Below are 72,089 nucleotides of genomic sequence, written 5' to 3'. Positions count from 1 at the left end.
ATAATCAGCATATGTAGAGATACTAAAATGCACACGAACAGTACGTGTTACCTTAACCTTGCCGCTATTGTTGAACCATTGGATGTAGTAAGGATGTGGATGTGGTCTTGTGGTGAGAGAAAGCTTCTCCACCATCTCCATGCTAGCCAAGTTGTTGCAGCTCCCTCCGTCTATGATGACGCGCACAGAACGTTCCTTCACAACTCCCTTGGTATGGAACAAATTGTGCCTCTGATTTTGCTCAGCTTGTGTGACCTGCACACTCAAAACACGTTGAGCAACTAAACATTCATACCTGTCAGCGTCTTCAGGAGCCATGTATTGCGTCTCATGATCAGAATCATCTCCACCATGTTCTTCACGTGTAATAAGAGCCAAAGTCTCGTCATCATAGTCACTTGCAGACTCATATCCACCATCCGCGGTAGCAATCATCACACGCGGAGATTTGCATTCTCTCGCATAATGACCTCCTCCCTTACAACGACGACAAATAATATCACTTGTGTGCCCTGTTGATGCCATGGAAGAAGAAGAACGCTGTGCAGGCCCCGCAGGTGCGCTCTTGGCAGATAATGGTGGTTGTGCCTGTTTTCTTGTATCACGGCTGGAGGTGGCACCGGATGGAGGTGCTGGTGCAGTTGAAGTAGAAGATGCACGTGGTGTCCATGATGAAGGTCGGCCTGCAGAAAAGTTAGTTCGCCCCAATGCTTGTCGATCCTGCACTTCACGTTCAGCTTTACAAGCAAGATGGAATAAACGAGTGATATTAGTATACTCCTTATAGTCTAGAATGGTCTGAATCTCTCTATTTAATCCACCCAGAAAATGTGCAAGCATAGCTTCATTCTCCTCAACAATACCACATCTAATCATGCCAGTTTGTAATTCCTGATAATATTCTTCTACAGAATTTTTTCCTTGTCTTAAGCGCTGTAATTTTTGAAGCAATTCACGTTGATAATATGGTGGAACCCAACGCGTACGCATAGCAGTTTTCAAAGCAGCCCAAGTAGTTGGAATAGGATACAATCTAGAATGTTCAGACCACCATACACATGCAAAACTAGTGAAAGCACAAATAGCAGCAGCAACTCGTCTCTCCTCAGGATATTGTAAACATGTAAATCGTTGTTCAGTTTCTAACTCCCAAGTAAGATATATATCAGGAACATATCTACCCTCAAATGGTGGAATATTCAATTTCAGTTTAGGAATATGGACATCATCTCGTACCTGAGGTGGTGGTGCAGGCCTACCATTACGAATATATACCTGAGGTCGACCTGCTGGTGGTGGTGCTGGTGGCTGCTCGTAGATCTGATTTTGATCAACCTCATCCTCATAATCGCCCGCATACTCATCATCCTCCTGGGTACCAGCAACAGCAGTAGCAGGAGCCACAGAAGTATCAACAGCAGCACCAACAGTTTGGCCAAACGCAAGAGGAACACGGCTCGCTCGGCGAAGGTCTATTTCACGACGTGGAGGTAGTCGTTGTTGTTGTTGTTGTTGGAGAGGTGCGTTAGGTGCAGCGGGTGGTGGTGGTGGAAGACGCGCGAGCAATTCATTAAATCTGTTATCGAGCTTTGTTTCGAACGTCTTCTCAAGGCCAGTGATCTTCTCCATGGCCTCTTCAAAATTGTTCAGCACATCTTGCACCTGTTCAGTCATCATTGGCTGAAACTTATCATGAAGCTCCTTGTTCGATAAATTCTCCCAGTCAATCTCGTCGGCTTGTGATCCTGGCATGGTTAGCAGCAATAGAAACACTCTCAAAGCTTGGATAGAGCGATTACCAGGGAGAGTCAAACGCACTACGTAGATGTATGTGGAGCTGGGAAGGCTTATAATATGGTAGCAAAAAGGGTCAGCAATAATCAATTCAGAGATGCAAAGTTGAATAAACGCTCAACGACGGTACTGTGCTGGTCCTAGGCTAGACTGTGCTAGAGACGCGAGTCTAGAACACTAACAAAATCACGGCGCGGCACGTAAACAAGGGAAAAGCACACTCTGGAAAAAAAAGTTCGCCCTTTTTTTTTGCGCTCTTTTTTTTTGCGCTGCTTTTTTTTTGCGAAAAATCACTATAATGGCGAGTGACTCAAAACTCTTCTTAGCTCAAACTGACAGGATGGGCACGAATTTTTTTTTGACCAATTTTTTTTTTTGACTGCCCGGACCCAAAAACTGGAAACGGGTTAAAAAAAACTTCCTATAATGGCACCTGTCTCAAAACACTCAGAAACACCTAAAAATAGGATAGCCAGAAAATTTTTCGAAAAATGCGTTTTCGAAAAATTTTGGGCCTAAACGGAGCGTGGCTACCCGACTCTTTTTTTTTTCGAAACCTACTCCGGCAAGGAAACACGAATCGGAATCTAGATGGATCCCGAAAACAAACCTAATAAGCAAAGAACTCGGATTGGTGGTGGATATATGGTGGTGGTATATAGCAGCGGTGGTGGTAGCGGTGGTAGTATATGGATTTGGATCGGTGGTGGTATATGGACACGGATTGGTGGTGGTATATGGATACGGATTCGGTGCGGTGGTGGTAGATGGCAGGGGCGATGGTGATGGTGCGGCGGCGGCGTGACAACTTATGACCAGAACTCGAAACTCTAAAAGACTAGACTCTAAGACCAGCAACTAGACACGACGATGCAACCGCAAATTCAACAAAGCAAAACCCTGAAAAGATTATGCAAGGCTCAGATTGGTTCGGATATGATGAACTAACCCTAATTTTTTTTTGTGGCTTTTTCGTGGACTATAGGTATGAAGAACAGACTCGATCTAAACTACGAAAAACTGTAAAATCTCACCGAGCAACCTGGAAATCTGATACCACTTGATAGAGGCAAAGGTGTCCCGTCTTTCGATGAGATGATGGATATCGCTTTGGTGGAAGTCGACTTTGACGATCCGACTACGAACGTGCGAGGACGTCGCGCCTTAGCAATCGCTAAACCAACTCCGAGAGGTTATTGACCACGCCGGAGCACGATCAACCTGACCATGAGGGTCTGTTTCCTGCGAGCAAACGAAGAACAAGCAAGAAACTGAGATTGCAATCTGGATATTGCGAATATAAGATGAAAGCTTTATTGATCAAGGTGGGGTTCTGTGACGCCTTTGTCTGGTCGTTGAACACAAATGAAGTACGCGAAGTTGCAGCTATGGCGAACTTTTAATCTAAACAAAACCCAAAGTCTAAACGATGCCCTAAGGGCTGTATATATGGAGGAAGAGGGGGGAATTTCGTGGCCCTTGGTGGAGGAGTCCGAAATCAACCCTATCTCTTGTTTCCCCACACATACGGACTCTAAAAATAGCCTATACTTATGTATTTCGAAATTACATGGGCCTGGCCCAATAATAAGGTGACACAGCACCTAAAATAGCCTCGGGACGAAATTTATGAAGTGGCATCTTGTATATTTCGTCCAAGGCTTCATGCACCCATTATGGTGGCTTCAAAGTCCTGAAATCATCACTTGTAACTCCATTCTTGTTCCCCTTGCGCATGCCATCATCTCCATGCTTGTTCTTGCTCCAATGTTCATCCTTCTCCAAGCTAGGCCCTTCATTTGTAAGCAAAACAAATGTATCCAATTTAGGCAGCATCATATTCTCATGAACATTAGAATCATTACCAAGAAACGAAAGTACCTGGTAATTTAGTTGGCGTGCACGAGCTCTAGTAATTGGTCCAGTATGTATAGCAGCAGGGGCTGTGGGTGTAACAATTGTATTGATGTCCTCATCAATGTGCCTTTTGTTTGGGGTACCGCACAGGAAGAAGCCTTCACGGTATTGAAAGATAAGTTGACACATGCTCCTTTACTCCAACTTCCTGATTTTAATAAGACTTTTGAGCTTGAATGTGATGCTAGTGGAATTGGATTAGGAGGTGTGTTATTACAAGATGGCAAACCTGTTGCATACTTTTCTGAAAAATTGAGTGGGCCTAGTCTGAATTATTCTACTTATGATAAAGAATTATATGCTCTTGTTCGGACTTTAGAAACATGGCAACATTATTTATGGCCCAAAGAATTTGTTATACATTCTGATCATGAATCTTTGAAACATATTAAAAGTCAAGCTAAACTGAATCGTAGACATGCTAAATGGGTTGAATTCATTGAGACTTTCCCTTATGTCATTAAACACAAGAAGGGAAAAGAAAATGTTATTGCTGATGCATTGTCTCGTCGCTATACTATGCTTTCACAACTTGACTTCAAAATATTTGGTTTGGAGACCATCAAAGATCAATATGTGCATGATGCTGATTTTAAAGATGTAATGCAAAATTGTAAAGAAGGAAGAATGTGGAACAAGTTTGTCGTTAACAATGGATTTGTGTTTCGTGCTAACAAGCTATGCATTCCAGCTAGCTCCGTTCGTCTTTTGTTGTTGCAGGAGGCGCATGGAGGAGGATTAATGGGACACTTTGGCGTGAAGAAGACGGAGGACGTACTTGCTACACATTTATTTTGGCCAAAGATGAGACGGGATGTTGAGCGTTTTATTGCTCGATGCACTACATGTCAAAAAGCTAAGTCACGACTCAATCCTCATGGTTTATATATGCCTTTGCCTGTACCTAGTGTTCCTTGGGAGGATATATCTATGGACTTTGTTTTAGGTTTACCTCGAACAAAGAAGGGGAGGGATAGCATATTTGTTGTCGTGGATAGATTCTCGAAAATGGCACACTTTATACCATGTCATAAAAGCGATGATGCTGTTAATGTTGCTGATTTGTTCTTTCGTGAAATTATGACATGGTATTGGATTTATCTATGGTGACATTATGACAAAAGGTGCACTTCCGAAGGTTACCAAACAAACGTGCATCACGTAGAGCAATAAAAACAGCACGTAAATGTTCCAAATGTTCTTCCAAAGATCTGCTATAAATCAGTATATCATCAAAATAGACTACCACAAATCGTCCAATGAAAGCACGTAAAACTTCGTTCATTAGTCTCATGAAAGTACTAGGCGCATTAGTTAACCCAAAAGGCATGACTAACCACTCATATAATCCAAACTTAGTTTTAAATGCTGTTTTCCATTCATCTCCCAATTTCATACGAATTTGATGGTATCCACTACGCTAATCAACTTTGGAGAATATTGTAGAGCCACTCAATTCATCAAGCATATCATCTAGCCTAGGAATAGGATGACGATAACGAATAGTAATATTATTAATGCCTCTACAATCAACACACATACGTGATGTACCATCCTTTTTCGGCACTAGAATAATAGGAACAGCACAAGGACTAAGGGATTCGCGTATATAACCTTTGTCGAGCAGCTCTTGTACTTGACGCATAATCTCCTTCGTCTCCTCTGGATTGGTACGGTATGGTGCACGGTTTGGCAGTGAAGCACCGGGAATTAAGTCAATTTGATGCTCAATCCCTCGAATAGGCGGTAATCCCGGTGGCACGTCTTGTGGAAAGACGTCAGCGAACTCCTGCAAAATGTTAGTGACAGTAGGAGGCAAAGAGGAAGGCACGTCCTCGAGTGAAAATAATGCCTCTTTGCACACAAAAGCATAGCAAACAGATTTGCTGAAATCTAGCTCATCAATATCAGATTTGGTGGCAAATAACATGCACTTTTCAATTTAATTTCAGAAGCAACACTAGATGGTTTATTATTATGCTTCATTTGTTGCTCAAATTCTTTTGCCACAATCTGATTTTCACTCTTATTCGTCTCCTGTTTTGCTTTATTAGCTCTATTAATATCATCTTTCAAAATGGAATCAGGAGTCATAGGGAGCAAAGTAATATTTTTATCCTTATGAACAAGAGTATAGTGATTGTTTCTACCATGGTGTACAGAATTTTTATCAAATTGCCATGGTCTACCAAGTAATAAGGAACATGCTTGCATAGGTACCACATCACAATCAACATAATCAGCATATGTAGAGGTACTAAAATGCACACGAACAGTACGTGTTACCTTAACCTTGCCGCAGTTGTTGAACCATTGGATGTAGTAAGGATGTGGATGTGGTCTTGTGGTGAGAGAAAGCTTCTCCACCATCTCCATGCTAGCCAAGTTGTTGCAGCTCCCTCCGTCTATGATGACGCGCACAGAACGTTCCTTCACAACTCCCTTGGTATGGAACAAATTGTGCCTCTAATTTTGCTCAGCTTGTGTGACCTGCACACTCAAAACACGTTGAGCAACTAAACATTCATACCTGTCAGCGTCTTCAGGAGCCATGTATTGCGTCTCATGATCAGAATCATCTCCACCATGTTCTTCACGTGTAATAAGAGCCAAAGTCTCCTCATCATAGTCACTAGCGGACTCATATCCACCATCCGCGGTAGCAATCATCACACGCGGAGATTTGCATTCTCTCGCATAATGACCTCCTCCCTTACAACGACGACAAATAATATCACTTGTGTGCCCTGTTGATGTCATGGAAGAAGAAGAACGCTGTGCAGGCCCCGCAGGTGCGCTCTTGGCAGATAATGGTGGTTGTGCCTGTTTTCTTGTATCACGACTGGAGGTGGCACCGGATGGAGGTGCTGGTGCAGTTGAAGTAGAAGATGCACGTGGTGTCCATGATGAAGGTCGGCCTGCAGAAAAGTTAGTTCGCCCCAATGCTTGTCGATCCTGCACTTCACGTTCAGCTTTATAAGCAAGATGGAATAAACGAGTGATATTAGTATACTCCTTATAGTCTAAAATGGTCTGAATCTCTCTATTTAATCCACCTAGAAAACGTGCAAGCATAGCTTCATTCTCCTCAACAATACCACATCTAATCATGCCAGTTTGTAATTCCTGATAATATTCTTCTATAGAATTTTTCCCTTGTCTTAAACGCTGCAATTTTTGAAGCAATTCACGTTGATAATATGGTGGAACCCAACGCGTACGCATAGCAGTTTTCAAAGCAGCCCAAGTAGTTGGAATAGGATATAATCTACAATGTTCAGACCACCATACACATGCAAAACTAGTGAAAGCACAAACAGCAGCAGCAACTCGTCTCTCCTCAGGATATTGTAAACATGTAAATCGTTGTTCAGTTTCTAACTCCCAAGTAAGATATATATCAGGAACATATCTACCCTCAAATGGTGGAATATTCAATTTCAGTTTAGGAATATGGACATCATCTCGTACCTGAGGTGGTGGTGCAGGCCTACCATTACGAATATATACCTGAGGTCGACCTGCTGGTGGTGGTACAGGTGGCTGCACGTAGTGTTGATTTTGATCAACCTCATCCTCATAATCTCCCACATAATCATCCTCCTCCGCATCAGCAGCAGGAGCCACAGAAGTATCAACAGCAGCACCAACAGTGATAGAGGCAAAGGTGTCCCGTCTTTCGATGAGATGATGGATATCGCTTTGGTGGAAGTCGACTTTGACGATCCGACTACGAACGTGCGAGGACGTCGCGCCTTAGCAATCGCTAAACCAACTCCGAGAGGTTATTGACCACGCCGGAGCACGATCAACCTGACCACGAGGGTCTGTTTCCTGCGAGCAAACGAAGAACAAGCAAGAAACTGAGATTGCAATCTGGATATTGCGAATATAAGATGAAAGCTTTATTGATCAAGGTGGGGTTCTGTGACGCCTTTGTCTGGTCGTTGAACACAAACGAAGTACGCGAAGTTGCAGCTATGGCGAACTTTTAATCTAAACAAAACCCAAAGTCTAAACGATGCCCTAAGGGCTGTATATATGGAGGAAGAGGGGGGAATTTCGTGGCCCTTGGTGGAGGGGTCCGAAATCAACCCTATCTCTTGTTTCCCCACACATACGGACTCTAAAAATAGCCTATACTTATGTATTTCGAAATTACATGGGCCTGGCCCAATAATAAGGTGACGCAGCACCTATAATAACCTCGGGACGAAATTTATGAAGTGGCATCTTGTATATTTCGTCCAAGGCTTCATGCTCCCATTATGGTGGCTTCAAAGTCCTGAAATCATCACTTGTAACTCCGTTCTTGTTCCCCTTGCGCATGCCATCATCTCCATGCTCGTTCTTGCTCCAATGTTCATCCTTCTCCAAGCTAGGCCCTTTATTTGTAAGCAAAACAAATGTATCCAATTTAGACAGCATCATATTCTCATGAACATTAGAATCATTACCAAGAAACGAAAGTACCTGGTAATTTAGTTGGCGTGCGCGAGCCCTAGTAATTGGTCCAGTATGTATAGCAGCAGGGCCTGTGGGTGTAACAATTGTATTGATGTCCTCATCATTATTGTTCTCCTGTTTTGCTTTATTAGCTCTATTAATATCATCTTTCAAAATAGAATCAGGAGTCATAGGAAGCAAAGTAATATTTTTATCCTTATGAACAAGAGTATACTGATTGTTTCTACCATGGTGTACAATTTTTTTATCAAATTGCCATGGTCTACCAATTAATAAGGAACATGCGTGCATAGGTACCACATCACAATCAACATAATCAGCATACGAGCGATACTAAAATACACACGAACAGTACGTGTTACCTTAACCTTGTCGCTGTTGTTGAACCATTGGATGTAGTAAGGATGTGGATGTGGTCTTGTGGTGAGAGATAGCTTCTCCACCATCTCCATGCTAGCCAAGTTGTTGCAGCTCCCTCCATCTATGATGACGCGAACAGAACGTTCCTTCACAACTCCCTTTGTATGGAACAAATTATGCCTTTGATTTTGCTCAGCTTGTGTGACCTGCACACTCAAAACACGTTGAGCAACTAAACATTCATACCTGTCAGCATCTTCAAGAGCCATGTATTGCGTCTCATGATCAGAATCATCTCCACCGTGTTCTTCACGTGTAATAAGAGCCAAAGTCTGCTCATCATAGTCACTAGCGGACTCATACCCATCATCCTTAGTAGCAATCATCACACGTTGAGATTGGCATTCTCTCGCAAAATGTCCTCTTCCCTTACAACGACGACAAATAATATGACTTGTGTGCCCTGTTGATGCCATGGAAGAAGAAGAGCTCTGCGCAGGTCCAGCAGGTGTGCTCTTGGCAGATAGTGGTGGTTGTTCCTGCTTTCTTGTATCACGGCTGGAGGTGGCACCTGATGGAGGTGCTGGTGGAGTGGAAGTGGAGGATGCACGTGGTGTCCATGATGAAGATCGACCTGCAGAAAAGTTAGTTCGCGCCAATGCCTATCGATCCTGCACTTCACGTTGAGCTTTGCAAGCAAGATGGAATAAACGAGTGATATTAGTATACTCCTTATACTCTAGGATGGTCTGAATCCCTCTATTTAATCCACCCATAAAACATGCAAGCATAGCTTCATTCTCCTCAACAATACCACATCTAATCATGCCAGTTTGTAATTCCTGATAATATTCTTCTACAGAATTTTTTCCTTGTCTTAAACGCTGTAATTTTTGAAGTAATTCACGTTGATAATATGGTGGAACCCAACGAGTACGCATAGCAGTTTTCAAAGCAGCCCAAGTAGCTGAAATAGGATATAATCTACAATGTTCAGACCACCAAACAGCAGCAGGAACACGTCTCTCCTCAGGATATTGTAAATATGTAAATCATTGTTCAGTTTCTAACTCCCAAGTAAGATATATATCAAGAACATATCTACCCTCAAATGGTGGAATATTCAATTTTAGTTTAGGAAGATGGTCATGTACCTCAGGTGGTGGTGCAGCCCTACCATTGCGATGATATGCATGAGGACAACCTGGTGGTGGTGGTGCTGGTGGTTGCACGTAGTTCTGATTTTGTTCAACCTCATCTTCGTAATGGTCCTCCACCTCTGCAGTAGCAGCAGGAGCGGCAGAAACATCGACAGCAGCACCAGAAGTTTGCCCAGGGTCAATGGGAACGCGCTGTGCTCGTCCCACTTGATTTGGAAAGCGTTGTTGTTGTTGTTGTTGTTGTTGTTGGAGAGGTGATTTAGGGGCAGCCGGTGGTGGTGGTGGAAGACGCGCGAGCAATTCATTAAACTTGTTATCGAGCTTTGTTTCGAACGTCTTCTCCATGCCATCTATCTTCTCCATGGCCTCGTCAAATCTGTTTAGCACATCTTGCACCTGTCCACTCATCATTTGCTGAAATTTATCATGCAACTCCTTATTCGTCAGGTTCTCCCAGTCAGTCTCGTCGGCTTGTGATCCTGCCATGGTTAGCAGCAATAGAAACACACAAGAATATGATCCTATAGACTACTAATAAAAGGTGGTGGTGGATGTCACAAATCCGTCAAGCAAATCTCAGATTCTTACCAGTTCTTACCCAGCAGCAGGCGGTGATTGGCAACCGTCATAGTCAAAACTCTCAAAGCTTGGATAGAGCGATTACCAGGGAGAGTCAAACGCACGACGTAGATGTATGTGGAGCTGGGAAGGCTTATAATATGGTAGCAAAAAGGGTCAGCAATAATCAATTCAGAGATGCAAAGTTGAATAAACGCTCAACGACGGTACTGTGCTGGTCCCAGGCTAGACCGTGGTAGAGACGCGAGCCTAGAACACTAACAAAGTCACGGTGTTGCACGTAAACAAGGGAGGAGCACGCTTAGATTTTTTTTCTTTTTTTCATTTTTTTTTGCACTTTTTTTCCTCTTTTTTTTGCTCCGCAACAATTTTTTTTGAAAAAGTCAACAAATGGTCTAAAAACTGCCTAGCCAGAATTTTCAAGACTTAGTTTTTTTTTGAGTTTGGAACTATTTTTCTTCTGCGGGTGGCTCGCAAGTTGGGGAGTCCTACTCTGTCACGACTCGGAGTATCGCGTGATCTGGAACTCGAAAACAAAGCAACAAATACTGGACTCGGACTAGGACTGGTGGCGGAGATGAATCTGGTGGAATCTCGGATTGGTGGCGGCGATGAATCTGGTGGAAATCGGACTGGTGGCGGATTTATGTTGCAGGTGGACTCGGATTGGCGTGATGGCGGCGGATATGTGGTGGCATATATGGAAGCAGCGATGATGATGATGCGGTGGTGATATATGGCAGCAGCGACGTGACAACCTGTGAACAGAACTCGAAACTCTAAAGGACTAAACGCTAAGACAAGCAACTTGACACGACGATGCAACCGCAAATTCAACAAAGCAAATACAGAAAAGATTATGCAAAGGCTCAGATTGGTTCGGATAGGATGAACTAACCCTAATATTTTTTTGGCTTTTTCGTGGACTATAGGTACGAAGAACAGACTCGATCTAAACTACGAAAAACTGTAAAATCTCACCGAGCAACCTGAAAATCTGATACCACTTGATAGAGGCGAAGGTGTCCCGATGTTTCGATGAGATGGTGGCTATCATTTTCTGTGGGAGTCAACTTTGACGATCCGACCACGAACGTGCGAGACGTCGCGCCTTAGCAATCGCTAAACCAACTTCCGAGGGTTATTTACCACGCCGGAGCACGATCAACTTGACCACAAGGGTCTATTTCTTGCGAGCAAATGAAGAACAAGCAAGAAACTGAGAATGCAATCTGGATATTGCGAATATAAGATGAAAGCTTTATTGATCAAGGTGGGGTTCTGTGATGTCTTGGTCTGGTCGTTGGACACAAACGAAGTACACGAAGTTGCAGCTATGGCGAACTTTTAATCTAAACAAAACCCAAAGTCTAATCAATGCCCTAAGGTGATGAGGACATGACTACCTTGGATATGACCAAAAATATTGCATATATGCATATTTGTCAGGTGATTTCTAGTGCAAACTATTCAATAATCTATTTATGTTATCCAGAACAAAAATACTTCACACACTTTTGTGTTTTGTCTAATTGCAGGTGTATGGGACATTTGTACAATCCACATATGAAGTTAAGGAAGAAAGAGATGTTTATTTGCTATCCAAAAAGTTCTCTCACGTCACTTTTGGCCCAAGAGAAGATAGAGTCCAAGTCTCTCACGTTCTGGATTCAGATTCGGACTGCACAGACATACCTGACTCAAAACGCACACAAGTTTTTCATACGGACTCCGAATTGGGTGATTCTTTTTTTGTTGGAAACTAAATTTCGTGCACTTCCCAACCCAATTGGAATCACCTTCAAATTCGTCCGGAGCGTTGAGTTGTGGACGAAACAATCTGATGCTGCAGCAGAATCCGAGTCAAACTACAAGTCCAAAGGTGTTACATCACCTCCACTTGGGCCCATGAGCCTTGTACGACCTAGGGTTAGTTTTAGGCTGCCTTGGGACGTCCTCCCACCTCCTTGGCCGCCACCCCTTGCTCCTATATAAGTAGATCCATCTAGTAGCTTTTTCCTTGGGATTTGTTTAGTTAAAAGTTAGCCATTGCAACTTCGTGTACTTCGTTTGTGTCCAACGACCAGACCAAGACCGCTTCCGGATCCCCACCATTATCAATACCTCATATATATTTGCAATATTCAGATTGCTTTATCATATTCTTGCTCGTTCTTCGATTGCTTGTAGGAATAGACCTTCGTGGTCAGGCTGACCGTGCTTCCGGCCTCGTCAGTAACCTCAGGAGATTGGTTTAGCGATTGCTAAGGCGCAACGTCGTGCACGTTTGTAGTCGGATCATCAAAGTCGTCTCCACCAAATCGATAGTTATCATCTCATCGAAAGATCGGGACACCCCCGCCTCTATCAAGTGGTATCAGTTTTCAGGTTGCTCGGTGAGATTTTACAGTTTTTCATAGTTTAGATCGCATCTGTCATTCATACCTACAGTCCATGAAAAAGCCACAAAAAAAGTTAGATCTGTTTATCCTTTATCCAAGCCAGTCTGAGCCTTTGCAATTTTCTATTCATTGCTTGCATAGTTGAATTATCGGTTGCATCGTCGTGTCGAGTTGCTGGTCTTAGTGTCTAGTTCGTTTAGAGTTTCGAGTTCTGTTCACATTAATCACGCCACCGCTGCATCATTATCTCTTCCGCTGTCCACCACCCATCCATCAATTTCCACCACGTGCTACCCACCATTCATTGTCATAATAATAGTTGAGATCTAGTTTGTTTTGGAAAGAGGGAGAAAAAAAGAGAGAAAAAAAAACGAGAGAAAAAAAAGTCAGAGAAAAAAAGGAGAAGAGAAAGAAAAAAAAAGCGTGAGAAAAAAAAAAGAGAAGAAAAAAAAATTGGATCTATCTAGAATCAATCTCGTACCTGAATTCGTATTGGAATCTGTTTTGCGCACTGTTCAGTAAAACAGGTGTATCTTCCTCATACGAAGTCCGTTTTGGCTCCGTGAGTACTCAAATTGAAGATAGCGACGAGCTGCATCTAAATAGTTGCAGAAGCTAGTTCAATATTTACACCTCAAAATCGGCTTCTAAATAGGTCTTTTTGCCCTCTGAAGTTCGTGAACACAGCTTGTTCCAATTTTTCAGGCCAGTTTTAGAATTCTTTGACTCCTCATATCAACTCGGAATTGAGTGATTCTTTTTGCATTGGAAAGCTTGAGTTAGTGGCATTCTTTGAAAGAATTTATCAGAAAATTGTCTCAAACTTTTCAAGAGGAAAGTTGGAGAGAGAGTTGTTGTATATCCTGCTTGGCAGTTGTTTTTCATCATTATCTTCACTGCCGTTGTGATCTACACTTATATATTGCTGTCAAGAGCTACTTAGTATCCTTCATTGATGCTAGTTGTGCTACGCCGTGACCTCATTAGTGTTCTAGGCTCGCGTCTCTAGTCCGGTCTAGCCTAGGACCAGCACCGTACCGTCGTTGAGCGTTTATTCAACATTGCATCTTTGAATTGATTATTGCTAATCTTTTGCTACCATATATAGCCAACCCAGCTCCACATATTTCTACACCGTGTATACGTACGCTCCCCTGGCAATCGCTTTACTCAATATTCGGAGTTACTTGACACCGCTAGTTGCCGATCACCGCCTGCTGCATGGTAAGAACTTGTAAGACATTGATATTTGCTTTACTGTGAGCATTTTACCACCACATCCTAGTAGTTATAGGAACATTATTTTTGGGTTTTGTTTCTTGTTCTACTAATCATGACAGGATCCAGAGTCAATTCATGGGCTTTGTCGATCGCGGGAGATGTGCCACCACCTTTGCAAATACCACAACCGTCACGAGAGGTGCACAAACATCCAAATGCACATGATCAGGTTAATGTATCTATACCACCATTTAATGGCCGTTTTAAACCTGCTTTATATATTGAATGGGAGTTCGACATAAAAAATATATTTGCTTCCCATAATTTCAATGAACATAAAAAGGTTAAGGTTGCGGTTGGTTCTTTCACTGGTTATGCTTTGGTTTGGTGGAGTGAATATTGTCGGTTACACCCTGATTATATAGCTACTACTTGGGATGATTTGAAACTTGCCATGCGACATACTTTCGTCCCTGCTTATTATACTCGTGACATGATTAAGAAGTTGCAACACTTAAAACAAGGTAGTGAAACTGTAACAAAATATTATGATGATTTACAAACTACCTTGTTGCATTCTTCTTTAGAAGAAAATGAAGATGATTTTATGGATAGATTTTGGGGAGGATTAAACCGTGATATTCAAGAGATACTAATTCATGAAGAGTGTTATCCTATGGACCATTTGTTTCATCTTGCTTGCAAAGCTGAACAGGAAATAAAACGACGTGTTGGCCACGAGGAGAACAAGCGCACGGTGCACATTCCAAGAGTTGATATGATTGTTCCTTCAACTACTAGGCATACTATGACAACCACATCCATTGTTGTCAGGACTACATCACCTCCACCATGTGACACATCGCCCCCGAGAGTGGCTACATCATCTGAGTTGATCATAAGAGGTAATGACAAAGGTACTGATCTTCCATCTCTACATGAGAATGATGAATGCCTTGTCAATTCGAATGCACCATCTGATGAGCTACCCACTACTTTGATCACACCACCTATTTTAGAGGACTACGTTGATAATTTGACTTTGCCATGTGATCAAACAACTGAAATACCAACAATTTTGAGTGCACCCATTGAATTAACTATTGATGCAAAAGAACCAATGTTTAATCATTTTGATATGACCTCTAATCTTGGTGATGATTCTGTGTTGAATGACTTATTGCATGTTTGCTTATTTAAGCATGTTGTAGCATGTAAATTTGATGCAAGTAAGGTTTATTCACCAATGTTGGGATGGTTTAATGATGAAGATTGTCAATCTTTTGAAATGAATAAGAGCTTCACTTATATGTGCAAACTGAGTTGCAATATTTTCATGCCTTCTACTTCTTGTGCTAATTTTTTGGCTTTAGATTTTATGAACTATGCAAGTTACTCATCTATTCATGTGTCATATATGCAAAAATCAAGGGAAGTAAAAATGGATGACATATACATATACAACATGTACACCTTGTCTCTTTTGTTAGCCACATTTCAGATTAAGCAACGCCGAGGACGGCTTTATTTTCAAGAAGGGGAGGATGATGAGGACATGACTACCTTGGATATGACCAAAAATATTGCATATATGCATATTTGTCAGGTGATTTCTAGTGCAAACTATTCAATAATCTATTTATGTTATCCAGAACAAAATTCACACACTTTTGTGTTTTGTCTAATTGCAGGTGTATGGGACATTTGTACAATCCACATATGAAGATAAGGAAGAAAGAGATGTTTATTTGCTATCCAAAAAGTTCTCTCACGTCACTTTTGGCCCAAGAGAAGATAGAGTCCAAGTCTCTCACGTTCTGGATTCAGATTCGGACTGCACAGACATACCTGACTCAAAACGCACACAAGTTTTTCATACGGACTCCGAATTGGGTGATTCTTTTTTTGTTGGAAACTAGATTTCGTGCAATTCCCAACCCAATTGGAATCACCTTCAAATTCGTCCGGAGCGTTGAGTTGTGGACGAAACAATCTGATGCTGCAGCAGAATCCGAGTCAAACTACAAGTCCAAAGGTGTTACATCACCTCCACTTGGGCCCATGAGCCTTGTACGACCTAGGGTTAGTTTTAGGCTTCCTTGGGACGTCCTCCCACCTCCTTGGCCGCCACCCCTTGCTCCTATATAAGTAGATCCATCTAGTAGCTTTTTCCTTGGGATTTGTTTAGTTAAAAGTTAGCCATTGCAACTTCGTGTACTTCGTTTGTGTCCAACGACCAGACCAAGACCGCTTCCGGATCCCCACCATTATCAATACCTCATATATATTTGCAATATTCAGATTGCTTTATCATATTCTTGCTCGTTCTTCGATTGCTTGCAGGAATAGACCTTCGTGGTCAGGCTGACCGTGCTTTCGGCCTCGTCAGTAACCTCAGGAGATTGGTTTAGCGATTGCTAAGGCGCAACGTCGTGCACGTTTGTAGTCGGATCATCAAAGTCGTCTCCACCAAATCGATAGTTATCATCTCATCGAAAGATCGGGACACCCCCGCCTCTATCATAAGGGCTATATATATGGAGGAGAGAGGAGGAATTTCGTGGCCCTTGGTGGAGGGGTCCGAAACCAACCCTAACTCTTGTTTCCCCACACATACGGACTCTAAAAACAGCCTATACTTAAGTACTTCGAAAATACATGGGCCTGGCCCAATAATAAGGTGACGCAGCACCTAAAACAGCCTCTGGACGAAATTTATGAAGTGGCATCTTGTATATTTCATCCCATGCTTCATGCACTCATTATGGTGGCTTTAGAGTCCTGGAATCATCACTTGTAACTCCGTTCTTGTTCCCCTTGCGCATGCCATCATCTCCATGCTTGAACTTGCTCCAAGGTTCATCTTTCTTGTCCAAGCTAGGCCCTTCATTTGTAAGCAAAACAAATGTATCCAATTTAGGCAGCATCATATTCTCATGAACATTAGAATCGTTACCAAGAAACGAAAGTACCTGATAATTCAATTGGCGTGCACGAGCTCTAGTAATTGGTCCATTATGTATAGCAGCAGGGGCTGTGGGTGTAACAATGGTATTGATGTCCTCATCATCTTGCCATGTTCACTTTGCATGATGTGCTCATTACTATGCTTTGCCATGCATTTATGACCCATGCTTTGCATTACACATGATGATTGATTCTCATACTTGTATGTGTATTTGCAAGCTTGGTGGAGATATTGCTTGCTATTGCTATGTTTGCTTTGTGCCCCATGCCTATGATGATACTTCCATTTTGCTTTGTGTTCGTGCTCGCGATAAGTCATGTGCATTGTCTATGTCTATTATTTGCTCACATGACATGATTGCCATGATTTCCTCTAGTATGTTGCATCTTCGCACTACTAGCTTGCACGACTCGATTACTATGCTTGACTTGATTGCCTCACACATGATGAACAATTGCTCTTTCTATTGTGTTGAGTGCCACACGATATTCACTACACCCAATGCACATTATGCTTGGATTGTCTTTCACTTGACACATGTGTTTAGACACTTCATTTTATATGGTGTTGTGAATGATTCCTATGCCTACAATAGACCTTTCATTGAGCAATTTGTGAATGCTTGCTATGAACTTGAAGTAGATGCTTCTTCACTTGTCCAACATATTTGCATCAATACCTCACATTTACATGCTTGTCCCCATGATATCCTTGATTATGCTCAATTTATGTGCTTACATACCATGTCACAATCCTTTGTCAAACCATATGCTTTGCATGATGACGGCACTTGCTTGGTGAATAACCTCTTGAATGCTTGGTTTTGCACTAACGCTGACCACATTTGGTTTTCCAAGTGTTTGTTGTCCTTGCTCATTTTGAAGGAATCACTAGACGGTGCGACATTGGAGAGTGCCCATTTCGAGCTTCAAGATGACGAGAACTTGGTGATCGACCACTCCTACATGGCGACGCCATCTCTTTCCCATGGTGATTTGGATTTTGATCCAAGGTCGTATCTTTCCCAAGGGAGGGGAGATGATGCGGAGCATCCTATGGACATCACCATGTCAAGAGTCCGTTTGGCAACTGACACGTGCGATATCTACTTCACATACATAAAGGTGAATCATCTCCTTTACACGTGCTCACTTGACCCCTTCGAGGATGGTATACTACTTGACACCCCTCTCGTGTGCATGCATAGGTATTGTCGGAACTTCACGGATGACGAGGAGGAGTGCAAGCGCCAAGGAACACCTACACCGTCTGCGAGGGAAGCCTAGAAGAGAAGACGGAAGAAGAAGGAGCTGCAGAGTCTTCAGCGACCGGACGGCCGGAAGCCACCGGAGGTCGGAATCTCTACAGCCGCCGGACGACCGACGACACTGGACGTCCGACAAGTCCCAGGCACCGGACGTCCGATGCTTACCGGAAATCCGGTGCCACCTGTCCCGAGAAGAATCAGCGAACGTCCGACGCGCACCGGACGTCTGCTCCGTCCTGAGCCACCGGACGTCCGACCCCCACCGGTCGTCCGGTCCGTCCTGAGCAACCGGACGTCCGACCCCCACCGGTCGTCCGGTACCTTCCTGTGTGCAGCCACGGGCCTTTGGCCTTGTACCCCTCTCCCACTTACCCCTTCGTGGCTAAGACTATAAATAGACCACCTCCACCTCCTTTCTAAGGTTAGCGTTGGTTTAGCTCATTTTAGAGATAGAGCTACGCTCATCCATATCGGATCTACTCCACGAGAGAGACCGCAGCCTCTACGGAGAAGATCCACCTTGGATTCAAGACCTCCTTGCGAAGAAGATCCCTTCGGATTGAAGCCCCCTTTCTAAGGGAAGATCCCCTTGTGGATTCAAGACCTCCTCATGGAGAAGAACCGATTACCTCTTTTATCGTCCGTTGTTGACTTTGGATCTTGTATCTCTCTTTGTGTTTCGAGGATCTAGCACATGTGTGATCATACTTGTTGGTTTGAGTGTTTTCTCTCGTTTTCCCCTTTGTGTTCTCCGTGTTCTTCGCGGGATTCCGCTCCTTTCGTGAAAGATCGGCCTATAGGGTTCCTACCCTACATCAGGAAATCACTAAAACGACACGAATAAGTCACACATGGGCTAGGTCCTCGAGTACATAGAACGATACACGAATCCACGGACAACTAGGGACGATACACGGTAACCGGTTCTTCTCCGTGAGGAGGTCTTGAATCCACAAGGGGATCTTCTCTTAGAAAGGGGTCTTGAATCCAAGGTGGATCTTCTCTGAAGAGGGGCCGCGGTCTCTCACGTGGAGTAGATCCGATATGGATGAGCAATGCACTATCTCTCAAATGAGCTAAACCAATGCTAACCCTAGTTAGGATGAATGGGGGGTCTATTTATAGTCTAAGTGCAAATGGGGGCGAAGTGAAGGGGTACATGGGCCTCGGGCCCGAACACTGTGCGCAGACAGGTACCGGACGTCCGTTGGGGACTGGTCGTCCGGTGTCTCAGGAGCTGCCGGACGTCCGGTGTCCTCCGGTCGTCCACTGGTTCCGCTCTGTGATGGAGGTGCCGGACGTCCGGAGGCTCTAGACTTCCGCTGACTTTGACTCGGGTGCGGTCACGCCGGTCGTCCTATCGGGGCCGGACGTCCGCTCATTGGCCTCGGGTGCAGGGGCACCGGTCATCCGGTCTGGACCGGATGTCCGCTGGCTGGAGCTCGGCTGACGCTTCAGGCGCGGGACGTCCGGTCCCGGCCGGTCGTCCAGTGGCTGCGACTTTTCCTACAGCCCTTCTTCTTCTCCGTCTTCTTGTCCATCTTCCCCTTCTTCTTGTCCTTGCTCCTTAGCTTCTCCATTATACCTGAGTATGCACAAGGTATCCATATGAGGTAGTAGCCATGCTTCATGTGCATCGAAGTGGAATTGTGAGAGGAGAGATGTCACCTCGGTTTCAAGGGCTCTTGCACCTGATCGAGTCATGGGTCCTGTAGGCACTTGATGAGACGATGGTAGGTCCATGGGGATGACCTTGGGATGCTCCGCATCATTTTAGTGCCGAAAAAGGATGGTACGTCACATATGTGCGTTGATTGTAGAGGCATTAATAATATTACTATTTGTTATCGTCATCCTATTCCTAGGCTAGATGATATGCTTGATGAATTGAGTGGCTCTACAATATTCTCCAAAGTTGATTTACGTAGTGGATACCATCAAATTCGTATGAAATTGGGAGATGAATGGAAAACAGCATTTAAAACTAAGTTTGGATTATATGAGTGGTTAGTTATACCTTTTGGGTTAACTAATGCACCTAGTACTTTCATGAGGTTAATGAACAAAGTTTTACGTGCTTTCATCGGACGATTTGTGGTAGTTTACTTTGATGACATATTGATTTATAACAAATCTTTGGAGGAACATTTGGAACATTTACGTGATGTTTTTATTGCTCTACGTGATGCACGTTTGTTTGGTAACCTTGGGAAGTGCCCCTTTTGCACCGACCGAGTATCTTTTCTTGGCTATGTTGTTACTCCACAGGGAATTGCAGTTGATAAAGCCAAGATTGAAGCTATTGAGAGTTGGCCGCAACCCAAAATGGTCACACAAGTGAGGAGTTTCCTTGGCCTCGCTGGTTTCTATAGGCGTTTTGTGAGAGATTTCAGCACCATTGCTGCACCTCTCAACGAGCTTACAAAGAAGGATGTGCCTTTTGTTTGGGGTACCGCACAGGAAGAAGCCTTCACTTGTATTGAAAGATAAGTTGACACATGCACCTTTACTCCAACTTCCTGATTTTAATAAGACTTTTGAGCTTGAATGTGATGCTAGTGGAATTGGATTAGGAGGTGTGTTATTACAAGATGGCAAACCTGTTGCATACTTTGCTGAAAAATTGAGTGGGCCTAGTCTGAACTATTCTACTTATGATGAAGAATTATATGCTCTTGTTCAGACCTTAGAAACATGGCAACATTATTTATGGCCCAAGGAATTTGTTATACATTCTGATCATGAATCTTTGAAACACATTAAAAGTCAAGCAAAACTGAACCGTAGACATGCTAAATGGGTTGAATTCATTGAGACTTTCCCTTATGTCATTAAACACAAGAAGGGTAAAGAAAATATTATTGCCGATGCATTGTCTCGTCGTTATACTATGCTTTCACAACTTGACTTTAAAATATTTGGTTTGGAGACCATCAAAGATCAATATGTGCATGATGCTGAATTTAAAGATGTAAGTAAGGGAGAACTTGGAACAAGTTCGTTCTTAACAATGGATTTGTGTTTCGTGCTAACAAGCTATGCATTCCAGCAAGCTCCATTCGTCTTTTGTTGTTGCAGGAGGCGCATGGAGGAGGATTAATGGGACACTTTGGCATCAAGAAGACGGAGGATATACTTGCTACACATTTCTTTTGGCCCAAGATGAGACGGGATGTTGAGCGTTTTGTTGCTCGCTGCACTACATGTCAAAAAGCTAAGTCACGACTCAATCCTCTTGGTTTATATATGCCTTTGCCTGTACCTAGTGTTCCTTGGGAGGATATATCTATGGACTTTGTTTTAGGTTTACCTCAAACAAAGAAGGGGAGGGATAGCATACTTTTTGTCGTGGATAGGTTCTCAAAAATGGTCCTTTTAAGGTGTTAGAGAAAATAAATGATAATGCATATAAACTTGAGCTGCCTGCAGATTTTGGGGTTAGTCCCACTTTTAATATTGCAGATTTGAAGCCTTATTTGGGTGAGGACGATGAACTTACGTCGAGGACGACTTCATTTCAAGAAGGGGAGGATGATGAGGACATCAATACCATTGTTACATCCACAGCCCCTGCTGCTATACATATTGGACCAATTACTAGAGCTCGCGCACGCCAATTGAATTATCAGGTACTTTCGTTTCTTGGTAACGATTCTAATGTTCATGAGAATATGATGCTGCCTAAATTGGATACATTTGTTTTGCTTACAAATGAAGGGCCTAGCTTGGACAAGAAAGATGAACCTTGGAGCAAGTTCAAGCATGGAGATGATGGCATGCGCAAGGGGAACAAGAACAGAGTTACAAGTGATGATTCCAGGACTCTAAAGCCACCATAATGAGTGCATGAAGCATGGGACGAAATATACAAGATGCCACTTCATAAATTTTGTCCAGAGGCTATTTTAGGTGCTGCGTTACCTTATTATTGGGACAGGCTCATGTATTTTCGAAGTACTTAAGTATAGGCTGTTTTTAGAGTCCGTATGTGTGGGGAAACAAGAGTTAGGGTTGGTTTCGGACCCCTCCTCCAAGGGCCACGAAATTTCCCCCTCTCTCCTCCATATATATAGCCCTTAGGGCATCATTTAGACTTCGGGTTTTGTTTAGATTAAAAGTTCGCCATAGCTGCAACTTCGCGTACTTCATTTGTGTCCGACGACCAGACCAAGACGTCACAGAACCCCAACTACATTAATAAAGCTTTCCTCTTTTATTCGCAATATCCAGATTGCAATCTCAGTTTGTTGCTTGTTCTTCGTTTGCTCGCAGGAAACAGACCCTCGTGGTCAGGTTGATCGTGCTCCGGCGTGGTCAATAACCCCTCGGAAGTTGGTTTAGCGATTGCTAAGGCGCGACGTCTCGCACGTTCGTAGTCGGATCGTCAAGGTCGAATCCCACAGAAACGATAGCCACCTTCTCATCGAAACATCGAGACACCTTTGCCTCTATTAAGATCAAGAAGGGGAGGATGATTAGGACATCAATACCATTGTTACACCCATAGCCCCTGCTGCTATACATACTGGACCAATTACTAGGGCTCGCGCACGCCAATTGAATTATCAGGTACTTTCGTTTCTTGGTAACGATTCTAATGTTCATGAGAATATGATGCTGCCTAAATTGGATACATTTGTTTTCCTTACAAATGAAGGGCCTAGCTTGGACAAGAAAGATGAACCTTGGGGCAAGATCAAGCATGGAGATGATGGCATGCGCAAGGGAATCAAGAACAGAGTTACAAGTGATGATTTCAGGACTTTGAAGCCACCATAAGGAGTGCATGAAGCCTTGGAAGAAATATACAAGATGCCACTTCATAAGTTTCGTCCAGAGGGTATTTTAGGTGCTGCGTCACCTTATTATTGGGCCCGGCCCATGTATTTTCGAAATACTTAAGTATAGGCTGTTTTTAGAGTCCGTATGTTTGGGGAAACAAGAGTTAGGGTTGGTTTCGGACCCCTCCTCCAAGGGCCACGAAATCCCCCCTCTTCCTCAATATATACAGCCCTTAGGGCGTCGTTTAGACTTTGGGTTTTGTTTTAGATTAAAAGTTCGCCATAGCTGCAACTTCGCGTACTTCGTTTGTGTCCAACGACCAGACCAAGACGTCACAGAACCCCACCTTGATCAATAAAGCTTTCATCTTATATTCGCAATATCCAGATTGCAATCTCAGTTTCTTGCTTGTTCTTCATTTGCTCGCAGGAAACAGACCCTCGTGGTCAGGTTGATCGTGCTCCGGCGTGGCCAATAACCCCTCGGAAGTTGGTTTAGCGATTGCTAAGACGCGACGTCTCGCACGTTCGTAGTCGGATCGTCAAGGTCGACTCCCACAGAAACGATAGCCACCATCTCATCGAAATATCGGGACACCTTTGCCTCTATTATGAGAGCTTTGCTCCATGGATCCACTCCACTAGGAGATCAAGACCTCCTCTTGGAATGACCAACCTCAAGACCTCCTAAGGGAGAAGATCCCTTGTGGATAGATCCCCATCATAGGATCACCAAGACCTCATTCCTCATAGGATTGGGATGAACTAGCACCTTGTATCTTTCCTTTGTTGTCTTTGAATCATTGTATCTCTCTTTGTGTGATTGGATCTAGCATATGTGTGATTGCATCTAGTCAATCGAGTGTTTTCCCTCTTGTGTTCATCTTGTTCTTGGGGATTCCCCCTCCAATTCGTGAAAGATCTCCACTTAGGGTTCCACCCTATACCATTTTGGTATCATGAGCCATGGTTTATCACGAAATTGGAGCCCCCCTCTTTGTTTTCTAGCCTAGTTTTGTTGATTTCATCCTAAATTCGAAAATTCCCCACCAAAAATAGCCCCAATTTTTTTGTGATTTGTTGGTTTTGATGATGTTTTGTTGGGTTTGATCCATGGATTTGCTTGGTTTCAAGTGGATCTAGCTTTCCCCCATCTTTTCTCCACCATCCATCCCCAAAATCTCTCCAATTTTGCCCAAGAAATCTCCACTTTCTGCCACGAAATCACGAAATTTCAGCCCACCCCGTGCCCACGGACCCCAGACCCCGTGCGCACGGGCCCCCGACAACTCTCTGGACACCCCGTGCCCACGGACCTGTACCGTGCGCACGGGACCCCGTGCCCACGGGCTCTTACCCCAGTGCGCACGACCCCCAAGGACAGCCGCGAGTGCTTCACCGTTTCGGCCATAACTTCCACATCCGGAGTCCGATTTTCGCGTTCTTTAGCTCGTTGAGTAGCTATTGACATCCCCCATCCATCTAGATATGTACCATAACCATTTGACTCCATCAAAATTTTGGAACTTTGGCAACTTTGCCTAGGGCTTCCACCACAACCTCCACGTAACCACCACAAACTTCCGCAACCTAACCAATTTTGTTCCTTATAGCATTTGTGGTTGCTTGAGTAGAGATTTGAGTCTTCTAAGGTGTTTAGGCTACTTAGGGATGATTGTTTCTTGACCAACCACCACCACCACCATAACTCCCGCATAGGCTTACACCATACACTTCTTCCCCAACTTAACCCAATTTTGTTTGTGTTGTGAGTTGTGTTTCCTAAGGTGTTTCGGCTACTTAGGGACCGAGCTTCCAACTCCGACACCATGTATAGTCCACCACCTTACCCTCCTCTTTCGCATTGCCTACTCGCATAACCCATCATTGCATTTCGCAATTCCCATTGAGCTTCCGCAACACCACCACCGCATCCTGCTACCACCATTTGACTTTTGCCCTTGAGATTTTGAGTTCGCGGTCTTTACCGTTTCCTAAGGTGTTTCGGCTACTTAGGGACGAGTCTCCATCATCTTGGTATCTACATCAAGAACACCGACACTCACCATCTTCAAGGACGGTAACCTCGACGACACCATTGTACAATCACCCTTGCAATTGCATTGATAACCCCTAGCCCATTTTACGTCACTTGCCTATCGAGACGAGCCATTTGAGTATTGCCGGCAACGTTACTTGTGCACATTACTGATCTACACCTCCCATTGCATACATACCATATCATATTGGTATCATATCATCTCTTGTGTCACAATATTGTTCCCTCATATACACAATTGCTATCTTGGTTTGTGCATTTCGCATAGTGGCCATATACAAAATAAAAAGACAAAGCTTTTAAGCAAAAGAAAAGAGAGCAAAGAGCTTGTAAGCAAGTGCCATAGCATCATACCACATTGCACATAAGTTTGTCATATCCAGTCATCTTGGATCATCTTGAGAAGAACAACGGGAACATCATACATATAGCACACTTGGGATAGAAAGCTCATACATTTTGCATCTTATAGGTTGTGCACAAGTGTCGTATCCGCCTATTGAGCAATCATGCTAGCGTCTCTCTTGAGTTGTGCAACACGAGTGTTTTTCGTGGATTCCACATTTTGTGCTCATTCCTTGGTTGCACGACCCCATTTATCTATCCGTGTGTGTGTGTTTCCGTGTGCCACATATTGCTATTGGTCTACTTGTTTCACTTGCGAATTTGTGAATGTTTTCCAACATTATTGACTCTTGCTAACATTTTGCATTAAATTTTTGTGCCACTATCCTCACCGAGCTCCACCATAAGCCTTAATTGTGTAGGTGTGAGAATTGACAAGATCCGGTACCAATTGTGCTATTTTCTTGATACATTATTGTGTGATCATTGATCCATTTTCAACATTGGATAAGGTACATTGGTCTAGTTCTTTCCTTTCTTCCACTCACCTTTGCTCGAGTCTTGTGATGGATAGGTAAGGCATTTCATCTCCTGTCTTCGACAACAACGCCGACGTGAACAACTACATCACCAAAGCGTCAATCTTCGATCAACAACGACAAATGCAAGGCACACAATAAAGATTGTGAGAGCGCATCGAGAACCTCTCCATTGACATTCGCCACTCCGAAGCGAGGAAAAGGGACTACATCGACAACAAGCTTTCCGCACAAAAGGAGGAACAAGATGCAAGGATGGAGGAGATTCGGGCCTTGATCAAGTCTACTTCCCCTTCGTCATCTTCAAGGCGGCGGCAAGCACATCGATCCTCTTTGGAGCACCCAAGCGACACAAGCGCAAGTCGTCCACGTCCACATCTCCATGGCGACCACCATCACGTTCGTGATCCATCTCGTCATGAAGGGCATGTCACCTCAAGGCAACATGTGCACAACGACAACAAATGACATCTACTATGAGCTCAAGCACAACAACGACATCATCAACATGAAGATGCTCAACACGCGCAAACGTACAAGTCCGAACAAGCCCTACTTCGCGCCAAGTCCAAACTTCATGACCACAAGAGAAGACCGCGAGACAAGCACCACCAAGAGCACGCTAAGGCTAAAACAACCTCTTCGGCATCTTCGCCAAGTGCTATCAAGGCATCTTCGCGTTCGGACATAGGGCATCTTCGCCTACTTCTGATGAGTTCGCCTACATCAACATCTTCAACTACAAGGCGACTAACTACGTGCGAGGAAGACACTTCCATCTTCGGAAGCCCCTCAAGGAAGATGGCCGAGCATGGGAATTTCCCTTCGGTCATGGAGACGAGCTATGAGGTGCCATATCATTTGGGCCTCCAACAACAAGACGGCGACAAGAAGGTCGAGCAAGGGCCATCCCCTTCGACCACGGCGACGAGCACGAACCTCTTCAACAACATGAAGACGGCGCCCATATTGGACTCATACTCCGAGTCAAGCTACAAGACCGCTCATGAGACCTTATCTTTGGTCTTCGAGGAGAGAGATGATGTGCATCTTCGACCTTCATCCACGGCTACGACCACGACATGATTGAGCATGGAGACATTTGCACCAACATCTCTCCGACAACGACATGTGTCAAGATGCCCCAATTGCCATGTGAGGAGAGCCACCACCACATGAGTGACTCCACCATACATGACATTGAGAGCATTTCCTATGAGAGGATGAGTGTGACCACCACTAGCCCCACACTTGAGAGCATGCCACACATCCTATGTGAGGTTGAGCGCCATTTGAGTGACTCCACCAACCATATGAGTGTGAGCATCCGAGACGGAGTGAGTGAGCCACAACACTTACTGAGTGAGGTAGTTGACACGGCATGTGAGGCCACTTTGATTTCTAACGACCTAACCTCTACTCCGAGTGTGTTTTCTTCTTTGGTGCTAGGTCTCCTACATGACGACGCGCCTATCCTCGACGAGTCCATACCTCCAATGTCGATGACAATTGATGTAGGGTAGAACCCTAATCGCCCGATCTTTCATGAAAGGAGCGGATCCCGCGAAGGACACGAGGAACACAAGGGGGAAAACGAGGAAAATCATAGGGGGTAACACGAGAGAATCACTCAACCAACAAGAAATAGTCACACATGTGCTAGATCCTCGAGTACAAAGGGGAAGATACATGATCGAAGGTCAACAACAGACGATACACGGTAACCGGTCTTCTCCGTGAGGAGGTCTTGATGTTCTTCCCTAAAGAGGGGTCTTGAATCCAAGTGGATCTTCTCCGAAGAGGGGCCGCGGTCTCTCTCGTGGAGTAAATCCGGATGGATGAGCGAAGCTCTATCTCACAAATGAGCTAACACAACGCTAACCCTAGAAAGTTGGACGAGGTGGAGTATATATAGTGTAGGGGGGAGAAGGGATACACGGGCCTCGGTCCTTCATTGTGCACAGACAAGGAAGGCCGGATGTCCGGGCTGATCGGGCCGGATGTCCGGGATGATCGGGCCGGATGTCCGGGATGATCGGGCCGGATGATAGAGGCGAGGGTGTCCCGATCTTTCGATGAGATGATAACTATCGATTTGGTGGAGACGACTTTGACGATCCGACTACAAACGTGCACGACGTTGCGCCTTAGCAATCGCTAAACCAATCTCCTGAGGTTACTGACGATGCCGGAAGCACGGTCAGCCTGACCACGAAGGTCTATTCCTGCAAGCAATCGAAGAACGAGCAAGAATATGATAAAGCAATCTGAATATCACAAATATATATGAAGTATTGATAATGGTGGGGATCCGGAAGCGGTCTTGGTCTGGTCGTTGGACACAAACGAAGTACACGAAGTTGCAATGGCTAACTTTTAACTAAAAAAATCCCAACAAAAAGCTCCTAGATGGATCTACTTATATAGGAGCAAGGGGTGGCGGCCAAGGAGGTGGGAGGACGTCCCAAGGCAGCCTAAAACTAAATCTAGGTCGTACAAGGCCAATGGGCCCAAGTGGAGGTGATGTAACACCTTTGGACTTGTAGTTTGACTCGGATTCTGCTGCAGCATCAGATTGTTTCGTCCACAACTCAACGCTCCGGACGAATTTGAAGGTGATTCCAATTGGGTTGGAAAGCGCATGAAATCTAGTTTCCAACAAAAAAAGAATCACCCAATTCGGAGTTCGTATGAAAAACTTGTGTGCGTTTTGAGTCAGGTATGTCTGTGCAGTCCGAATCTGAATCCAGAACGTGAGAGACTTGGACTCTATCTTCTCTTGGGCCAAAAGTGACGTGAGAGAACTTTTTGGACAGCAAATAAACATCTCTTTCTTCCTTATCTTCATATGTGGATTGTACAAATGTCCCATACACCTACAATTAGACAAAACACAAAAGTGTGTGAAGTATTTTTGTTCTGGATAACACAAATAGATTATTGAATAGTTTGCACTAGAAATCACCTGACAAATATGCATATATGCAATATTTTTGGTCATATCCAAGGTAGTCATGTCCTCATCATCCTCCCCTTCTTGAAAATAAAGCCGTCCTCGGCGTTGCTTAATCTGAAATGTGGCTAACAAAAGAGACAAGGTGTACATGTTGTATATGTATATGTCATCCATTTTTACTTCCCTTGATTTTTGCATATATGACACATGAATAGATGAGTAACTTGCATAGTTCATAAAATCTAAAGCCAAAAAATTAGCACAAGAAGTAGAAGGCATGAAAATATTGCAACTCAGTTTGCACATATAAGTGAAGCTCTTATTCATTTCAAAAAATTGACAATGTTCATCATTAAATCATCCCAACATTGGTGAATAAACCTTACTTGCATCAAATTTACATGCTACAACATGCTTAAATAAGCAAACATGCAATAAGTCATTCAACACAGAATCATCACCAAGATTAGAGGTCATATCAAAATGATTAAACATTGGTTCTTTTGCATCAATAGTTAATTCAATGGGTGCACTCAAAATTGTTGGTATTTCAGTTGTTTGATCACATGGCAAAGTCAAATTATCAACGTAGTCCTCTAAAATAGGTGGTGTGATCAAAGTAGTGGGTAGCTCATCAGATGGTGCATTCAAATTGACAAGGCATTCATCATTCTCATGTAGAGATGGAAGATCAGTACCTTTGTCATTACCTCTTATGATCAACTCAGATGATGTAGCCACTCTCGGGGGCGATGTGTCACATGGTGGAGGTGATGTAGTCCTGACAACAGCGGATGTGGTTGTCATAGTATGCCTAGTAGTTGAAGGAACAATCATATCAACTCTTGGAATGTGCACCGTGCGCTTGTTCTCCTCGTGGCCAACACGTCGTTTTATTTCCTGTTCAGCTTTGCAAGCAAGATGAAACAAATGGTCCATAGGATAACACTCTTCATGAATTAGTATCTCTTGAATATCACGGTTTAATCCTCCCCAAAATCTATCCATAAAATCATCTTCACTTTCTTCTAAAGAGGAATGCAACAAGGTAGTTTGTAAATCATCATAATATTTTGTTACAGTTTCACTACCTTGTTTTAGGTGTTGCAACTTCTTAATCATGTCACGAGTATAATAAGCAGGGACGAAAGTATGTCGCATGGCAAGTTTCAAATCATCCCAAGTAGTAGGTATATAATCAGGGTGTAACCGACAATATTCACTCCACCAAACCAAAGCATAACCAGTGAAAGAACCAACCGCAACCTTAACCTTTTTATGTTCATCGAAATTATGGGAAGCAAATATATTTTTTATGTCGAACTCCCATTCAATATATAAAGCAGGTTTAAAACGGCCATTAAATGGTGGTATAGATACATTAACCTGATCATGTGCATTTGGATGTTTGTGCACCTCTCGTGACGGTTATGGTATTTGCAAAGGTGGTGGCACGTCTCCCGCGATCGACAAAGCCCATGAATTGACTCTGGATCCTGTCATGATTAGTGATAGAGGCAAAGGTGTCCCGTCTTTCGATGAGATGGTGGATTTCGCTTTGGTGGAAGTCGACTTTGACGATCCGACTACGAACGTGCGAGGACGTCGCGCCTTAGCAATCGCTAAACCAACTCCGAGAGGTTATTGACCACGCCGGAGCACGATCAACCTGACCACGAGGGTCTGTTTCCTGCGAGCAAACGAAGAACAAGCAAGAAACTAAGATTGCAATCTGGATATTGCGAATATAAGATGAAAGCTTTATTGATCAAGGTGGGGTTCTGTGACGCCTTTGTCTGGTCGTTGAACACAAACGAAGTACGCGAAGTTGCAGCTATGGCGAACTTTTAATCTAAACAAAACCCCAAGTCTAAACGATGCCCTAAGGGCTGTATATATGGAGGAAGAGGGGGGAATTTCGTGGCCCTTGGTGGAGGGGTCCGAAATCAACCCTATCTCTTGTTTCCCCACACATACGGACTCTAAAAATAGCCTATACTTATGTATATCGAAATTACATGGGCCTGGCCCAATAATAAGGTGACGCAGCACCTAAAATAGCCTCGGGACGAAATTTATGAAGTGGCATCTTGTATATTTCGTCCAAGGCTTCATGCACCCATTATGGTGGCTTCAAAGTCCTGAAATCATCACTTGTAACTCCGTTCTTGTTCCCCTTGCGCATGCCATCATCTCCATGCTTGTTCTTGCTCCAATGTTCATCCTTCTCCAAGCTAGGCCCTTCATTTGTAAGCAAAACAAATGTATCCAATTTAGGCAGCATCATATTCTCATGAACATTAGAATCATTACCAAGAAACGAAAGTACCTGGTAATTTAGTTGGCGTGCACGAGCTCTAGTAATTGGTCCAGTATGTATAGCAGCAGGGGCTGTGGGTGTAACAATTGTATTGATGTCCTCATCACGTAGTCCTCTAAAATAGGTGGTGTGATCAAAGTAGTGGGTAGCTCATCAGATGGTGCATTCAAATTGACAAGGCATTCATCATTCTCATGTAGAGATGGAAGATCAGTACCTTTGTCATTACCTCTTATGATCAACTCAGATGATGTAGCCACTCTCGGGGGCGATGTGTCACATGGTGGAGGTGATGTAGTCCTGACAACAACGGATGTGGTTGTCATAGTATGCCTAGTAGTTGAAGGAACAATCATATCAACTCTTGGAATGTGCACCGTGCGCTTGTTCTCCTCGTGGCCAACACGTCGTTTTATTTCCTGTTCAGCTTTGCAAGCAAGATGAAACAAATGGTCCATAGGATAACACTCTTCATGAATTAGTATCTCTTGAATATCACGGTTTAATCCTCCCCAAAATCTATCCATAAAATCATCTTCACTTTCTTCTAAAGAGGAATGCAACAAGGTAGTTTGTAAATCATCATAATATTTTGTTACAGTTTCACTACCTTGTTTTAGGTGTTGCAACTTCTTAATCATGTCACGAGTATAATAAGCAGGGACGAAAGTATGTCCCATGGCAAGTTTCAAATCATCCCAAGTAGTAGGTATATAATCAGGGTGTAACCGACAATATTCACTCCACCAAACCAAAGCATAACCAGTGAAAGAACCAACCGCAACCTTAACCTTTTTATGTTCATCGAAATTATGGGAAGCAAATATATTTTTTATGTCGAACTCCCATTCAATATATAAAGCAGGTTTTAAACGGTCATTAAATGGTGGTATAGATACATTAACCTGATCATGTGCATTTGGATGTTTGTGCACCTCTCGTGACGGTTGTGGTATTTGCAAAGGTGGTGGCACGTCTCCCGCGATCGACAAAGCCCATGAATTGACTCTGGATCCTGTCATGATTAGTAGAACAAGAAACAGAACCCAAAAATAATGTTCCTATAACTACTAGGATGTGGTGGTAAAACGCTCACAGTAAAGCAAATATCAATGTCTTACAAGTTCTTACCATGCAGCAGGCGGTGATCGGCAACCAGCGGTGTCAAGTAACTCTGAATATTGAGTAAAGCGATTGCCAGGGGAGCGTACGTATACACGGTGTAGAAATATGTGGAGCTGGATTGGCTATATATGGTAGCAAAAGATTAGCAATAATCAATTCAAAGATGCAATGTTGAATAAACGCTCAACGACGGTACTGTGCTGGTCCTAGGTTAGACCGGACTAGAGACGCGAGCCTAGAACACTAATGAGGTCACGGCGTAGCACAACTAGCATCAATGAAGGATACTAAGTAGCTCTTGACAGCAAGATATAAGTGAAGATCACAACAGCAGTGAAGATAATGAGGTGAAACAACAGCCAAGCAGGATATATCAACAACTTTGTCTCCAACTTTCCTCTGAAAAAGTTTGTGCCGATTTTTTTGTTTTTTTTTCTTCTCTCCTTTTTTTTCCTCACACTTTTTTTCTTTCTCTCCTTTTTTTTCTCTGACTTGTTTTCCCTTTTTTTTCTCTCGTTTTTTTTCTCTCTTTTTTTCTTCCTCTTTCCAAAACAAACTAGATAAGATGCAGATTGGATCAAGTGAAGATGTGAACGATCTCAACTATTATTATGACAATGAATGGTGGGTAGCACGTGGTGGAAATTGATGGATGGGTGGTGGACAACGGAAGAGATAATGATGCAGCGGTGGCGTGACTAATGTGAACAGAACTCGAAACTCTAAACGAACTAGACACTAAGACCAGCAACTCGACACGACGATGCAATCGATAATTCAACTATGCAATCAATGAAAAGAAAATTGCAAAGGCTCAGACTGGCTTTGATAGAGGCGAGGGTGTCCCGATCTTTCGATGAGATGATAACTATCGATTTGGTGGAGACGACTTTGACGATCCGACTACAAACGTGCACGACGTTGCGCCTTAGCAATCGCTAAACCAATCTCCTGAGGTTATTGACCACGCCGGAGCACAATCAACCTGACCACGAAGGTCTATTCCTGCAAGCAATCGAAAAACGAGCAAGAATATGATAAAGGCAATCTGAATATTGCAAATATGTATGAAGTATTGATAAAGGTGGGGATCTGTAAGCGGTCTTGGTCTGGTCGTTGGACACAAACGAAATACACGAAGTTGCAATGGCTAACTTTTAACTAAACAAATCCCAAGGAAAAGCTACTATATGGATCTAGTTATATAGGAGCAAGGGGTGGCGGCCAAGGAGGTGGGAAGACGTCCAAAGGCAGCCTAAAACTAAATCTAGGTCGTACAAGGCCAATGGGCCCAAGTGGAGGTGATGTAACACCTTTGGACTTGTAGTTTGACTCGGATTCTGCTGCAGCATCAGATTGTTTCGTCCACAACTCAACGCTCCGGACGAATTTGAAGGTGATTCCAGTTGGGTTGGAAAGTGCACGAAATCTAGTTTCCAACAAAAAAAGAATCACCCAATTCGGAGTCCGTATGAAAAACTTGTGTGCGTTTTGAGTCAGGTATGTCTGTGCAGTCCGAATCTGAATCCAGAACGTGAGAGACTTGGACTCTATCTTCTCTTGGGCCAAAAGTGACGTGAGAGAACTTTTTGGACAGCAAATAAACATCTCTTTCTTCCTTATCTTCATATGTGTATTGTACAAATGTCCCATACACCTGCAATTAGACAAAACACAAAAGTGTGTGAAGTATTTTTGTTCTGGATAACATAAATAGATTATTGAATAGTTTGCACTAGAAATCACCTGACAAATATGCATATATGCAATATTTTTGGTCATATCCAAGGTAGTCATGTCCTCATCATCCTCCCCTTCTTGAAAATAAAGCCGTCCTCGGCGTTGCTTAATCTGAAATGTGGCTAACAAAAGAGACAAGGTGTACATGTTGTATATGTATATGTCATCCATTTTTACTTCCCTTGATTTTTGCATATATGACACATGAATAGATGAGTAACTTGCATAGTTCATAAAATCTAAAGCCAAAAAATTAGCACAAGAAGTAGAAGGCATGTAAATATTGCAACTCAGTTTGCACATATAAGTGAAGCTCTTATTCATTTCAAAAGATTGACAATGTTCATCATTAAACCATCCCAACATTGGTGAATAAACCTTACTTGCATCAAATTTACATGCTACAACATGCTTAAATAAGCAAACATGCAATAAGTCATTCAACACAGAATCATCACCAAGATTAGAGGTCATATCAAAATGATTAAACATTGGTTCTTTTGCATCAATAGTTAATTCAATGGGTGCACTCAAAATTGTTGGTATTTCAGTTGTTTGATCACATGGCAAAGTCAAATTATCAACGTAGTCCTCTAAAATAGGTGGTGTGATCAAAGTAGTGGGTAGCTCATCAGATGGTGCATTCAAATTGATAAGGCATTCATCATTCTCATGTAGAGATGGAAGATCAGTACCGTTGTCATTACTTCTTATGATCAACTCAGATGATGTAGCCACTCTCGGGGGCGATGTGTCACATGGTGGAGGTGATGTAGTCCTGACAACAACGGATGTGGTTGTCATAGTATGCCTAGTAGTTGAAGGAACAATCATATCAACTCTTGGAATGTGCACCGTGCGCTTGTTCTCCTTGTGGCCAACACGTTGTTTTATTTCCTGTTCAGCTTTGCAAGCAAGATGAAACAAATGGTCCATAGGATAACACTCTTCATGAATTAGTATCTCTTGAATATCACGGTTTAATCCTCCCCAAAATCTATCCATAAAATCATCTTCACTTTCTTCTAAAGAGGAATGCAACAAGGTAGTTTGTAAATCATCATAATATTTTGTTACAGTTTTCACTACCTTGTTTTAAGTGTTGCAACTTCTTAATCATGTCACGAGTATAATAAGCAGGGACGAAAGTATGTCGCATGGCAAGTTTCAAATCATCCCAAGTAGTAGGTATATAATCAGGGTGTAACCGACAATATTCACTCCACCAAACCAAAGCATAACCAGTGAAAGAACCAACCGCAACCTTAACCTTTTTATGTTCATCGAAATTATGGGAAGCAAATATATTTTTTATGTCGAACTCCCATTCAATATATAAAGCAGGTTTAAAACGGCCATTAAATGGTGGTATAGATACATTAACCTGATCATGTGCATTTGGATGTTTGTGCACCTCTCGTGACGATTGTGGTATTTGCAAAGGTGGTGGCACGTCTCCCGCGATCGACAAAGCCCATGAATTGACTCTGGATCCTGTCATGATTAGTAGAACAAGAAACAAAACCCAAAAATAATGTTCCTATAACTACTAGGATGTGGTGGTAAAACGCTCACAGTAAAGCAAATACCAATGTCTTACAAGTTCTTACCATGCAGCAGGCGGTGACCGGCAACCAGCGGTGTCAAGTAACTTCGAATATTGAGTAAAGCGATTGCCAGGGGAGCGTACGTATACACGGTGTAGAAATATGTGGAGCTGGGTTGGCTATATATGGTAGCAAAAGATTAGCAATAATCAATTCAAAGATGCAATGTTGAATAAACGCTCAACGACGGTACTGTGCTGGTCCTAGGCTAGACCGGACTAGAGACGCGAGCCTAGAACACTAATGAGGTCACGGCGTAGCACAACTAGCATCAATGAAGGATACTAAGTAGCTCTTGACAGCAAGATATAAGTGAAGATCACAACAGCAGTGAAGATAATGAGGTGAAACAACAGCCAAGCAGGATATACAACAACTCTCTCTCCAACTTTCCTCTTGAAAAGTTTGAGACAATTTTCTGATAAATTCTTTCAAAGAATGCTACTAACTCAAGCTTTCCAATGCAAAAAAGAACCACTCAATTCCGAGTTGATATGAGGAGTCAAAGAATTCTAAAACTGGCCTGAAAAATTGGAACAAGCTGTGTTCGCGAATTTCGGAGGGCAAAAAGACCTATTTAGAAGCCGATTTTGAGGTGTCAAATATTGAACTAGCTTCTGCAACTATTTAGATGCGACTCGTCGCTATCTTCAATTTGAGTACTCACGGAGCTAAAACGGACTTCGTATGAGGAAGATACACCTGTTTTACTGAACAGTGCGCAAAACAGATTCCAATCCGAATTCAGGTACGAGATTGATTCTAGATAAATCCAATTTTGTTTCTTCTCTTTTTTTTTCTCACACTTTTTTTTCTTTTTCTTCTCTCTCTTTTTCTTTTTTTTCTTTCCTTTTTTCTCTTTTTTTTCTCTCTCTTTTTTTTCTCCCTCTTTCCAAGACAAACTAGATAAGATGCAGATTGGATTAGGCGAAGATGTGAATGACTTCAACTATGATTATGACAATGAACAGTGCGTAGCACGTGGTGGAAATTAATAGATGGGATGATGGACGGCGGAAGGGATAATGATGCAGCGGCGGCGTGACTAATGTGAACAGAACTCGAAACTCTAAAGGAACTAGACACTAAGACCAGTAACTGACACGACGATGCAACCGATAATTCAACTATGCAAGCAATGAATAGAAAATTGCAAAGGCTCAGACTGGCTTGGATAAAGGATGAACAGATCTAACTTTTTTTTGTGGCTTTTTCTTGGACAATAGGTAAGAAAAAAATCTAATCTAGGAAAACTGGAAATTCTCACCGAGCAACTTGAAAACTGATACCACTTGATAGAGGCGAGGGTGTCCCGATCTTTCGATGAGATGATAACTATCGATTTGGTGGAGACGACTTTGACGATCCGACTACAAACGTGCACGACGTTGCGCCTTAGCAATCGCTAAACCAATCTCCTGAGGTTATTGACCACGCCAGAGCACGATCAACCTGACCACGAAGGTCTATTCCTGCAAGCAATCGAAAAACGAGCAAGAATATGATAAAGGCAATCTGAATATTGCAAATATGTATGAAGTATTGATAAAGGTGGGGATCCGTAAGCGGTCTTGGTCTGGTCGTTGGACACAAACGAAATACATGAAGTTGCAATGGCTAACTTTTAACTAAACAAATCCCAAGGAAAAGCTACTATATGGATCTACTTATATAGGAGCAAGGGGTGGCGGCCAAGGAGGTGGGAGGACGTCCAAAGGCAGCCTAAAACTAAATCTAGGTCGTACAAGGCCAATGGGCCCAAGTGGAGGTGATGTAACACCTTTGGACTTGTAGTTTGACTCGGATTCTGCTGCAGCATCAGATTGTTTCGTCCACAACTCAACGCTCCGGACGAATTTGAAGGTGATTCCAATTGGGTTGGAAAGTGCACGAAATCTAGTTTCCAACAAAAAAAGAATCACCCAATTCGGAGTCCGTATGAAAAACTTGTGTGCGTTTTGAGTCAGGTATGTCTGTGCAGTCCGAATCTGAATCCAGAACGTGAGAGACTTGGATTCTATCTTCTCTTGGGCCAAAAGTGACGTGAGAGAACTTTTTGGACAGCAAATAAACATCTCTTTCTTCCTTATCTTCATATGTGGATTGTACAAATGTCCCATACACCTGCAATTAGACAAAACACAAAAGTGTGTGAAGTATTTTTGTTCTGGATAACATAAATAGATTATTGAATAGTTTGCACTAGAAATCACCTGACAAATATGCATATATGCAATATTTTTGGTCATATCCAAGGTAGTCATGTCCTCATCAGGCTTGGACCAAGGATGAATAGATCTAACTCTTTTTTGTGGCTTTTTCTTGGACAATAGGTAAGAATGTAAATCTAATCTAGGAAAACTGGAAATTCTCACCGAGCAACCTGAAAACTGATACCACTTGATAGAGGCGAGGGTGTCCCGATCTTTTGATGAGATGATAACCATCGATTTGGTGGAGACGACTTTGACGATCCGACTACAAACGTGCACGACGTTGCGCCTTAGCAATCGCTAAACCAATCTCCTGAGGTTACTGACGATGCCGGAAGCACGGTCAGCCTGACCACGAAGGTCTATTCCTGCAAGCAATCGAAGAACAAGCAAGAATATGATAAAGCAATCTGAATATCGCAAATATATATGAAGTATTGATAATGGTGGGGATCCGGAAGCGGTCTTGGTCTGGTCGTTGGACACAAACGAAGTACACGAAGTTGCAATGGCTAACTTTTAACTAAACAAATCCCAACGAAAAGCTCCTAGATGGATCTACTTATATAGGAGCAAGGGGTGGCGGCCAAGGAGGTGGGAGGACGTCCCAAGGCAGCCTAAAACTAAATCTAGGTCGTACAAGGCCAATGGGCCCAAGTGGAGGTGATGTAACACCTTTGGACTTGTAGTTTGACTCGGATTCTGTTGCAGCATCAGATTGTTTCGTCCACAACTCAACGCTCCGGACGAATTTGAAGGTGATTCCAATTGGGTTGGAAAGTGCATGAAATCTAGTTTCCAACAAAAAAAGAATCACCCAATTCGGAGTCCGTATGAAAAACTTGTGTGCGTTTTGAGTCAGGTATGTTTGTGCAGTCCGAATCTGAATCCAGAACGTGAGAGACTTGGACTCTATCTTCTCTTGGGCCAAAAGTGACGTGAGAGAACTTTTTGGACAGCAAATAAACATCTCTTTCTTCCTTATCTTCATATGTGGATTGTACAAATGTCCCATACACCTACAATTAGACAAAACACAAAAGTGTGTGAAGTATTTTTGTTCTGGATAACACAAATAGATTATTGAATAGTTTGCACTAGAAATCACCTGACAAATATGCATATATGCAATATTTTTGGTCATATCCAAGGTAGTCATGTCCTCATCACCGGATGTCCGGGCTTTCAGGCGATGCCGGATGTCCGGGCTAGGGAGGCCGGATGTCCTGGCTAGAGTGGTGGCACTTGTTGCTCTCGGGTTCGGACGGGCCAGATTTCTGGGTTGGGAGCCGGATGTCCGGGGGCTCGGGAATGGCCGGATGTCCGGGCTGGCGATGCCGGATGTCCGGGGCCTGGGAGTTGTTCTCCGTCTTCTTCCGTCATTGCTTCCATGCTTCCCTCGCGGATGGTGTAGTTGTTCCTTGGCGCTTGCACTCCTCCTCAACATCCGTGAAGCTCCGACAATACCTATGCATGCACATGGGAGAAGTGTCAAGTAGTATACCATCCTCGAAGGGGTCAAGTGAGCACGTGTAAAGGAGATGATTCACCTTTGTGTATGTGAAGTAGATGGCGCACGTGTCACTCGCCGAACGAACTCTTGATATGGTGATGCCCATAGGATGCTCTGCATCATCTCCCCTCCCTTGGGAAAGATCCGACCTCGGATCGAAAACCAAATCACCATGGGAAAGAGATGGCTTCGCCATGTAGAAGTGGACGTTCACCAAGTACTTGTCATCTTGAAGCTCGAAATGGGCACTCTCCAATGTCGCACCATCTTGTGATTCCTTCAAAAGGAGTAAGGATAACAAACACTTGGAAAAACAAATGTGGTTTGCGTTAGTGCAAAACCAAGCATTCGATAGGTGAGTCACCAAACAAGTGTTGTCATCATGCAAAGCATATGGTGTGACAAAGGATTGTGACATGGCATGTAAGCATATCAATCAAGCACAAGCAAAGAAATCATGGGGACAAGCATGTAAATGTGAGGTAGTGATGCAAATATGTGTGTCAACAGAATAAGCATCTACCTCAAAGTCATAGCAAGCATGCACAAAGAACCCGACAAATGGGCGATGGTAGGCATAAGAAACATTCACAACACCAAATAAAATGAAGTGTCTAAACACATGGTTCAAGTGCAAGACAATCCAAGCATAATGTGCATGTGGTGTAGTGAATATCATGTGGCACTCAACACAATGGAAAGAGAAATTGGTCATCATTTGTGAGGCAATCAAGGCACGCATGTAGCAATTAATGGGACATGGCATATGTGAAGTGATGACATTGTTGCAACCAAACATATGAGAGGAGCAAGTAATCCAAGAATTGGATGCAACACACAAGGCTTATATATCATGATGCATGGAACGGTGAAAATAATAAGCCGAAGCAAGATCTCTAACATGTGTGCTATCAAGTGGTCCAAGATGAACAATAAGTCTCATGGTGCAAGCAACACAAGTAGTATGATCCATCATATCGATGCTCAAGAAAGATGTCACCTTGTAGGCGTGTCCTTGTGCGTCCTTCACAATGCCAAAGTACAAGCAAGTGTGATGTAGAATTGTCGTGGTAGAAGGTGGTTCGCTCTCAAGAGCTCGGATTGTCAACTCACGTGAAGTGGAAGTTGACACGAAGTTCAAGTATCCTACACATGCACACAACATAAGAAAGAACGTATGCGCATGGTAGATAAACACATCATCCATCATGATGGTTCTCTTTTTTGCACATAACCATTAGAAGCACAAGTGCATGAATAATATGATGCAACAATGGCAATATTCATGGCACGAGGTATATGGTGCAAAGAAGGAAGGCAAGCATGCTTCATAAGGAATAAATCTCCAAATATATGTGAGAATGCTATGGGGGCAAACTCATTATCAAGACTAAATGCATAATTGCACTCAATACATGGCAAATCATCTAGCATGAGAGAGGCAACATATGGAGAGATATGACAAGAAGCAATAACAATCATGTCATGCAAACTAGTAGAGGAAATCATGGCAATGATGTCATGTGAGTAAATAATAAGCATAGGCAATGCACATGACATATCGCAAGCACGAACACAAAGCAAGATCATAGTATCATCATAGGCATGGGGCACAAAGCAAACATGGCAATAACAAGTAACATCTCCACCAAACTTGCAAATACACATAGAAGTATGAGAATCAATCATCATGTGTAATGCAAAGCATGGGTCACGAATGCATGGAAAAGGCATAGTAATGAGCATATCATGCGAAGTGAACATGGCAAGATGGGCATATAATATGTAATGGACAATAACCCATAGCCAAGTGAGAGCCAAGGAGAAGAAATGCGCGAAGACTTCGCGTGAAGAGAGTGGTGGGAAAGTCAATCCATGGGATCCCAAGTCATCATTGCTCTCTACAGCTCGTTTTGTCAACTCGTGGGATTGCGAGGTTGACAAGAATTCGTGGGTACCTACACAAAAGAGACACAAACGAAAGAGATTGTGTATGTGGTAAATGTACACATCATCCATCATGATGTGTATGCGCACGTGAGAGTTAGCACAAGATAAGCCTCGCTCAAAGAAATTTGATGCATGGTATAAGAACATCCATCATGAAAGAATAGTTATTGTGTATAACACGATGGGGACACAAATTGAGAATGCAAGTATATGGCACATCAATAGCATGTGATAGAGGCGAGGTGTCCCGATCTTTCAATGAGATGATAACTATCGATTTGGTGGAGATGACTTTGACGATCCGACTACAAACGTGCACGACGTTGTGCCTTAGCAATCGCTAAACCAACTCCGAGAGGTTATTGACCACGCCGGAGCACAATCAACCTGACCACGAAGGTCTATTCCTGCAAGCAATCGAAGAACAAGCAAGAATATGATAAAAGCAATCCGAATATTGCGAGTATATATGAAGTATTGATAAAGGTGGGGATCCGTAAGCGGTCTTGGTCTGGTCGTTGGACACAAACGAAGTACACGAAGTTGCAATGGCTAACTTTTAACTAAACAAATCCCCAGGAAAAGCTACTAGATGGATCTACTTATATAGGAGCAAGGGGTGGCGGCCAAGGAGGTGGGAGGACGTCCCAAGGCAGCCTAAAACTAAATCTAGGTCGTACAAGGCCAATGGGCCCAAGTGGAGGTGATGTAACACCTTTGGACTTGTAGTTTGACTCGGATTCTGCTGCAGCATCAGATTGTTTCGTCCACAACTCAACACTCCGGACGAATTTGAAGGTGATTCCAATTGGGTTGGAAAGTGCACGAAATCTAGTTTCCAACAAAAAAAGAATCACCCAATACGGAGTCCGTATGAAAAACTTGTGTGCGATTTGAGTCAGGTGTGTCTGTGCAGTCCGAATCTGAATCCAGAACGTGAGAGACTTGGACTCTATCTTCTCTTGGGCCAAAAGTGACGTGAGAGAACTTTTTGGACAGCAAATAAACATCTCTTGCTTCCTTATCTTCATATGTGGATTGTACAAATGTCCCATACACCTGCAATTAGACAAAACACAAAAGTGTGTGAAGTATTTTTGTTCTGGATAACATAAATAGATTATTGAATAGTTTGCACTAGAAATCACCTGACAAATATGCATATATGCAATATTTTTGGTCATATCCAAGGTAGTCATGTCCTCATCAGCATGTTTATGCATGGGAAGCATATGGTGCACACAAGTATTGGGATCATGCAATGAATGGGATGAATCAAAATCTCCTAAAATGTATGAGGAAACTATGGGGGTTTCCTCATGAGCAATATTGGAAAGATCACATGGAGAAAATGGACAACATCCAAAACAATGCATATCCGAAGCTAGGTGTTCATGGCATGGCATATGAGATAAATGATGCAATGGGAGCATATCAATATCATCACAAGAAAAACAAATGCCAGTAACCATGGGCTTGTCATCTATGCCATATGTGCAAATTGGGTTCATTTTAATAGCATATGCATAGTCACTACGATGAGATTGCAAATATGACATATGATGGATCTCATGCATAGCATATGACAAGTCAAGCGGATTGTCAAACATGATGTGACCGAGAGAATTAGCACAAGAAATCCTATGTAACATGGCATCACAACTAATAGACTCCACATGGCAGTCATCATACTCATCATAAATGGGTAAATCATCGCATGGGGAAGTCACACTGGCACGAAGCATGGAAATAGGTTGATCAACATCATGCAAGCAATCAATGTCAAGAATGTCCACTAGTGGGACTAGAGCATCACCGTCACCTATGTTACTGTTTTCATTCCACTCAAGTGGTGTAGGTGAGGTGGGAAAGACCAAATGGTGGTCATCTTCATCTTGATGGAACCATGTGGGGGGGGGGTGCATCATATTCCACCATGGCCATCGTCTTCTCCAAAGGTAGGATGAAGTCGTCGAGAATCGGCGCGCCATCATATAAGGGACCTAGCACCAAATGAGAAGACACAATAGAGGTAGAGGTCAAGTCGTTAGTGTTGAAAGTGGACTCACATGACCTATCAACTATCTCACTCTCTCTATGTGGTGGTTCACTCACTCCCTCAAAATAGGTGCACTCAAACTCACATATGGTGGAGTCACTCATCTCACTCAAGTGGTGGGGGTTGTGGCTCTCCTCACATGGGAATTGTGGCAACACATATATGTGGCTAGTGGTGAAGTCACTCTCACTCTCAATATGGTGGCACAAGTCACTCAAGTCATCATACGTTGCCGTGGTCGAAGGGAAAATCCCATGCTCAACCATCTCATCACCGTCTCCATGGATGAAGGCTGAAGATGGCACATCATCACTCTCGCCTCCTAAGATGGAAGCATCATCCTTTCTCGCCACCTCGCCACTCGCCTCCAAAGCTTGGTCTTTGAGGATCTCCGTAGTCGTACTTGTCGCCGCACCATCTTAAAAAAGAGTCAAAGTAGACTCGGCATCATCAATGCCACAAAGAGGGATGGCGGTGAAGTCGAACTTGGGAGCATCGTCTTGGAGCTCGTCGGGCTTGGACATCTTGGTGGTACTATCCTCATGCTCGTCTTCTTGGAGCTTGGTCTTCGAGAAGTGTGCTGGGGTCGAGAAGCCTTGGCCTTCAAGAGTTCTTGTTCCGCCTTGAGAGCACCAATGTAGTTGTCGTTGAGGGGCTTGTAGTTCTCGAGGAAGATCGTCTTGGAGATGTCGTTGTGTAATCCCATCATGAAGTGGAACTTCATCGAAATGGGGTCGTCCACGCCGGCTCGTCGCAAGGCAATCTTCATCTCCTTGAAATACTCATCGATGGACTTGTATCCTTGGATGGTGTTCTCCAATTGGCATTGAAGTTGTTCCGTGTAGGTTGGGGGCACGAACTCTCGCCCAAAGCTTTGTTCGTCTTCGGCCAACTCATGTTGTAGGTCTCCGAAGATGCGTGAAGCCACCATGTGGACACGTAGTCGTGGAAGTTCCTTGTGGCACTTGATCTTCGGGAGGAACTTGATGTATCTTGAGGTAGTCGTCCATCAAACGCTCCCACTCGAGATACTCCTTGGGTTCTAGAGTCCCATAGAAAGGAATCTCATGGTTGATGTCGAGGTCGTAGTAGCTCATGGAAGTCATGAACTTGAGCTTGGGGAGCCTCTCTTGAAGTGCTTGTGGGCAAAGATGTCGTATGTCCGTAGGCGAAGATGCCTTGAAGTCGCTTGGAAAAGATGCCAAGGGTGATGGTGAAGTCGTTGAGAGGTTGTTTGATAGAGGCGGGGGTGTCCCGATTTTTCGATGAGATGATAACTATCGATTTGGTGGAGACGACTTTGACGATTCGACTACAAACGTGCATGACGTTGCGCCTTAGCAATCGCTAAACCAACTCCGAGAGGTTATTGACCACGCCAGAGCACAATCAACCTGACCACGAAGGTCTATTCCTGCAAGCAATCGAAGAACAAGCAAGAATATGATAAAGCAATCTGAATATTGCGAATATAGATGAAGTATTGATAAAGGTGAGGATCCGTAAACGGTCTTGATCTGGTCGTTGGACACAAACAAAATACACGGGGTTGCAATGGCTAACTTTTAACTAAACAAATCCCAAGGGAAAAGCTACTAGATAGATCTACTTATATAGGAGCAAGGGGTGGTGGCCTAGGAGGTGGGAGGACGTCCTAAGGCAGCCTAAAACTAACCCTAGGTCGTACAAGGCCAATGGGCCCAAGTGGAGGTGATGCAACACCTTTGGACTTGTTGTTTGACTCGGATTCTGCTGCAGCGTCTGATTGTTTCGTCTATATCTCAACGCTCCGGACGAATTTGAAGGTGAATCCAATTGGGCTGCAAAGAGCACGAAATCTAGAATCGAACAAAAAAAGAATCACCCAATTCGGAGTCTGTATGAAAAAGTTGTTGGCGTTTTGAGTCAGGTATGTCTGTGCAGTCCGAATCTGAATCCAGAACGTGAGAGACTTGGACTCTATCTTCTCTTGGCCCAAAAGTGACGTGAAAGAACTTTTTGAACAGCACTTAAACATCTCTTTCTCCCTTATCTTCATATGTGAATTGTACAAATATCACATACACCTGCAATTAGACAAAACACAAAAGTGTGTGAAGTATTTTTGTTCTGGATAACATAAAGAGATTATTGAATAGTTTGCACTAGAAATCACCTGACAAATATGCATGTATGCAATATTTTTGGTCGTATCCAAGGTAGTCATGTCCTCATCATTGCTGGTGTTGAGCTCTTGACCTTCACATTCGTGGTGGTGTTGGTGTCGATGCCGATGTGACCTTGCCGGAGATGGTAGCTGATAGAGCCTAAGGTGTCCCGATGTTTCGATGAGATGGTGGCTATCGTTTTCTGTGGGAGTCGACCTTGACGATCCGACTACGAACGTGCGAGACGTCGCGCGTTAGCAATCGCTAAACCAACTTCCGAGGGGTTATTGACCACACCGGAGCACGATCAACCTGACCACGAGGGTCTGTTTCCTGCGAGCAAACGAAGAACAAGCAAGAAACTGAGATTGCAATCTGGATATTGCGAATAAAAGAGGAAAGCTTTATTAATGTAGTTGGGGTTCTGTGACGTCTTGGTCTGGTCGTCGGACACAAATGAAGTACGCGAAGTTGCAGCTATGGCGAACTTTTAATCTAAACAAAAACCGAAGTCTAAATGATGCCCTAAGGGCTGTATATATGGAGGAGAGAGGGGGGAATTTCGTGGCCCTTGGAGGAGGGGTCTGAAACCAACCCTAACTCTTGTTTCCCCACACATACGGACTCTAAAAACAGCCTATACTTAAGTACTTCGAAAATACATGGGCCTGGCCCAATAATAAGGTAAAGCAGCACCTAAAATAGCCTCTGGACGAAATTTATGAAGTGGCATCTTGTATATTTCGTCCCATACTTCATGCACTCATTATGGTGGCTTTAGAGTCCTGAAATCATCACTTGTAACTCCATTCTTGATCCCCTTGCGCATGCCATCAACTCCATGCGTGTTCTTGCTCCAATGTTCATCCTTCTCCAAGCTAGGCCCTTCATTTGTAAGCAAAACAAATGTATCCAATTTAGGCAGCATCATAATCTCATGAACATTAGAATCATTACCAAGAAATGAAAGTACCTGGTAATTTAATTGGCGTGCACGAGCTCTAGTAATTGGTCCAGTATATGTAATAGTAGGGGCTGTGAGTGTAACAATGGTATTGATGTCCTCATCATCCTCCCCTTCTTGAATTGAAGTCGTCCTCGACGGAAGCGCATCTTCCTCACCCAAATAAGGCTTCAAATCTGCAATGTTAAAAGTGGGACTAACCCCAAAATCTACAAGTAGCTCAAGTTTATATGCATTATCATTTATTTTCTCTAACACCTTAAAAGGACCATCAGCACATGGCTTTAGCTTTGATTTTCGCAGATTAGGAAATCTATCTTTACGCAAATGTAACCAAACAAGATCTCCAGGCGCAAACACAGCATGTTTTCTACCCTTATCTCCAGCAAGTTTATATTTAGCATTCATACGCTCAATGTTTTCCTTAGTTAACTCATGCATTTTTAAAATCAATTCAGAACGTTCTTTAGCATCGAAATTAACCTTCTCTGAAGATGGAAGAGGCAACAAATCAATAGGTGCACGAGGTAGGAAACCATACACAATTTCAAAAGGGCACATCTTAGTAGTAGAATGCAATGAACGATTATAAGCAAATTCAATATGAGGCAAGCATTCTTCCCACATTTTCTTGTTATTCTTCAAAACAGCCCTAAGCATAGTAGACAATGTTCTATTGACTACTTCAGTTTGTCCATCAGTTTGGGGGTGACAAGTAGTACTAAAAAGCAGCTTAGTCCCCAACTTAGCCCATAAACATCTCCAAAAGTGGCTAAGAAATTTAGTATCACGATCTGAAACAATAGTATTTGGCACACCATGTAAGCGAATAATTTCACGAAAGAACAAATCAGCAACATTAACAACATCATCGCTTTTATGACATGGTATAAAGTGTGCCATTTTCGAGAACCTATCCACGACAACAAATATGCTATCCCTCCCCTTCTTTGTTCGAGGTAAACCTAAAACAAAGTCCATAGATATATCCTCCCAAGGAACCATGAGGATTGAGTCGTGACTTAGCTCTTTGACATGTAGTGCAGCGAGCAACAAAACGCTCAACATCCCGTCTCATCTTTGGCCAAAAGAAATGTGTAGCAAGTATATCCTCCATCTTCTTGACGCCAAAGTGTCCCATTAATCCTCCTCCATGCGCCTCCTGCAACAACAAAAGACGAACAGAGCTAGCTGGAATGCATAGCTTGTTAGCACGAAACACAAATCCATCGTTAAGAACGAACTTGTTCCAAGTTCTCCCTTCCTTACAATTCTGCAATACATCTTTAAATTCAGCATCATGAACATATTGATCTTTGATGCTCTCCAAACCAAATATTTTAAAGTCAAGTTGTGAAAGCATAGTATAACCAAAGGTGTCCCATCTTTCGATGAGATGATGGATATCGCTTTGGTGGAAGTCGACTTTGACGATCCGACTACGAACGTGCGAGGACGTCGCGCCTTAGTAACCGCTAAACCAACTCCGAGAGGTTATTGACCACGTCGGAGCACGATCAACCTGACCACGAGGGTCTGTTTCCTGCGAGCAAACGAAGAACAAGCAAGAAACTAAGATTGCAATCTGGATATTGCGAATATAAGATGAAAGCTTTATTGATCAAGGTGGGGTTCTGTGACGCCTTTGTCTGGTCGATGAACACAAACGAAGTACACGAAGTTGCAGCTATGGCGAACTTTTAATCTAAACAAAACCCGAAGTCTAAACGATGCCCTAAGGGCTGTATATATGGAGGAAGAGGGGGGAATTTCGTGGCCCTTGGTGGAGGGGTCCGAAATCAACCCTATCTCTTGTTTCCCCACACATACGTACTCTAAAAATAGTCTATACTTATGTATTTCGAAATTACATGGGCCTGGCCCAATAATAAGGTGACGCAGCACCTAAAATAGCCTCGGGACGAAATTTATGAAGTGGCATCTTGTATATTTCGTCCAAGGCTTCATGCACCCATTATGGTGGCTTCAAAGTCCTGAAATCATCACTTGTAACTCCGTTCTTGTTCCCCTTGCGCATGCCATCATCTCCATGCTTGTTCTTGCTCCAATGTTCATCCTTCTCCAAGCTAGGCCCTTCATTTGTAAGCAAAACAAATGTATCCAATTTAGGCAGCATCATATTCTCATGAACATTAGAATCATTACCAAGAAACGAAAGTACCTGGTAATTTAGTTGGCGTGCACGAGCTCTAGTAATTGGTCCAGTATGTATAGCAGCATGGGTTGTGGGTGTAACAATTGTATTGATGTCCTCATCACTTATCTTCATATGTGGATTGTACAAATGTCCCATACACCTACAATTAGACAAAACACAAAAGTGTGTGAAGTATTTTTGTTCTGGATAACATAAATAGATTATTGAATAGTTTGCATTAGAAATCACCTGACAAATATGCATGTATGCAATATTTTTGGTCGTATCCAAGGTAGTCATGTCATCATCATCCTCCCCTTTGTGAAAACAAAGCCGTCCTCGGCATTGCTTAATCTGAAATGTGGCTAACAAAAGAGACAAGGTGTACATGTGGTATATGTATATGTCATCCAGTTTAACTTCCCTTGATTTTTGCACATATGTCACATGTATACATGAGTAACATTCATTTTTCATAAAATCTAAAGCCAAAAAATTATCACAAGAAGTAGAAGGCATGAAAATATTGCAACTCAGTTTGCACATATAAGTGAAGCTCTTATTCACTTCAAAAGATTGGCAATGTTCATCATTAAACCATCCTAACTTCGATGAATAAACCTTACTTGCATCAAATTTACATGCTACAACATGCTTAAATAAGCAAACATGCAATAAGTCATTGGACACAGAATCATCATCAAGATTAGAGGTCATATCAAAATGATTAAACATTGGTTCTTTTGCATCAACAGTTAATTCAATGGGTGCACTCAAAATTGTTGATATTTCAGTTGTTTGATCACATGACGCATTCATGACAGTAAGAAGAGTCTCTAAAATAGGCGGTGTGCTCAAATCAACAGGTAACTCAACACATGATGCATTCAAGTTAACTAGGCATGCTTCATTCCCATGTGAAGTTATATCATCAAGACCTTTACTATTACCTCGCAGAGATGTAGCTGATGTAGGTACGGACGTTGACAATGTACCATACTCTTGAGATGATATCGCACTCACAATCCGAGGTGGGGCTGCTCTAGTAGGTGCAATAGTGGAGTAACCAACCGGCGGTGGTGAGCATGAAATGGAATAGTAGTTGTTGTAGTCACCCAATGCATCCTCCTGTATTTGTCTCTCAAAGGTACAAGCACGGACATACATACCAGTAATGCAACGAGGAATATACTGAAATCTTGCCTGAATATCATGGTTCAAACCACCAAAAAATCTATTCATTGTATCATCCTCAGATTCTTCTATGTCACAATGATGCATATAAGATTTGAACTCTTGGTGGTAAGCATGAACAGTGTTACTACCTTGTTTTAATTGCTCCAATTTGCGACGCAATTCACGACGATAGTAAGGAGGAAAAAAATGTTATCTCATTACAGCTTTCAAAACTTTCCAAGTTGTGGGTTGGTTATCAATGTTTTTCTTACAATGTACACTCCACCAAACAGAAGCAAAACCAGTAAATGCTCTAATGGTAGCTCGTACTCTCTCAAGTTCAGAAAAATCATGGTGACTAAAAACTTGTTCTACTTCAAGCTCCCAAGCTAGATAAATAGCAGGATTAAATCTGCCCTCAAATGATGGTAAAGAGATAACCTGACCATATGCTTGTGTGTGTTGTCCCAACTCTCGTGATGGTGAAGATGTGTCCGTCATCCAAGAACTTCTATCTCTGGAACCTGTCATGATTAGTAGAAACAAGAACCAAAATTCGAGAATAATGTTCCTATAAACTACTAGGATGTGGTTGTAAAGTGCTCACAGTAAAGCAAATATCAATATCTTACAAGTTCTTACCATGCGGCAGGTGGTGACAGGCAACCAGCGGTGTCAAATAACTCCGAAGATTGTATAAAACGATTGCCAAGGGAACATACGTATACACGGTGTAGAAATATGTGGAGCTGGGTTGGCTATATATGGTAGCAAAAGATTAGCAATAATCAATTCAGAGATGCAATATTGAATAAACGCTCAACGACGGTACTGTGCTGGTCCTAGGCTAGACCAAACTAGAGACGCGAGCCTAGAACACTAATGAGGTCACGTTGTAGCACAACTAGCATCAATAAAGAATATGAAGTAGCTCTGGACAGCAAGATATAAGTGAAGATCACAATAGCAGTAGACCTATTTAGAAGCTGATGTTGAGGTGCCAAATACTGAACTAGCTTCTGCAACTATTTAGATGCGGCTCGTCGCTAGCTTTCATTTGAGTACTCGCGGAGCCAAAACGGACTTCATATGAGGAAGTTATGCCTGTTTTACTGAACAGTGCACAAAACAAATTCCAATCCGAATTCAACTACGAGATTGAGTCTAGATAGATCCGAATTTTGTTTTTTTTCTCCTCTCTTTTTTTTCTCACACTTTTTTTTTCTTTTCCTTTCTTTTTTTTCTCTGACTTTTTTTTACTTTTTTTTCTCTCGTTTTTTTTCTCTATCTTTTTTTTCTCTCTCCCTCTTTCCAAAACAAACTAGATAAGATGTAGATTGGATCAAGCGAAGATGGGAACGATCTCAACTATGATTATGACAATGAACGGTGGGTAGCACGTGGAGGAAATTGATGGATGGGTGGTGGACAGCGGAAGGGATAACGATGCAGTGGCGACGTGACTAATGTGAACAGAACTCGAAACTCTAAACGACCTAGACACTAAGACCAGCAACTCGACACGACGATGCAACCGATAATTCAACTATGCAAGCAATGAAAAGAATATTGCAAAGGCTCAGACTGGCTTGGACAAAGGATGAATAGATCTAACTCTTTTTTGTGGATTTTTCTTGGACAATAGGTAAGAAAATAAATCTAATCTAGGAAAATTAGAAATTCTCACCGAGCAACCTGAAAACTGATACCACTTGATAGAGGCAAAGGTGTCCCGTCTTTCGATGAGATGATGGATATCGCTTTGGTGGAAGTCGACTTTGACGATCAGACTACGAACGTGCGAGGACGTCGCGCCTTAGCAATCGCTAAACCAACTTCGAGAGGTTATTGACCACGTCGGAGCACGATCAACCTGACCACGAGGGTCTGTTTCTTGCGAGCAAACGAAGAACAAGCAAGAAACTAAGATTGCAATCTGGATATTGCGAATATAAGATGAAAGCTTTATTGATCAAGGTGGGGTTCTATGACGCCTTTGTCTGGTCGTTGAACACAAACGAAGTACGCGAAGTTGCAGCTATGGCGAACTTTTAATCTAAACAAAACCTGAAGTCTAAACGATGCCCTAAGGGCTGTATATATGGAGGAAGAGGGGGGAATTTCGTGGCCCTTGGTGGAGGGGTCCGAAATCAACCCTATCTCTTGTTTCCCCACACATACGTACTCTAAAAATAGCCTATACTTATGTATTTCGAAATTACATGGGCCTGGCCCAATAATAAGGTGACGCAACACCTAAAATAGCCTTGGGACGAAATTTATGAAGTGGCATCTTGTATATTTCGTCCAAGGCTTCATGCACCCATTATGGTGGCTTCAAAGTCCTGAAATCATCACTTGTAACTCCGTTCTTGTTCCCCTTGCGCATGCCATCATCTCCATGCTTGTTCTTGCTCCAATGTTCATCCTTCTCCAAGCTAGGCCCTTCATTTGTAAGCAAAACAAATGTATCCAATTTAGGCAGCATCATATTCTCATGAACATTAGAATCATTACCAAGAAACGGAAGTACCTGGTAATTTAGTTGGCGTGCACGAGCTCTAGTAATTGGTCCAGTATGTATAGCAGCAGGGGCTGTGGGTGTAACAATTGTATTGATGTCCTCATCACTTATCTTCATATGTGGATTGTACAAATGTCCCATACACCTACAATTAGACAAAACACAAAAGTGTGTGAAGTATTTTTGTTCTGGATAACATAAATAGATTATTGAATAGTTTGCATTAGAAATCACCTGACAAATATGCATGTATGCAATATTTTTGGTCGTATCCAAGGTAGTCATGTCATCATCAGATGAAGAAGAGCTCTTTGCAGGCCCAGAAAGTGTGCTCTTGGCAGATAGTGGTGATTGTGCCTGCTTTATTGTATCACGGTTGGAGGTGGCAGCCGACGGAGGCGCCGGTGTAACAGAACGTGTGGAAGTAGATGATGCACGTGGTGTCCATGATGAAGGTCGACCTGCAGAAAAGTTAGTCCGCGCCAATGCATGTCGATCCTGCACTTCACATTCAGCTTTACAAGCAAGATGGAATAAACGAGTGATATTAGTATACTCCTTATACTCTAGAATCGTCTGAATCTCTCTATTTAATCCATCCATAAAACGTGCAAGCATAGCTTCATTCTCCTCAACAATACCACATCTAATCATACCAATTTGTAATTCCTGATAATATTCTTCTACAGAATTTTTTCCCTGTCTTAAGCGCTGCAATTTTTGAAGTAATTCACGTTGATAATATGGTGGAACCCAATGAGTACGCATAGCAGTTTTCAAAGCAGCCCAAGTAGCCGGAATAGGATATAATCTACAATGCTCAGACCACCAAACACATGCAAAACTAGTGAAATCACAAACAGCAGCAGGAACACGTCTCTCCTCGGGATATTGTAAACAAGTAAATCGTTGTTCAGTTTCTAACTCCCAGGTAAGATATATATCAGGAACATATCTACCCTCAAATGGTGGAATATGCAATTTTAGTTTAGGGAGATGGTCATGATCTCGTACCTGAGGGTGAGCCCTACCATTGCCATTATTTGCATGTGGACGACCTGGTGGTTGTTGTGCTGGTGGTGGCATGTAGTTCTGATTTTGATCAACCTCATCCTCATAATCTCCCACATAATCATCCTCCTCCACATCAGCAGTAGGAGCCACAGAAGTATCAACAGCAGCACCAGCAGTTTGGCCCGACTGAAGAGGGACACGGCTCGCTCGGCGGAGGGCTGTTTCCCGACGTGGAGGTAGTCGATGTGGTTGCCGAGGTGCGGCAGGAGCAGCCGGTGGTGGTGGTGGAAAACGCGAAAGCAATTCAGCAAACTTGTTATCGAGCTTTGTTTCAAACGTCTTCTCCATGCCATCTATCTTCTCCATGGCCTCTTCAAATCTGTTTATCACATCTTGCACCTGTACACTCATCATTTGCTGAAACGTATCATGAAGCTCCTTGTTCGTCAAGTTCTCCCTGTCAGTCTCGTCGGATTGTGATCCTGGCATGGTTAGCAGCAATAGAAACACACAAGAATATGATCCTACAGACTACTAACAAGTGGTGGTGGCGGCGGGTGTCACAAATCCGTCAAGCAAATCTCAAATTCTTATCAGTTCTTACCCAGTAGCAGGCGGTGATCAGCAACCGTTATAGTCAAAACTCTCAAAAGCTTGGATAGAACGATTGCCAGGGAGAGTCAAACGCACGACGTAGATGTATGTGGAGCTGGGAAGGCTTATAGTATGGTAGCAAAAAGGGTCAGCAATAATCAATTCAGAGATGCAAAGTTGAATAAACGCTCAACGACGGTACTGTGCTGGTCCTAGGCTAGACCGTGCTAGAGACGCGAGCCTAGAACACTAACAAAATCACGGCGCTGCACATAAATAAGGGAAAAGCACACTCTGGAACTATTTTTTTTTCGCTCTTTTTTTTGCGCTCCTCTTTTTTTTTGCGAAAAATCACTATAATGGCGAGTGTCTCAAAACTCTTCCCTCATCAAACTGATAGGATGGGCAAGAAATTTTTTTTTCACTTTTTTTTCGGAAATCAGGGCTGCGACGACGAAAAAGTGCGACAAAAAATCACTATGATGGCACGTGGCTCAAAAGACTCAGAAAAGCCTAAAAATAGGATAGGGAAAAAAAATTTGCCCGTGAAAATTTTGGCCTAAAACTGCCCGGGGGTCTCCAGACTCTTTCTTTTCGAGACCTACGCAGGCAAGGAAACACGAATCAGAATTTAGATTGATCTCAAGAACAAACCTAATATGAGAAGAACTCGGATTGGTGGTGGATATATGGTTGTGGTATATGGCAGCGGTGGTGGTATATGGTAGCGGTGGTGGTATATGGATACAGATTGGTGGTGGTATATGGATACGGATTGGTGGTGGTATATGGATATGGATTCAGAGCGGTGGCGGATAAGCAAAAGTGGTAGATGGGCGATGATGATGGTGCGGCGGCGGCGTGACAACTTATGACCAGAACTCGAAACTCTAAAAGACTAGACTCTAAGACCAGCAACTTGACACGACGATGCAACCGTAAATTCAACAAAGCAAAAACCCTAAAAAGATTATGCAAAGGCTCAGATTGGTTCGGATATGATGAACTAACCCTAAAAATTTTTTGTGGCTTTTTCGTGGACTGTAGGTATGAAGAACAGACTCGATCTAATCTACGAAAAACTGTAAAATCTCACCGAGCAACCTGGAAATCTGATACCACTTGTAACTCCGTTCTTGATCCCCTTGCGCATGCCATCAACTCCATGTGTGTTCTTGCTCCAATGTTCATCCTTCTCCAAGCTAGGCCCTTCATTTGTAAGCAAAACAAATGTATCCAATTTAGGCAGCATCATATTCTCATGAACATTAGAATCATTACCAAGAAACGAAAGTACCTGGTAATTTAGTTGGCATGCACGAGCTCTAGTAATTGGTCCAGTATGTATAGCAGCAGGGGCTGTGGGTGTAACAATTGTATTGATGTCCTCATCACTTATCTTCATATGTGGATTGTACAAATGTCCCATACACCTACAATTAGACAAAACACAAAAGTGTGTGAAGTATTTTTGTTCTGGATAACATAAATAGATTATTGAATAGTTTGCATTAGAAATCACCTGACAAATATGCATGTATGCAATATTTTTGGTCGTATCCAAGGTAGTCATGTCATCATCAGATGAAGAAGAGCTCTTTGCAGGCCCAGAAAGTGTGCTCTTGGCAGATAGTGGTGATTGTGCCTGCTTTATTGTATCACGGTTGGAGGTGGCAGCCGACGGAGGCGCCGGTGTAGCAGAACGTGTGGAAGTAGATGATGCACGTGGTGTCCATGATGAAGGTTGACCTGCAGAAAAGTTAGTCCACGCCAATGCCTGTCCATCCTGCACTTCATGTTCAGCTTTACAAGCAAGATGGAATAAACAAGTGATATTAGTATACTCCTTATACTCTAGAATCATCTGAATCTCTCTGTTTAATCCACCCATAAAACGTGCAAGCATAGCTTCATTCTCCTCAACAATACCACATCTAATCATGCCAGTTTGTAATTCCTGATAATATTCTTCTACAGAATTTTTTCCCTGTCTTAAGCGCTGCAATTTTTGAAGTAATTCACGTTGATAATATGGTGTAACCCAATGTGTACGCATAGCAGTTTTCAAAGCAGCCCAAGTAGCCGGAATAGGATATAATCTACAATGCTCAGACCACCAAACACATGCAAAACTAGTGAAAGCACAAACAGCAACAGGAACACGTCTCTCCTCGGGATATTGTAAACAAGTAAATCATTGTTCAGTTTCTAACTCCCAAGTAAGATATATATCAGGAACATATCTACCCTCAAATGGTGGAATATGCAATTTTAGTTTAGGGAGATGGTCATGATCTCGTACCTGAGGGTGAGCCCTACCATTGCCATTATTTGCATGTGGACGACCTGGTGGTTGTTGTGCTGGTGGTGGCATGTAGTTCTGATTTTGATCAACCTCATCCTCATAATCTCCCACATAATCATCCTCCTCCACATCAGCAGTAGGAGCCACAGAAGTATCAACAGCAGCACCAGCAGTTTGGCCCGACTGAAGAGGGACACGGCTCGCTCGGCGGAGGGCTGTTTCCCGACGTGGAGGTAGTCGATGTGGTTGCAGAGGTGCGGCAGGAGCAGCCGGTGGTGGTGGTGGAAAACGCAAAAGCAATTCAGCAAACTTGTTATCGAGCTTTGTTTCAAACGTCTTCTCCATGCCATCTATCTTCTCCATTGCCTCTTCAAATCTGTTTATCACATCTTGCACCTGTACACTCATCATTTGCTGAAACGTATCATGAAGCTCCTTGTTCGTCAAGTTCTCCCAGTCAGTCTCGTCGGATTGTGATCCTGGCATGGTTAGCAGCAATAGAAACACACAAGAATATGATCCTACAGACTACTAAGAAGTGGTGGTGGCGGCGGGTGTCACAAATCCGTCAAGCAAATCTCAAATTCTTATCAGTTCTTACCCAGTAGCAGGCGGTGATCAGCAACCGTTATAGTCAAAACTCTCAAAAGCTTGGATAGAGCGATTGCCAGGGAGAGTCAAACGCACGACGTAGATGTATGTGGAGCTGGGAAGGCTTATAGTATGGTAGCAAAAAGGGTCAGCAATAATCAATTCAGAGATGCAAAGTTGAATAAACGCTCAACGACGGTACTGTGCTGGTCCTAGGCTAGACCGTGCTAGAGACGCGAGCCTAGAACACTAACAAAATCACGGCGCTGCACGTAAATAAGGGAAAAGCACACTCTGGAACTATTTTTTTTTCGCTCTTTTTTTTGCGCTCCTTTTTTTGCGCTCCTCTTTTTTTTTGCGAAAAATCACTATAATGGCGAGTGTCTCAAAACTCTTCCCTCGTCAAACTGATAGGATGGGCACGAAATTTTTTTTTCACTTTTTTCGGAAATCAGGGCAGCGACGACGAAAAAGTGCGAAAAAAATCACTATGATGGCACGTGGCTCAAAAGACTCAGAAAAGCCTAAAAATAGGATAGGGAAAAAAAATTTGCCCGTGAAAATTTTGGCCTAAAACTGCCCGGGGGTCTCCAGACTCTTTTTCTTTTCGAGACCTACGCAGGCAAGGAAACACGAATCAGAATTTAGATTGATCTCAAGAACAAACCTAATATGAGAAGAACTCGGATTGGTGGTGGATATATGGTTGTGGTATATGGCAGCGGTGGTGGTATATGGTAGCGGTGGTGGTATATGGATACAGATTGGTGGTGGTATATGGATACGGATTGGTGGTGGTATATGGATATGGATTCAGAGCGGTGGCGGATAAGCAAAAGTGGTAGATGGGCGATGATTATGGTGCGGCGGCGGCGTGACAACTTATGACCAGAACTCGAAACTCTAAAAGACTAGACTCTAAGACCAGCAACTTGACACGACGATGCAACCGCAAATTCAACAAAGCAAAAACCCTAAAAAGATTATGCAAAGGCTCAGATTGGTTCGGATATGATGAACTAACCCTAAAATTTTTTTGTGGCTTTTTCGTGGACTGTAGGTATGAAGAACAGACTCGATCTAATCTACGAAAAACTGTAAAATCTCACCGAGCAACCTGGAAATCTGATACCACTTGTAACTCCGTTCTTGATCCCCTTGCGCATGCCATCAACTCCATGTGTGTTCTTGCTCCAATGTTCATCCTTCTCCAAGCTAGGCCTTTCATTTGTAAGCAAAACAAATGTATCCAATTTAGGCAGCATCATAATTTCATGAACATTAGAATCATTACCAACAAACGAAAGTACCTGGTAATTTAATTGGCGTGCGCGAGCTCTAGTAATTGGTCCAGTATATGTAACAGTAGGGGCTGTGGGTGATGGTATTGGTGTCCTCATCATCCTCCCCTTCTTGAAATGAAGTCGTCCTCGACGGAAGCGCATCTTCCTCACCCAAATAAGGCTTCAATTTTGCAATGTTAAAAGTGGGACTAACCCCAAAATCTACAGGTAGCTCAAGTTTATATGCATTATCATTTATTTTCTCGAACACCTTAAAAGGACCATCAGCACGTGGCATTAGCTTTGATTTGCGCAGATTAGGAAATCTATCTTTACGCAAATGTAACCAAACAAGATCTCCAGGCGCAAACACAACATGTTTTCTACCCTTATCTCCAGCAAGTTTATATTTAGCATTCATACGCTCAATGTTTTCCTTAGTTAACTCATGCATTTTTAAAATCAATTCAGAACGTTCTTTAGCATCAAAATTAACCTTCTCTGAAGATGGAAGAGGCAACAAATCAATAGGTGCACGAGGTAGGAAACCATACACAATTTCAAAAGGGCACATCTTAGTAGTAGAATGCAATGAACGACTATAAGCAAATTCAATATGAGGCAAGCATTCTTCCCACATTTTCTTGTTATTCTTCAAAACAGCCCTAAGCATAGTAGACAATGTTCTATTGACTACTTCAGTTTGTCCATCAGTTTGGGGGTGACAAGTAGTACTAAAAAGCAGCTTAGTCCCCAACTTAGCCCATAAAATCTCCAAAAGTGGCTAAGAAATTTAGTATCACGATCTGAAACAATAGTATTTGGCACACCATGTAAGCGAATAATTTCACGAAAGAACAAATCAGCAACATTAACAGCATCATCGCTTTTATGACATGGTATAAAGTGTGCCATTTTCGAGAACCTATCCACAACAACAAATATGCTATCCCTCCCCTTCTTTGTTCGAGTAAACCTAAAACAAAGTCCATAGATATATCTTCCCAAGGAACACTAGGTATAGGCAAAGGCATATTTAAACCATGAGGATTGAGTCGTGACTTAGCTCTTTGACATGTAGTGCAGCGAGCAACAAAACGCTCAACATCCCGTCTCATCTTTGGCCAAAAGAAATGTGTAGCAAGTATATCCTCCGTCTTCTTGACGCCAAAGTGTCCCATTAATCCTCCTCCATGCGCCTCCTGCAACAACAAAAGACGAACGGAGCTAGCTGGAATGCATAGCTTGTTAGCACGAAACACAAATCCATCGTTAAGAACGAACTTGTTCCAACTTCTCCCTTCCTTACAATTCTGCAATACATCTTTAAATTCAGCATCATGAACATATTGATCTTTGATGGTCTCCAAACCAAATATTTTAAAGTCAAGTTGTGAAAGCATAGTATAACGATGAGACAAGGCATCAACAATAACATTTTCTTTACCCTTCTTGTGTTTAATGACATAAGGGAATGTCTCAATGAATTCAACCCATTTAGCATGTCTATGGTTCAGTTTTGCTTGACTTTTAATGTGTTTCAAAGATTCATGATCAGAATGTATAACAAATTCCTTGGGCCATAAATAATGTTGCCATGTTTCTAAGGTCCGAACAAGAGCATATAATTCTTTATCATAAGTAGAATAGTTCAGACTAGGCCCACTCAATTTTTCAGAAAAGTATGCAACAGGTTTTCCATCTTGTAATAACACACCTCCTAATCCAATTCCACTAGCATCACATTCAAGCTCAAAAGTCTTATTGAAATTAGGAAGTTGGATTAAAGGAGCATGTGTCAACTTATCTTTTAATACCGTGAAGGCTTCTTCCTGTGCGATACCCCAAACAAAAGGCATCCTTCTTTGTAAGCTCGTTGAGAGGTGCGGCAATGGTGCTGAAATCTCTCACAAAACGCCTATAGAAACCAGCGAGGCCAAGGAAACTCCTCACTTGTGTGACCGTTTTGGGCTGCGGCCAACTCTCAATAGCTTCAATCTTGGCTTTATCAACTTCAATTCCCTGTGGAGTAACAACATAGCCAAGAAAAGATACTCGGTCGGTGCAAAAGGTGCGCTTTCCAAGGTTTCCAAACAAACGTGCATCACGTAGAGCAATAAAAACAGCACGTAAATGTTCCAAATGTTCCTCCAAAGATTTGCTATAAATCAATATGTCATCAAAGTAAACTACCACAAATCGTCCAATGAAAGCACGTAAAACTTCGTTCATTAACCTCATGAAAGTACTAGGTGCATTAGTTAACCCAAAAGGCATGACTAACCACTCATATAATCCAAACTTAGTTTTAAATCCTGTTTTCCATTCATCTTTCAATTTCATACGAATTTGATGGTATCCACTACGCAAATCAACTTTGGAGAATATTGTAGAGCCACTCAATTCATCAAGCATATCATCTAGCCTAGGAATAGGATGACGATAACGAATAGTAATATTATTTATGCCTCTACAATCAACGCACATACGCGACGTACCATCCTTTTTCGGCACTAAAATGATAGGAACAGCACAAGGACTAAGGGATTCGCGTATATAACCTTTGTCGAGCAGTTCTTGTGATAGAGGCGAGGGTCCCGATCTTTCGATGAGATGATAACTATCGATTTGGTGGAGACGACTTTGACGATCCGACTACAAACTTGCACGACGTTGCGCCTTAGCAATTGCTAAACCAATCTCCTGAGGTTACTGACGATGCTGGAAGCACGGTCAGCCTGACCACGAAGGTCTATTCCTGCAAGCAATCGAAGAATGAGCAAGAATATGATAAAGCAATCTGAATATTGCAAATAAATATGAAGTATTGATAATGGTGGGGATCCGGAAGCGGTCTTGGTCTGGTCGTTGGACACAAACGAAGTACACGAAGTTGCAATGGCTAACTTTTAACTAAACAAATCCCAAAGTCTAAACGATGCCCTAAGGGCTGTATATATGGAGGAAGAGGGGGCAATTTCGTGGCCCTTGGTGGAGGGGTCGGAAATCAACCCTATCTCTTGTTTCCCCACACATACGGACTCTAAAAATAGCCTATACTTATGTATTTCGAAATTACATGGGCCTGGCCCAATAATAAGGTGACGCAGCACCTAAAATAGCCTCGGGACGAAATTTATGAAGTGGAATCTTGTATATTTCGTCCAAGGCTTCATGCACCGATTATGGTGGCTTCAAAGTCCTGAAATCATCACTTGTAACTCCGTTCTTGTTCCCCTTGCGCATGCCATCATCTCCATGCTTGTTCTTGCTCCAATGTTCATCCTTCTCCAAGCTAGGCCCTTCATTTGTAAGCAAAACAAATGTATCCAATTTAGGCAGCATCATATTCTCATGAACATTAGAATCATTACCAAGAAACGAAAGTACCTGGTAATTTAGTTGGCGTGCACGAGCTCTAGTAATTGGTCCAGTATGTATAGCAGCAGGGGCTGTGTGTGTAACAATTGTATTGATGTCCTCATCATCTTGTACTAGACGCATAATCTCCTTCGTCTCCTCTAGATTGGTACGTTATGGTGCACGGTTGGCTAGCGAAGCACCGGGAATTAAGTCAATTTTATGCTCAATCCCTCGAATAGGTGGTAATCCCGGTGGCACGTCTTGTGGAAAGACGTCAGCGAACTCCTGCAAAATGTTAGTGACAGCAGGGGGCAAAGAGGAAGGCACGTCCTCGAATGAAAATAATACCTCTTTGCATAGAAAAGCATAGCAAACAGATATGCTGAAATCTAGCTCATCAATATCAGATTTGGTGGCAAGTAAACATGCACTTTTCAATTTAATTTCAAAAACAACAGTAGATGGTTTATTTTTAGGCTTCATTTGGTGCTCAAATTCTTTTGCCACAATCTGATTTTCACTCTTATTTGTCTCCTGTTTTGCTTTATTAGCTCTATTAATATCATCTTTCAAAATGGAATCAGGAGTCATAGGAACCAAAGTAATATTTTTATCGTTATGAACAAGAGTATACTGATTGTTTCTACCATGGTGTACAGAATTTTTATCAAATTGCCATGGTCTACCAAGTAATAAGGAACATGCTTGCATAGGTACCACATCACAATCAACATAATCAGCATATGTAGAGATACTAAAATGCACACGAACAGTACGTGTTACCTTAACCTTGCCGCTGTTGTTGAACCATTGGATGTAGTAAGGATGTGGATGTGGTCTTGTGGTGAGAGATAGCTTCTCCACCATCTCCATGCTAGCCAAGTTATTGCAGCTCCCTCCATCTATGATCACGCGAACAGAATGTTCCTTCACAACTCCCTTTGTATGGAACAAATTATGCCTCTGATTTTGCTCAGCTTGTGTAACCTGCACACTCAAAACACGTTGAGCAACTAAACATTCATACCTGTCAGAATCTTCAGGAGCCATGTATTGCGTCTCATGATCAGAATCGTCTCCACCATGTTCTTCACGTGTAATAAGAGCGAAAGTCTCCTCATCATAGTCACTAGCGGACTCATACCCACCATCCTCAGTAACAATCATCACACGCTTAGATGGGCATTCTCTCGCATAATGACCTCCACCCTTGCAACGTCGACAAATAATATCATGTGTTTGCCCTGTTGATGCCATGGATGAAGAAGAGCTCTTTGCAGGCCCAGAAGGTGTGCTCTTGGCAGATAGTGGTGATTGTGCCTGCTTTATTGTATCACGGTTGGAGGTGGCAGTAGATGATGCACGTGGTGTCCATGATGAAGGTCGACCTGCAGAAAAGTTAGTCCGCGCCAATGCCTGTCGATCCTGCACTTCACGTTCAGCTTTACAAGCAAGATGGAATAAACGAGTGATATTAGTATACTCCTTATACTCTAGAATCGTCTGAATCTCTCTATTTAATCCACCCATAAAACGTGCAAGCATAGCTTCATTCTCCTCAACAATACCACATCTAATCATGCCAGTTTGTAATTCCTGATAATATTCTTCTACAGAATTTTTTCCTTGTCTTAAGCGCTGCAATTTTTGAAGTAATTCACGTTGATAATATGGTGGAACCCAACGAGTACGCATAGCAGTTTTCAAAGTAGCCCAAGTAGCCGGAATAGGAAATAATCTACAATGCTCAGACCACCAAACACATGCAAAACTAGTGAATGCACAAACAACAGCAGGAACACGTCTCTCCTCGGGATATTGTAAACATGTAAATCGTTGTTCAGTTTCTAACTCCCAAGTAAGATATATATCAGGAACATATCTACCTCAAATGGTGGAATATTCAATTTTAGTTTAGGGAGATGGTCATGATCTCGTACCTGAGGGTGAGCCCTACCATTGCCATTATTTGCATGTGGGCGACCTGGTGGTTGCTGTGCTGGTGGTGGCACGTAGTTCTGATTTTGATCAACCTCATCCTCATAATCTCCCACATAATCATCCTCCTCCACATCAGCAGTAGGATCCACAGAAGTATCAACAGCAGCACCAGCAGTTTGGCCCGCTGAAGAGGGACACGGCTCGCTCGGCGGAGGGCTGTTTCCCGACGTGGAGGTAGTCGATGTGGTTGCAGAGGTGCGGCAGGAGCAGCCGGTGGTGGTGGTGGAAAACACGAAAGCAATTCAGCAAACTTGTTATCGAGCTTTGTTTCAAACGTCTTCTCCATGCCTTCTATCTTCTCCATGGCCTCTTCAAATCTGTTTATCACATCTTGCACCTGTACACTCATCATTTGCTGAAACGTATCATGAAGCTCCTTGTTCGTCAAGTTCTCCCAGTCAGTCTCGTCGGATTGTGATCCTGGCATGGTTAGCAGCAATAGAAACACACAAGAATATGATCCTACAGACTACTAACAAGTGGTGGTGGCGGCGGGTGTCACAAATCCGTCAAGCAAATCTCAAATTCTTACCAGTTCTTACCCAGCAGCAGGCGGTGATCGGCAACCGTTATAGTCAAAACTCTCAAAAGCTTGGATAGAGCGATTGCCAGGGAGAGTCAAACGCACGACGTAGATGTATGTGGAGCTAGGAAGGCTTATAGTATGGTAGCAAAAAGGGTCAGCAATAATCAATTCAGAGATGCAAAGTTGAAAAAATAAACGCTCAACGACGGTACTGTGCTGGTCCTAGGCTAGACCGTGCTAGAGACGCGAGCCTAGAACACTAACAAAATCACGGCGCTGCACGTAAATAAGGGAAAAGCACACTCTGGAACTTTTTTTTTTCGCTCTTTTTTTTTGCGCTCCTTTTTTTTGCGCTCCTCTTTTTTTTGCGAAAAATCACTATAATGGCGAGTGTCTCAAAACTCTTCCCTCGTCAAACTGATAGGATGGGCACGAAATTTTTTTTTCACTTTTTTTTCGGAAATCTTGGCAGCGACGACGAGAAAGTGCGACAAAAAATCACTATGATTGCACGTGGCTCAAAAGACTCAGAAAAGCCTAAAAATAGGATAGGGAAAAAAATTTGCCCGTGAAAATTTTGGCCTAAAACTGCCCGGGGGTCTCCAGACTTTTTTTTCCGGACCTACGCAGGCAAGGAAACACGAATCAGAATTTAGATTGATCTCAAGAACAAACCTAATATGAGAAGAACTCGGATTGGTGGTCGATATATGGTTGTGGTATATGGCAGCGGTGGTGGTACATGGTAGCGGTGGTGGTATATGGATACAGATTGGTGGTGGTATATGGATACGGATTGGTGGTGGTATATGGATATGGATTCAGAGCTGTGGCGGATAAGCAAAAGTGGTAGATGGGTGATGATGATGGTGCGGCGGCGGCGTGACAACTTATGACCAGAACTCGAAACTCTAAAAGACTAGACTCTAAGACCAGCAACTTGACACGACGATGCAACCGCAAATTCAACAAAGCAAAAACCCTAAAAAGATTATGCACAGGCTCAGATTGGTTCGGATATGATGAACTAACCCTCAAAATTTTTTGTGGCTTTTTCGTGGACTGTAGGTATGAAGAACAGACTCGATCTAATCTACGAAAAACTGTAAAATATCACCGAGCAACCTGGAAATCTGATAACACTTGATAGGGGCGAGGGTCCCGATGTTTCGATGAGATGGTGGCTATCGTTTTCTGTGGGAGTCGACTTTGACGATCCGACTACGAGCGTGCGAGACGTCGCGCCTTAGCAATCGCTAAACCAACTTCCGAGGGTTATTGACCATGCCGGAGCACGATCAACCTGACCACGAGGGTCTGTTTCCTGCGAGCAAACGAAGAACAAGCAAGAAACTGAGATTGCAATCTGGATATTGCGAATATAAGATGAAAGCTTTATTGATCAAGGTGGGGTTCTGTGACGTCTTGGTCTGGTCGTTGGACACAAACGAAGTACGCGAAGTTGCAGCTATGGCGAACTTTTGATCTAAACAAAACCCAAAGTCTAAACGACGCCCTAAGGGCTGTATATATTGAGGAAGAGGGGGGAATTTCGTGGCCCTTGAGGGTGGGGTCCGAAACCAACCCTAACTCTTGTTTCCCCACACATACGGACTCTAAAAATAGCCTATACTTAAGTATTTCGAAATTACATGGGCCTGGCCCATTAATAAGGTGACGCAGCACCTAGAATAGCCTATGGACGAATATTATGAAGTGGCATCTTGTATATTTCGTCCAAGGCTTCATGCACTCCTTATGGCGGCTTTAAAGTCCTGAAATCATCACTTGTAACTCCGTTCTTGATCCCCTTGCGCATGCCATCAACTCCATGTGTGTTCTTGCTCCAATGTTCATCCTTCTCCAAGCTAGGCCCTTCATTTGTAAGCAAAACAAATGTATCCAATTTAGGCAGCATCATAATCTCATGAACATTAGAATCATTACCAAGAAACGAAAGTACCTGGTAATTTAATTGGCGTGCGCGAGCTCTAGTAATTGGTCCAGTATATGTAACAGTAGGGGCTGTGGGTGTAACAATGGTATTGATGTCCTCATCAAGTCTCGTCGGCTTGTGATCCTGGCATGGTTAGCAGCAATAGAAACACACAAGAATATGATCCTACAGACTACTAACAAGTGGTGGTGGTGGCAGGTGTCACAAATCCGTCAAGCAAATCTCAAATTCTTACCAGTTCTTACCCAGCAGCAGGCGGTGATCGGCAACCGTTGTAGTCAAAACTCTCAAAAGCTTGGATAGAGCGATTGCCAGGGAAAGTCAAACGCACGACGTAGATGTATGTGGAGCTGGGAAGTCTTATAGTATGGTAGCAAAAAGGGTCAGCAATAATCAATTCAGAGATGCAAAGTTGAATAAACGCTCAACGACGGTACTGTGCTGGTCCTAAGCTAGACTGTGCTAGAGACGCGAGCTTAGAACACTAACAAAATCACGGCGCTGCACATAAATAAGGGAAAAGCACACTCTGGAACTCTCTTTTTTTTCGCTCTTTTTTTTGTGCTCCTTTTTTTTGCGCTCCTCTTTTTTTTGCGAAAAATCACTATAATGGCGAGTGTCTCAAAACTCTTCCCTCGTCAAACTGATAGGATGGGCACGAAATTTTTTTTCACTTTTTTTTTCGGAAATCAGGGCAGCGACGACGAAAAAGTGCGACAAAAAATCACTATGATGGCACGTGGCTCAAAAGACTCAGAAAAGCCTAAAAATAGGATAGGGAAAAAAATTTTGCCCGTGAAAATTTTGGCCTAAAAACTGCCCGGGGGTCTCCAGACTCTTTTTTTCCCGAGACCTACGCAGGCAAGGAAACACGAATCTGAATTTAGATTCATCTCAAGAACAAACCTAATATGAGAAGAACTCGGATTGGTGGTGGATATATGGTTGTGGTATATGGCAGTGGTGGTGGTATATGGTAGCAGTGGTGGTATATGGATAGAGATTGGTGGTGGTATATGGATACAGATTGGTGGTGGTATATGGATATGGATTCAGAGCGGTGGCGGATAAGCAAAAGTGGTAGATGGGCGATGATGATGGTGCGGCGGCGGCATGACAACTTATGACCAGAACTCGAAACTCTAAAAGACTGGACTCTAAGACCAGCAACTTGACACGAGATGCAACCGCAAATTCAACAAAGCAAAAACCCTAAAAAGATTATGCAAAGGCCCAGATTGGTTCGGATATGATGAACTAACCCTAATTTTTTTGTGTGGCTTTTTCGTGCACTGTAGGTATGAAGAACAGACTCGATCTAATCTACGAAAAACTGTAAAATCTCACCGAGCAACCTGGAAATCTGATACCACTTGATAGAGGCTAAGGTGTCCCGATGTTTCGATGAGATGGTGGCTATCGTTTTCTGTGGGAGTCGACCTTGACGATCCGACTACGAACGTGCGAGACGTCGCGCCTTAGCAATCGCTAAACCAACTTCCGAGGGTTATTGACCACGCCGGAGCACGATCAACCTGACCATGAGGGTCTGTTTCCTGCGAACAAACGAAGAACAAGCAAGAAACTAAGATTGCAGTCTGGATATTGCGAATATAAGATGAAAGCTTTATTGATCAAGGTAGGGTTCTGTGACGTCTTGGTCTGGTCGTTGGACACAAACGAAGTACGCGAAGTTGCAGCTATGGCGAACTTTTAATCTAAACAAAACCCAAAGTCTAAACGATGCCGTAAGGGCTGTATATATGGAGGAAGAGGGGGGAATTTCGTGGCCCTTGAGGGTGGGGTCCGAAACCAACCCTAACTCTTGTTTCCCCACACATACGGACTCTAAAAATAGCCTATACTTAAGTATTTCGAAATTACATGGGCCTGGCCCATTAATAAGGTGACGCAGCACCTAGAATAGCCTATGGACGAATATTATGAAGTGGCATCTTGTATATTTCGTCCAAGGCTTCATGCACTCCTTATGGCGGCTTCAAAGTCCTGAAATCATCACTTGTAACTCCGTTCTTGATCCCCTTGCGCATGCCATCAACTCCATGCGTGTTCTTGCTCCAATGTTCATCCTTCTCCAAGCTAGGCCCTTCATTTGTAAGCAAAACAAATGTATCCAATTTAGGCAGCATCATAATCTCATGAACATTAGAATCATTACCAAGAAATGAAAGTACCTGGTAATTTAATTGGCGTGCACGAGCTCTAGTAATTGGTCCAGTATATGTAATAGTAGGGGCTGTGGGTGTAACAATGGTATTGATGTCCTCATTAGTAGCTCGGAGGCATGTTCTCTTGAGCCTCTTTTCGAAGATGAGGAAGACCGCTTGTAGGACTTGATGAGGGCTTTGATCTCCTCCATTTGAGCTTGCATCTTGGCGTTGGTGGAGTTTTGCATGGCATCGAACTCGTCGTTGTTGTTGTAGAGCGAAGATGAAATGCCTTGCCTATCCATCACTCCAAGAGAAAAGTGTGAGTGGTAGAAAGAGAAGAACGCATACCAAATGTACCTTGACTGAAGTTGAAAGTGGATCAATGATCACTCCAGTGTGGACAAAGAAATAGCACAATTGGTACCAATTCTTGTTGGTTTCTCACACCTACACAAGTAAGGCTTATGGTGGAGCTCGGTGAGGATAGTGGCACAAAAATTTGATGTAAAATGTTAGCAAGAGTCAATAAAGTTGAAAGCGATTCACAAATTCGCAAGTGTAACAAGTAGACCAATAGCAATGAATGGCACACAGAAACACACACACGGATAGATAAATGGGGTCGTGCAACCAAGGAATGAGCACAAAATGTGGAATCCACGGAAAACGCTCGTGTTGCACAACTCAAGAGGGACGCTAGCATGATTGCTCTACAGGCGGATACGACACTTGTGCACAACCTATAAGATGCAAAATGTATCGACTTTCTGTCCCAAGTATGCTATATATGTATGATGTTCCGGTGGTATGATCCAAGATGATTGGATATGACAATCTTATATGCAATGGGGTATGATGCTATGGCACTTGCTTACAAGCTTCTTTGATTTTTCTCTTTTGCTTAAAAGCTTTATTCCTTTTTGTTGTATGGCCACTTTGCGAAATGCACAAACCAAGATAGCAATTGGGTATATACGGGAACAATCTTGTGACACAAGGGATGATATGATACCAATATGATATGGTATGTAGCAATGTATGGTGTAGATCACTAATGTGCACAAGTAACGTTGCCGGCAATACTCAAAGGCTAGTCTCGATAGGCAAGTGACGTAAAATGGGCTAGGGGTTAACAATGCAATGGCAAGGGAATATACAATGGAGGGATACCACGATACCGAGATGATATGTAGGTTACCGTCCTTGGCGATGATGAGTGGCGGTGATCTTGATGGAGATATCAAGATGATGGAGAATCGTCCCTAAGTAGCCGAAACACCTTAGGAAATGGAAAAACCGCGAACTCAAAATCTCAAATGTCAAATGGTGGTATCGGGATGCAGTGGTGGTTGCGGCAGATCAATGGGATTACGGGAATGCAATGACGGGTTTTGCGAGTAGGCAATGCGGAAGTGGAGGGTAAGGTGGTGGACTATACACGGTGTCGGAGTTGGAAGCACGGTCCCTAAGTAGCCTAAACACGTTAGGAGACACAACTCACAACACTAACAAAATTGGGTTAAGTTTGGATGGTGGAAGTGTATGGTGGTCAAGCCTATGTTGGAGTTATGGTGGTGGTGGTGATTGATGAAGAAGCAATCATCCCTAAGTAGCCTAAACACCTTAGGAGACTCGAATGACTACTCAAGCAACCACAAATGCTATAAGGAACAAAATTGGTTAGGTTGCGGAAGTCGGTGGTGGTTATGTGGAGGTTGTGGTGGAAGCCCTAGGAAAAGATGCCAAAGTTCCAAAATTTTGATGGAGTCAAATGGTGATGGTAGTATTTTTGTTTGAAGGGGGATGTCAAGAGCTTTTCAACGAGCTAAAGAACGCGAAAATCGGACTCCGAATGAATTAGTTATGGACAAAACGGTGAAACGGGGATGCTGAAATGTACAGGGGCCGGACATCCGGGGCTCGGGCCGGATTTCCGGGGGCGTATGTTCAGAACCATGCGGATTTTGTATTCCAGGTGCCGGATGTCCGGCCCGATGGCCCGGATGTCCGGCCCTACGATTCCAGATCGGGGTTTGGACTTCGAAACTCGATTTGGGGCGGAAATAGATGATTTAGGGGGCAAAATTGGATGGATTTCGTGGATGGAAAGTGGGGAAAATTGTGGATATGCTAGATCCACTCGAAACCAAGCAAATCGTGATCAACATGGCTCATTATACCAAGATGATGGTATCAAGAGACAAGCTGGCTCTGATCCAAGATGATGTAGGGTAGAACCCTAATCGCACGATTTTTCACGAAAGGAGCGGATCCCGCGAAGAACACGAGGAACACGAGGGGGAAAACGAGGGAAATCACAGGGGGTAACACGAGAGAATCACTCAACCAACAAGAAATAGTCACACATGTGCTAGATCCTCGAGTACAAAGGGGAAGATACACGATCGAAGGTCAACAATGGACGATACACGGTAACCGGTCTTCTCCGTGAGGAGGTCTTGATGTTCTTCCCTAAAGAGGGGTCTTGAATCCACAAGGGGATCTTCTCCGCGAGGAGGTCTTGAATCCAAGTGGATCTTCTCCGAAGAGGGGCCGCGGTCTCTCTCGTGGAGTAGATCCGGATGGATGAGCGAAGCTCTATCTCACAAATGAGCTAACACAACGCTAACCCTATAAAGTTGGATGAGGTGGAGTATATATAATCTAGGGGAGAGAAGGGATACACGGGCCTCGGCCCTTCATTGTGCGCAGACAGGGAAGGCCGGATGTCCGGGCTGGAGTGGTGGCACTTGTAGCTCTCGGGTTCGGAGGGGCCAGATTTCCGGGCTGGGAGCCGGATGTTCGGGGGCTCGGGAACGGCCGGATGTCCGGGCTGGCGAGGCCGGATGTCCGGGGCCTGGTAGCCGTTCTCCGTCTTCTTCCGTCGTCGCTTCCATATTCCCTCGCGGATGGTGTAGTTGTTCCTTGGAGCTTGCACTCCTCCTCAACATCGGTGAAGCTCCGACAATACCTATGCATGCACACGGGAGAAGTGTCAAGTAGTATACCATCCTCGAAGGGGTCAAGTGAGCACGTGTAAAGGAGATGATTCACCTTTGTGTATGTGAAGTAGATGGCGCACGTGTCACTCGCTGAACGGACTCTTGACATGGTGATGTCCATAGGATGCTCCGCATCAACGATGGCCATGGTGGACGATGATGCACCCCCACATGGTTCCATCAAGATGAAGATCACCATGACTCGGTCTTCGACACCTCACCTACAACACATGAGCGATGCTCCAAAGGTAACATAGGTGATGGTGCTTCTCTTGTCCCACTAGTGGACTATCTTGCAAATGATTGATTGCATGATGATATACTATGTCTTGTTTCGATATGCCACCCATTTATGATGAATATGATGATGAGCATGTTGAATTTCCTACTTGTGATGCTATGCTCCATAGGATACCATGTGAAAATTCTTTTGGTCACATACTGTTTGACAATCCATTAAACTTGTCATATGCTATGAGTGAGATCTCCCATATTGCATCTTTCCAATCTCAACATAGTAACTATGCATGCCCCATTAAAATCAATCCCATTTGCACTTATGGCATAGATGACGGAGATGATGGTCATTGGCTTTTGTTTTTCATGTGATGATATTGCCATGCTTCCTTTACATGATTTGCACAATTTATCTACTATGCCATGCCATGATCACATTGCTCCAAATATGCATTGTTTTGAATGTTGTCAATATTCTCCATGTGATGTTTCCATTAATGCTCATGAGGAGACCCCCATAGTTTCCTCATACACATTAGGAGATTTTGATGCATTCCATACATTGCATGATTCTCATAATTGCTTGCACAGTATGCATTCCATGAATAACAATGCTCTACATATTTCTTGTGATGCATTACACAATTTGAGTCTCCATTATGCTATACATAACAACAAACCTATCATGATGGATGACATGTTTCTATATCACGCATCTCATTTATTTGAGCATT

The sequence above is a fragment of the Triticum dicoccoides genome, chromosome 5A, assembly GCF_002162155.2.
Source record: "Triticum dicoccoides isolate Atlit2015 ecotype Zavitan chromosome 5A, WEW_v2.0, whole genome shotgun sequence".
In the NCBI taxonomy this organism is placed as follows: domain Eukaryota; kingdom Viridiplantae; phylum Streptophyta; class Magnoliopsida; order Poales; family Poaceae; genus Triticum; species Triticum dicoccoides.
Note: the sequence above shows the minus strand (reverse complement) of the source record.